General features: G+C 36.4%; 3 protein-coding genes across 3 annotated transcripts; all 3 read left to right on the forward strand.

The window, feature by feature from the left end:
* Nucleotides 1–6,748: 6,748 nt before the first annotated feature.
* LOC145007163 (putative carboxylesterase 18) lies at nt 6,749–8,084 on the forward strand. Its single transcript, XM_078966143.1, has 2 exons — nt 6,749–7,437; nt 7,522–8,084. Exons 1-2 carry the CDS (start codon nt 6,835–6,837, stop codon nt 7,960–7,962), a joined length of 1,044 nt encoding a protein of 347 aa, XP_078822269.1. The 5' UTR covers nt 6,749–6,834; the 3' UTR covers nt 7,963–8,084.
* A 23,395-nt stretch (nt 8,085–31,479) lies between these two features.
* On the forward strand, nt 31,480–32,804 carry LOC145005285 (putative carboxylesterase 18). Its single transcript, XM_078964364.1, has 2 exons — nt 31,480–32,152; nt 32,269–32,804. Exons 1-2 carry the CDS (start codon nt 31,553–31,555, stop codon nt 32,698–32,700), a joined length of 1,032 nt encoding a protein of 343 aa, XP_078820490.1. The 5' UTR covers nt 31,480–31,552; the 3' UTR covers nt 32,701–32,804.
* Nucleotides 32,805–67,623: 34,819 nt separating this feature from the next.
* On the forward strand, nt 67,624–69,052 carry LOC145003883 (putative carboxylesterase 18). The gene is made up of 2 exons (XM_078962788.1): nt 67,624–68,394; nt 68,491–69,052. Exons 1-2 carry the CDS (start codon nt 67,798–67,800, stop codon nt 68,929–68,931), a joined length of 1,038 nt encoding a protein of 345 aa, XP_078818914.1. The 5' UTR covers nt 67,624–67,797; the 3' UTR covers nt 68,932–69,052.
* The last annotated feature ends 3,037 nt before the right edge of the window (nt 69,053–72,089 follow it).

The raw sequence follows: 72,089 nt of genomic DNA on the forward strand, positions 1-72,089 counted from the left end.
ACCGCGGGAAGGCGCCGGCTTGATCCGTACACACACGTTTGAAGTTTTACATGTTGATCTTGGGATTTTGTACTGTTTTATTGAACAAGTAAAATGGGTGTTTTTATGAATATTAGTGGAATTATGTTTTATATAAAAATCGAAAATTTTGTTTGAAAAATCAGTGTTACAAGTATAATCGATAAAGGTAGTGATTTGGAGGAGTGTAGGGAGTGTGGAAGGAACTAAAAAATGTAGAAAGAGAACAGACCAGAAATGTAACATCCGGATTTTTACCAGGTATAATGTAAGTTTAATTATGTTATTTTGTAAGAGGGACTCGGCGAGTCGGGGCTCAGACTCGCCGAGTAGAGACGCGGGATTGAGCGAAGGTGCGCGCTTGGACTCGGCGAGTCTGCGCTGTGTTATGGAACCCTAAATCCCCGGGTTTGTGGCCTATTTAAGGGGCCTTATGGCCGTCATTTGCGCTCATCCAACCCCCAGAGTGTGTCCTTAGAGTTCTTGAGCGTTTGGTGAAGGATTGAGAGCAAATCTTGACCTTGTGAGTGTTGTTTAGCAAGAAGAAGGAGGCTCTAGGCAAGAGGAAGCAAAGGAGGTTGCTATTTCGTGGAATTGGAGCTTGGATCATCACTCTAGAGGTATTATTTTCGGACCATTTCCTGTTTGGTGAAACTTGATACAAGTTAGGGCTTAATATGATCATTTATGGGGTGATTTGGTGCCCTTTTGTTCCCTCTTTGAGTTGAGACCATGGATCTGGATCCATAGAGGTCCAGAGGGCCTCACTCATCAAGCTTTATGGGTGAAAATGGAGTCCTTGGCCTTGTGTTGAAGTAATAGAGTCAAAAACATCATTTGCGATCATGTAGAGGTTATTTATGCCTCAAGATTGTGACTTTACGTGCTAAATAAGCATGGGGGGACTGGATCTATGGATTAGTGGACTGGATCTGGCCTTTAGAGCAAGATTGGGTCAGTGCATGGCTCCGACTCGCCGAGTCCGAAGAATAGACTCGGCGAGTAGCTTGAATGCTGCACGACCACTCAGCGAGTGGCCTCGCCGAGTTGGGATGAGTGAACTCAGTGGGTCAAGGGGGGAGTTAGGATGGACAGGTGGACCGAGTCAAACCGGACTCGCCGAGTCGTTCTTGAGACTCGGCGAGTTGAGTCGTGGTGGCCCCACAACTCGCGCCAGGTGGAGCTCGTCGAGTTGGGAGGGGATGCTTGACGTGTCAAGAGAGGGTTTCAGGGAAATTGGTGATTGCGCTCAGACTCGCCGAGTCGCTATAGTGCACTCGCCGAGTCCGGTCAAGTTGACCGTTGACCAGCGTTGACCTAGATTGTCCTGTTATGGTATGGTCAACCCTAGTTGAGAAAGTGTTAATTAGAGATATATTGTGCTATAGGGGGACTTCAGCTCGGCGGATCGAGTGTTTAGTGATTTCAGGGTTACGGTTTACCGAGACACACGAGGTGAGTCTTCTCACTATACTTTACCTTGAGTAGGTAACCAGAGTTATGTGTTAGAGTATTTGTATGCTATGTATGCTATGTGTTGTACTGCATTACTTTATGTGTTTGATGCTGTGCATGTTTACAGAGCTAGAACCGGAAGGTTCACAGAGTTAGAACCTGAGGGTTCACAGAGTTTGGGTGCACGGACCCACAGAGTTATAGCCTCGAGTGGCTAATATGTGTTATATGTAGTATTTTGGGAACTCACTAAGCCTTGTGCTTACAGTGTTGATGTTATTTGTTTCAGGTACCAGTGACGACCGTGGGAAGGCGCCGGCTTGATCCGTACACACACGTTTGGAGCTTGACATTTTGATCTTGGGATTTTGTAATATATTGTTGAACAATTAAAAAGGGGTTGTTTCTATGAATATTGATGGAATTATGCTTTTATAAAAATCGAAAATTTTGTTTGAAAAATTCAGTGTTACAAGAAACATAACCCAAAAAGAAAGAGGAAGAATGAACATATTAGTAGGAAAGAAAGGTTCAAGAAGTAGCATCAGATTAGAAGAAGAATAACACTAATGCTAATGTGATTGGGCCACAAAGCGGTGAAGCAAACATGTGTTGAAAGAAATTGGAGAAAATGGCAGAAACTGCCCAGAAGAGGAAAAGGTAAGAAGAAAGCCAAAAGAAAACACATCACCATAAATGAAGGACTATTTCTGCCAAAAGACCACCCAATTCACTATTCCTAAGGATGGTCATTCTTATATATATATATATATATATATATATATATATATATATATATATATATATATATATATATATATATATATATATATATATATATATATAAGAATTTATGTTCATGGATTTTTGGCAACCTAGTTTTATCTAGCTTTTGTTATATTGGCCTACTTGTTAAGGAAAATTCATGAACTTATTATCATTATTTATATGAACCTTGTATTCAAACCTTCAAGGAATGTTACTGATGTGTTGTTATTGTTGTAACTTGTTATGTTTATTCAATTTTCTTGTGATGCATGAACTAAGTTGCACAACTCGACATATTCTTCTTCCTCGGTCGTTGGTGTGACACTTATTCATGAAGTTGCTCATTTTTGGAGATTAAAGTCGGGTCATCCATTCCAAACTTTGAAGGGGGGGGGGGTGTTAGGTTGAAAAACTCTTCATTGGATAATGACTTGGCTTACCCTTTGTGATATGAGTTTTTTAGGGTAGAGCTTGCTTATATATACTTGTATAGTTTTCATATATAAGTTTGAGAGAGTTTCCATTGTATACATTTGTAGAGTAATTCTAGAGAGAGAGAGAGAGAGAAAGAGAGAGTAATATAGTAAGCAAACACATGTTTCTATAAATTTTTTACTTTCTCAAATATATATACAAATTTATTCTTAAACTTTAGATCGGGTCTTATCGATTACGCATTGATTCTTCAATTCAGTATTTGTCATCTTCATTGGGATCCTACAATAAAGTTTTAGCCAAAGATGTAACGCCTATGTTTCTGGGCTTGTCATTAATGTTGATATAATAGTCTAGGTTAACCTTTGTAACTCGTTTTGAAATAATAGAAGTGTATTATTTGAGTATTATGTGTTTTGTGCTTAACTATGTGACTTAAATAAATTAAGGATAAAAATAAGCGCCAAAATGAAATGTTAGATAAAGCCGATATCTATGGATAACGTTGTATTAGTTGAAACGAGGTTTTCGAATATATAAAAAATGCCGAAATCCGAGTTATAACGAAGAAGTTACGACATGTCGAAGTTTCGTGACAGAACCGGCACGACACGGAATGACGTAAAATACGAATTTAAGATGGAGAGATATCTAGCCTTAGTAATCTAAACGAAATTCGTAGAATATGTTAAACCGAGAGCGCTCATAAAAAGAACACCGAAATCTAACTTTGTATGAGGAAGTTATGATTTTTCTGAAGTTTCGACTTAGCAGTATGCAGTCTGAATCCTCGATTTGAGATCGAGTGATTTTTAGCCGAAACAATCTAAACGAGAATCGAAGATCTCGTTAATAGTAGTGAAACGATAAAAAGATAGGCAAAAACGGACGTCAGATGAAGAAGTTATGAATTTATAATGAAGTTTTTCTTTCCCGGCCTATTAAAAATAATATAAAATTAATATATTTATAATATATTAAAAATAAAGTCAAAATCAGCCAATGGAGTCTAAACGAGAGTTGTAGAGCGTATTCTCACCTTCGCGTCAATATAAAGAACGTCGAAAACGGAGTTCGTATGCGAAAGTTATGAATTTCTAAGGTTCGGGGTGCGAAACCCCAAAACTGTCAGCCACCACAACGTGGTAAAAGTACCACGACATGGCAGGAGCTCTGGAGTCTGTCAGACCCACTTGCAATGACGCATGCAGTGACGACCCAAACACCACGACGTGGTAAACCGTACCACGACGTGGCAAAGGTAAAATTTTCCCTATAAATAGATTTGATGGGTCAGCCGAGTTTGGTTGCTCAAATTCTCTCCTCTCACTCATATTACCTCGATTTACGTGCAAAGAAGTACCCTCGAAGCCCCGGTATCATCCCGAGACCCGAAACAAGTCCCGAAGCTCGAAGATCCCACGAAGAAAAGAGTTTACGAGTCGAAGCTCTATCTGTAAGAAGCTCGATGAGAGAAGTGAACCCAGTTTCACTGAAGAATACTACTATTAGAGCCGTAGTGCTGTCCTATCATCTTCTGATCATGTAAGTGTGTAGTTACCTTCTTCTAATGCATAATTATGAAGTATTTTATACAAAATACATGTTATGTGTATATTTTGTTGTTATATGTGTGAATGTATATTCACTTTCTTCTATCTCATAGATATGATTTATTCTCTATGAAATACGTGTTATGTGTATGTGTCTCATCTGTTGATTGGAATATGTATTGAATGAGAATGCTATACAGGTTTTAAACTATGTATAAAAATATATATTTTTATCTACTAATATGTTGGTTAGAACATGGGTAGATAGTTGATGTGTGATAAACAAATGAGAGGCCTCGATGTTGTTGTTGTTGTTGATCTAGTTATTCAGCGGAGTATGGATAACGACCACAGACTCTTTCTAGACAATCATGTGGAACGCTAGCCGGTTCATAACCTATAGGTGTTGTGAACGATGTGTTCACCGGTGTACTCTATCCCCCTTATGGTTGCCTTTAGGACATCTACTGTTGAGTAAACCCCTTTGCAGTAATGTTCGTCCAGATGAAAATCCTAGATTAGGTCCCTTGCAATTGATGTTGTGTTAGGGACGTAAAGTGAGGATAACGAGAATGGGTAATCGGGTTATTGTTGGTTGGTGAAATTAAATATAATTATTTATTGCGGGTTGAAAACCCTATATGCTCCCCAGGCTCCCAAGCCTGACCCACTCAATTTATTTGTATTACAGGTAGTGGTGCGAGGGCATAAGATGGATGATTTGTCAAGTTATTTTTGGATTATAGACCTGTTGTTTTATATAACTGTTGTAAGGTCTGTAATGTAATGTTTATGCATTTGGTCTGTTTATCGGAACATGACATCCCGAGTTTTGTTATACAATGAAAATACATTTCTTTAAGAAATGCTTTGGTAAATCTTATTTTTATTATATTTCATTTTGGGAACAAATTCCGCAACTCTTTTAATCAAATGATTGCTGTGAAATATTTTTAAAAGCATAAATTAAACCGGTATTTTCTGGTCGTGATTTTGGGGATGTTACAAAATACACATAATTGATTATGAAAAAACGTACGCTCGTATGGTTAATGCAATTACATTATATAATTTAAGAAGTATGACAACACATGCAAAATTAGAGATACATCTAATAGATGTAGTTACCATCTATTTATATAGTTCACATAAGAATGATATTTATATGAAACTTTCAAAATTATTTAAGGTTCCAGAAACACAAACTTCTAATTCTTGAGAAGTATATTCTATAAAGATAAATAAATTTTTGTATGGATTAATCTAGCCTAATGTGGTTCAATTTCTTAAGTATATTCTTGTTGAAAGAAAGTTATAAAAGTGATCTTACAAGATCACGTGTATTCATAAAAAGATTCTAATCAAAATTTGTCATAATTACTATGTAGATGATTTGAATATTATTGGAAGTCCTAAAGAGTTGAAAATGCTACTTCTTGTTTCAAAGGAAAATTCGAATGATCTTAATAAAACAAAATTATATTTGGGTTTTCAAATTGAATACATAAAAAATTGATTTTTGATTCATCAATCAAATTATCTAGAAAACTTGTTTAAAAAGTTTTATATAAATAATTCACGTCCATCGAGTAACCTCATGGTGGTAAGTCACCTGCATGCCAAAAAAATGTTTTTGCCATTGTGAATATTCTCAACAAACGAACAAACCAAAGGTAGTTAAAACAATTTACTAATAAAAAAGTTTTATTTTATCAATAATATTTTAAGCAAAACAAATTGTAAAGGTTCTCACTTTAGCAAATGTAGAAAAAAAAATCTAAAATACAAAAAATTAAAGTATGCTTATAATACATAGAAACCACGTTGTTTGAAATTTATAATTATTTAAAATAATAATTTTTTTATACCCAATATATGTTTTTATGTTTGCAAGTTGCAATATATATATATATATATATATATATATATATATATATATATATATATATATATATATATATATATATATATATATATATATATATATATATGGAAAAGTGAATATAACCTTAAGGGTATATAAGCTTAGGTACCCAAACTCTCTATACTACGTCGTTTTGTATTATATAATACATTATAATGTCCAATGTTCTTATAATTTAACTTCTAAATTGATTTACTTCCATAATTTTTATAAATTACACATTTATCTCCTTCTTACTTAATTTTCATTTTCAACTACAATAAATATAATCTAATAGTTGTTCTACAAAAAGATGTAACAATAATAGTGAAATTTCGAAAATTTTGAAATTAAATCAAGTTAGGGTTGAAGTTTAAGAACATTATAATGAATATATCAAACAAAATGACGTATTATGGTGTGTTTGGGTACCTAAGCTTATATACTCTTAAGGGTATATTCACTTTTCCCATATATATATATATATATATATATATATATATATATATATATATATATATATATATATATATATATATATATATATATATATATATATATATATAATAAACCGTTTATTATAAACGGCATATACTTTATTATCATTATATGTCAATTGAGTCATACATCTATAAACCTCTCACCTATTCTCCAAAGCTTGTGCTTATTTATCACACTAAATCCTCTTTGATATCTTGTCAAATGTCAATGGAGGCAACCACCAAACCACCACAATCGTCACTCTCCTTACCATGGAAAACACGCATTCATCTTTCCTTTTTCTCCATCGTCACGGACGCATGTTGCCGGAAAAATTGCACTGTCAACCGTCGTCTTCTTAACCTACTCGACTTCCGGATTCCACCAACCTCAGAACCAGTCAAAGGCATAGCATCACACGACGTGGTTGTAGATGAGACTCGTAACCTCTGGTTCCGTGTTTACGCACCTACACAACACGCCGGTGAAGATCTCCCGGTGATCGTGTTCTTTCACGGAGGAGGATTCGCCTTTCTGTCCCCTGATGTCATGCCATACGATGCTGTGTGTCATCGATTCGCGAGAACAGTTCCGGCCATTGTTGTGTCTGTAAACTACCGGCTTACGCCTGAGCATCGGTATCCGGCGCAACATGATGACTGCTTCGACGTGCTTAAGTTTCTTGATGATGAAGAGAACAAGTCTAAATCGTTGCCGGAAAATGCGAATCTGTTACGTTGCTTTCTTGTTGGAGATAGCGCCGGTGGAAACTTAGCTCATCATGTTGCTCAAAGAGCTTGTGAATTCAACTTCCGACGACTCAAGGTATATTAATCATTAATGACTAGAGCCATAATGTTTCTGTAATCATAATTATTGATGTAAGAAAAACTTGCACAATGTTTGAAGGTGATCGGAGTTGTAGCAATTCAACCATTCTTTGGCGGCGAGGAGGGGACGGATTCCGAGACCCGACTCGATGGAACACCGATAATTTCCAAAAAGCGAACAGATTGGTTTTGGAAGGCGTTTTTGCCAGTAGGAGAAGGGTTCAATCGAGACCACCCAATCAGCAACGTTAGCGGCCCAAACGCGGTGGACATATCAAAACTAGACTTTCCGGCGACTATGGTGGTGGTGGCGGGATTCGACGCCTTATATGACTGGCAAAAAAGGTACTATGAGTGGCTAAAAAAGTCAGGGAAAGAAGTGTATTTGTTCGAATATCCAAACATGTGTCATGCTTTCTATCTGTATCCTGAATTGCCTGAATCTGGACAAGTTCTTGCTCAAGTGAAAGATTTCGTTCACACGGTGTCGAGTAATGTTGCTACTTTTGTAACAAATTAAAACCTTGGTTAATAATTTCTTTTATTACGTATGCATTATGCAATATTTGTTGTACCAAACTCGTATTATATGAAATGATTTTGGGCCGGTGGTTCGTTGGTTGGTCTACCGATTTTAAATGAGTTTTTCCAAATTAAAATGTTTAATTTATTTGTTTTTTCATAATTTTTTTGTGAGTTTTGAGAATATGATAGTTTATAAAATGATTGAAAGTATTTAACTGTGACTTATGACCGATTATTGATTATTTTTTGTGGAACATATAAGACTAGAGGGAGTGGTAACACTTCTAACACTTTGTCACATCACATTTTTGGGTTCCATATCATTTTTCTTTCTTAGCATCTCATTCTTAGTATGTGGTAGGGAGTGGTAACATTCATAATATTTTTTTTTTCAAATTTAGTTAAATATTATAACCATCAAACCATTTATAAGATTTCAAATGCAATGGGATGGAGAGGACCTTCAATCTATATCATTTAAAAGTGTTGAGAATGATTTTGTCAATTAGACATTTTACCAAACACTTGGTGGGCATATTGACATATATAGCATCTCTTGTCCATCTTCATTTTTATTCACTCCAAGATGATCAAAACCAGAAAAGAGTTTGTCTAGTGCCCTTTGCCACTTTCGTTTTAGTTTTCCATCTCCAAATTGAAGAGTATAATACTGTTCAGTCATTGGGTGAAAGAAGAAACTGAAATCACCAATTCCATTTCCCAATTTCAGTGATCCCATCTATGTTTCTGTTTTTCATCTTAAAAATGAAGAACATTGAAAGATTTAACAATTGGATCCTTGGAGTAAAAAACAAAAACTTAATTAGCAATTGGAGTCATCGGAGGAGGTAGAAACGCTGTGTTGATGAAGAAGGCAACAACAATTCATACCTGAAAAAATGGCGAATCTAGGGCTCCAGGCTTTCTCCAATCACAGCCAAGCTCCCGTTTCTCTCTCCCCTTGCTACCTCTGTAGTGTCTTCTCCATGGCGAGTCCCCTAGCGAGTGCTAGGGGGCGGTGTTCAGTGTCCATAACGAGCCTTAGCGAGGGTGTATGGCGAGTCCACTCCTCTTAGCCTAAGGTCTTATAGAGTACTTTCCATCCTTGGGGGAAGTAGAAACATCCTATAGACGTTGTGTAATAAGATTAAGGGATCATACCCAACCTATTCAAAATATCATGATGTTGAATAGCGCCATGTTAGTTTCGTTATAAATTCACTACCAAACCAATAACATTTGTAAATGATTACCATTTCACATCATTTTTCATTTTCCTTTTAGTTTTTTTTGACCTTATTAGATTAAATTAAAAAATAATTATTAAACAAAAATAAAAACATAAATATTAAATAAAAATATTTTACATTAATTAATAAAACAAAAATTTAAAATCTAAATTACTTAAAAAACATAAACATTTAAAACCTAAATTACTAAAAAAAACATAGAAACTATTACTCATCATCGTTGTCGTCCGCATTGCCATCGACACCGTTTTTGTCATCCATGTTCTAATCCTCGTCGTCGTCATTGCCATCGTGTTGTTGGAATTGTCTTTGACATATACGCTCAGTCAAATCACAACGAAGATTGTGATGTGTTTCACTGTTTTGTATTTCCGAAAGTCTTGTGAAGTATGTCGGGCTTCCAACTTGGATTACTGGAGGTAGATTAAGTATATCGTCCGGAGTATACATACAAATAGCCCTACACTCTTCTTCTATTATCATTTTATGTAAAATAACAAAAGCAGTCAATACCTTCGTCAATTTTGCCTTATCCTATGACCGTGTCGGATGTTTGATAATGTGTCACTTTTGTTTGAGGACCCCAAACGCCCTTTCCACATCCTTCATTGCCGATTCTTGTGCAAACTTCAACAATTTTCGTTTTCATCGCCCGGAAATGAGTATGACTTGACAAATGTAGTGTAGTTTGGATATATATCCCATCACCAAGGTAATACCCATAGTTATATTGATGTTCATTTACAACGAACGACATGTTTGGTGCTTTACCCTGCAAAATATCGTCAAATATCGGAGATGCTCCAAACATATTCAGGTTATTGTTTGACCCCGCCATACTAAAAAATGCATGCCAAAATCATAGGTCATGTGAAACAACGGCCTCTAGTATAATAGTAAGCACACCATGATCACCTCGTGTGAATTGACCTCGCCATGCATTGGGACAATTTTGTCACTCTCAATGTGTACAATCAATGCTGCTAAGCATTCCTGGAAAGCCATGTTTAGCTTCATGTGCGGCATACAACTTTTCAACATCATTTCTAGTTGGATGTCGCAAGTATATGTTACTATAAAGCTCTAAAACATACTCATAAAAAGATAAGCACATTCTCGACCAGTCCTCTCAGGCATTTTCAAATACTCATTTGACGTGTCTACAGCTATGCTGTATGCCAATTGTCTAAGAGCTATTGTGAATTTTTGTATTGTACTAAAACCACGTTTACCTCTAGTATGCGATCTCAATTGGAAAACTCATAATTGTTTTCCAAATCTCTAGCTATACATAAAAATAAATTTCTACTAATACGCAATCGTTCTTTAAATTTTAATAGGTCGTACAAACTATCAGGGACAAAGTAATCACGTACCAAAAGTTCATGTGCTGCGATACGATCCTGATTTATCGAAATTCTATGTTTCTTCTCAACATTTGAACTTTCGCCTCTTTGTCGCACCCTTTCGTGTGCCGCAGACAACAACGTGTGCAACACCAAGTCATCATCAGAGTCATCATCATCATCGGGTGAAGAAGAAATCGAACCAGTAAAATTATTCATATTTATGTTTAAAAGTGTGTTTGTTTAAATTTAGAGTGTATGTATATATATATATATATATATATATATATATATATATATATATATATATATATTTTTTTTACTACTTTATAATGCATACATAATTGTGGAGTCCATCACTTTTAAGATCAAAGTCTTAAAAAAAAGGAAAAGAAATATGAGCCATTCAATTAATTTTGAATGATATAGATTAAAAAATTAGTGATCCATGTGAATGAGTATTAATCAATCAAAGTTAACAAATAAAAACCTTTATATGCGTAACATTCATAAAAATCATGTCAATTTAAAACTTTTTAAATCATTCAAAAACCAACAATTATTATAAATTTGTTTTCAAAATAGTTCTATCCCAGAATATCCCAGAAACAAAGTCATAAAATGCGAGGAGGTGAATGATCACGCCTTCGCCTTGTCGCGAACATCCGAAGTACCTGAAACAAAATCCAAAACTATAAGTCCGAAGCTTTGTGAGTTCCCCCAAAATACCGATACATACCAAATAGCACATATACAAATAACAACATGTAATGGCTCCACAACTCTATAGATTGGATTACCCTTGATCCCACAGTGTGAGTCTGGCTTGCCTTTCGGACCCCCAACTCACATCTGGCTTGCCCCCGAGCCCACAACATAATTCTGGATTGCTCTCGAGTCCATAGCTTATGACTGGCTTTCTCCATCAGTCCTTAGACTGGAATACAAAAGATTAGCCCATAGTACGAGTCTTATTGCCTTGCCTGGCCCTCAAATCGTATCTGGAATGCTTAGGAGTCCTCATTATGAGTCTGGCATGCCTTGCCCGACCCTCAGCTTATATCTGGCATACTCCAGGGTTTGTTGGCTACCGCACGGAGTAGTACAACCTCAACCCATCCAACACAACATGTCGACATATAACAACTAAAGAAATATGCAGATAACCAAACAATAATGTAAGTAGTCCTACAGATCTACCAAACTGACATAGCAACTAGCATGCATAACTATCTCATACTCAACATATCATCAACTACTAGGATATCAGATCCAATGGGTCGGCCTTGGTGCCTTCGATCCCTAAGTATAGTGAGGACAACTAACCTCGCAAGTAGCTCTTGGATGATAAATGTCAAACTCCCCAAATACAGCTCCAAACTCAATCAGCTACATTCACCAATGATCCAGTTTCATAAATCCCCAAATTACTAAAATACCCCCAAAAGTCAAACCGATCATCCCTTGGTTAAGGTCAAAGTCAACGGTCAAGGTCAATAGTCCATGTTGACCCAACTCGTTGAGTGTAGCTCACTGACTCATTGAGTCCTTCCAGAACTCGAGAAATCATGAAAACCCTAGTTGACTCACCGAGTTTCCATACAACTCGTCGTGTCCATGCAGTGTCCAAAATTCGAGAAAACCCTAACTAACTAATCGAGTCCTCTTACTGACCCACCGAGTGCATGCAGAACCCAACAACGACCAATCTACATTTGACTCGTTGAGTTGACCATGCAACTCGTCGAGTCCCTTCAGTCCATTTTTCATTCAGACATTTTTAAGCTACCATAAAGCTCCAAATTTCAGATCTAGCCTCCTAGGGCATGGTTTCCACGTAAAGTTGCAAACTTTACGTGCATGCAAGGTCTTGAATGCCAAAGCCAAGCTAAGGGAGAGGTTTAAACCAAAGAGAAGGGCCCAAAGCTTGATAAATTCAACAATTTTATAACTGTAAGGACTTAGAGGATTCGACATCTAAAGTTACAACTTCAGATCATGCCCAATACCCGAAATGGTCCACTAATATGCTAAAAATGTCCTTAAACTGAAGAATAAGGAGATCTAACACTAGAGTGATCAAGGTAACAATTTGTTACCTTCAAATAGAAGCCAAAGCGATGTAGATGATGGATTTACAAGCTCTTTCCAATTCCAAGCTTCTCAACCTTCAAACTTCTTCAATAAATGCACCAAAAACACTCTTTTAGCCTCATAAGCACAAGGAAGTAGTAAAGAGCGGAAATGGTTTCCTACTCTGGGTACTGAGGTGATAAGGGAGGCCAAGGGAGGCGGGTTAAGTCCTTTAAATAAGGTGCAAACTTTAAAAATTAGGGTTTTCCCATTCAACTCCTACTCATCGAGTTAGGGTCCTCCAACTCGTCGATTAGACCTCATAAAATCACGCGGCCTGGTCCGCTTCTACACGACGAGTTGGGGCATCCAACTCGTCGAGTAGGTCCAATAATGTGACTAATGAGCTTTAAATTTTATTCCTGGGAGTTGGGGTGTTACAATTCTCCCCCACTTGAACTGGACTTCATCCTCGAAGTCTGTTGCAGTAAATAACTCAGGGTAATCCTCCCGCATCTTTGCCTCCGGCTCCCAAGTCCACTCGGATCCCCTCCGATGCTGCCACTGTACCTTTAATAAAGGTACTTCCTTGTTCCGTAGAACCATCACTTTCCTCTCAAGAATGGCCATTGGCCTCTTCACGTAATTTAGGTGCTCGTCGACCTATATATCGTCTAATGAATCACTTCCTCCTCATCTATATGCACTTTTGCAACTGTGAGACATGGAAAGTGTTGTGGACCTGACTAAACTCCTCCGGGAGATCCAGTCTATACGCCACCTTGCCAACCCTAGCAATGATCCTGAATGGCCCAATATATCGGGGACCCAATTTCCCCCTCTTCCAAAAGCAAATCACACCCTTCCAAGGTAAGACCTTCAATCATACCATGTCTCCCACCTGGAACTCCATCTCAGATCGACGTCTATCGGCATAACTCTTCTGCTGACTCTGAGCGGTCTGCTGCCGCTATCTGATCTGCTGAATCCTCTCGGTAGTCTACAGAACTACCTCTATCCGTCCCATCACCCTGTGACCAATCTCAACCCAACAGACTGGGGTGCGACATCTCTGTCCATACAACAGCTCATATGGTGGAGCACCAATACTGCAATGAATGTTGTTGTTGTACGAGAACTCTATAAGGGGTAGGTAGGAGTCCCAGCTCCTACCAAAGTCAATAAAGTAGGTTCTCAGCATATCCTCAAGAGTCTGTATGGTCCGCTCACTCTGTCCATCTGTCTGTGGATGGTAAGTCGTACTGAAGTGTAGCCGCGAGCCTAGTTCCTCGTGGAACTTCTACCAGAAATGGGAGGTGAACCGAACATTGCGGTCTGAGACAATAGAGACCGACACCCCATGGTGAGCAACGATCTCGTGGATATACAATTCGGTCAGCTTCTCGGCCGATGAACTTTTTCGTATCTCTAAGAAGTGGGCACTCTTAGTCAATCGATCCACGATGACCCATATAACATCATATCCCTTCTCCGTCCTCAATAGCTTGGTGATAAAATCCATCATGATTTGCTCCCATTTCCACATGGGAATCTCTAGAGCCTGCAGTTGACTGTGCGGCCTCTGATGCTCGGCCTTGATCATCCGGCAGGTTAAGCACCTCTCCACAAACCATGCAATCTCCCTCTTCATGCATGGCCACTGTTAGACGTGTCAAACCCAACAAATAAAGGGGTACGATATACTCCAAAATAATCCCACTATATTGCACTAGAAGGTAGTACAAGGCAAGCAGGGTCGATCCACAGAGACACAGGACAATTGGTCTATACCTCTTTGCACAAGGTACTATAGTCACCAATAGTAAAAAGAGAGGGGGGGTTTAGAATGTAATGATTAAACAAATAATTAAAAACATAAGCAATCAATTAAGTGCGTGAATTAAGTTCAGAATTTGTGAGGACTCCAATCCCATGTATGACAATTTAGCAATGTGACTCCAAGATGACACAATATTCGTTCAATTCTATCTAAGTTGGTACTTGAAAGTGCTAATAAGCTCTAACACTTCCCATTCACCATATTAATTAACCAAAACAAGCTCTTTGATTAATCCTAACCTTATTAACCTAATCTAAACAAGCTCTTAGGATTAGATTATAAGATTGCATGAAGCTTTAAGTGAATGTTCCCAACAACACCCAATACTCCTCATAAGCTCGGGAGTGTAAAAGTGTATGAATAAGATTTACACTAAATTCATTCAATAGAGATCAATTTAATGCTTGTTACTTGTTCAATTTCACAAAACAATTACGGATTTTGTAAAAGAGATAACTTGAATGACCTAACCCTAATTCAAATGGCCAATAAGAATCATAATTAGAATCAAACATTCGATTGAAGCAAAATCAAATTCATTAAATAGAAATTAAGAACAAATATCATGTCATATGAATGAAGTCACTACCAAGAAATCAAAACATGAAATTGGAGAAATTAGGGTTCTAGCCACACATGGCTGGAACAAGATCACAAGTCTAAAAGATGAAATTAAGTGTAATTACAACTTACAAAAACAAGAATTAATGTTTCCAAATGGTTAACGGACAATCCTTTGCAAAAAGCTTCGAATTTCCTCCTCCAATGGTGCTCTGGTATGTTCTTGTTATGTCCAAATAACCCTCAACCCGTAATATGAAAGATAGGAAAAACTGCCAAAAGTTGGTTTTTTTGGGTCGAACACGGCCCGTGTTAAAATAGGCTAAACTGACACGGGTCGTGTTCCGTAACACGCCCCGTGTTGATTTACACTAAACTGACATGGGTCGTGTTCAGCATGGTCAACAGCTCCCATTTTGGTCAAACACGCCCCGTGCCCACTTTTCAGTGTAAATTCAACACGCCCCGTGTACCTCTCTGACTCCAATTCCAAACTTGATTTTTCCAACTTTTTAGTTCTTCGCCGGATCGTCCCGAAATCTTCACCAATGCTTCCCGACAATTCCCAAAGCGCGTTCCAACCTCCGGTTTACCTGAAAAAGATATAAAAGTGTGCAAATAAGGTTGTTCTAGAGACTAAAATGAATATGATAAAATGCAAGGAAAAGGAAGAACAATTGTGCTAAATATATGCATAAAATAGGACTAAAAGGTGTGCAAAAAGGTGCACAAATAGCACCTAACAAATTTCCCCAAGCTTAGACCTTTCTTGTCCTCAAGAAAGAACAAGAACTGGACAACATGACGATTTCTAGATGGCAAAAAGAAAAAGTTAGAACGAAAAGGGGATGAAGGATCCTAAAGGTTAAGAATGAATGCATGCAATGCAATGCCATGAAAATATGTTCAAAATGCACCTGAGAAACAAAATGAAGCAAAAGAAAAGAAAATTAAGAACAAACACAAAATATGTACTTTTGTAACTAAATAAAGGTACGATCAGACTTTACATCAATAGGGCTTCGATCATTGATACCTTGGCAACCATCCTGTTTCCTTCCACATATCACAGACTCTCAATGTGAGGAAGACCCGAAACGGTGTAACCCAATAATCCAACCAAAGTTTTATTTAATCTTTATACCTTACTAAGCTTTATGGGCGAAAATAACATAGTCCGGATTTCATGTCCTTAAGACTAAATGGCCAAGAATCAGAATCGACGCCTCCTTAAGAACCTGTCACGGCGAATCAGCTTTCGCTGAAACAGTGAGCCCACCCGAAGGGGCTCAGCTCCTATGCTTTAACTTTTTCGAGAGCCACAAGTATCATATCACACAGTTCTTCATTCGCCATGTTTGACTTGAGTTGGCTTTTGATTTGATTGAGCTTTGATTTGTACTTCGTTTTGAATTTGGATTCTTCAATCTTCATCTTTGGAATTTCTTTGGAATTTCTTTAGATTTCTTCGTTTTGGTATTTGAAATTCTGATTAGGGTACTGGATATGACCGTTGTACCCTTCCTTCATTCTTGACTGTGTGGGTCTGATACATAAGCTCTCTGTTACTGCGGGGGTAACGCGTGTCAACAAATAGGTCCGTGTTCTGTGGGTTCAGAGTTGCCGATAAAGATTCTTTTTAAACATTCAAAAGCAAATCATCCTAAAGCTGTTATTACCGCCCAAAAAACGTTTCAATATAATTTTTTTTATTATTTGAGGGTAGGGTCTCGAATTACGATATTTGGGTCCCCTAGTTATGACAGCTGATTCTATGCTTCCGGTAACAATCCGGTTGCTTCGGTATTTTTCATTTCATGGAGCAATTGTATGTAAAGAGTGTCATCATCTCGTACACTTTCTTTTTTAATCAAATTTGAAAATAAGAAAATTTGAAAATAAGAAAATGCATGTATGAGAATGAGTGAACCTAAAATACAAGTCTACCCCTCCCCAAGCTTAAAGATAAGCATCGTCCCCGATGCTTGGAGAGGGTGGAACAACCTAAAACGGAGGTGGAGGAGGAGGATAGTAGCTGGGGTTTCGGGTCCAAGCCTAGAAGTCCTCCTCATGTTTGCGTTGACGCTCTTGATCCCGAGCGTACTGGGTGGTGAAGGTGGAAAAATTATGGGTTAGGCTGGTAATATCCTGCTGATAGGTGTCGAGGCGGGTATGGATTGATTGGAATTCGTCCATATATTGTTGATGATAAGGCGGGGGTGCAGCAAAATGGGATGAGCTGCCACCACCGGTGGGAGAAGCATGGTGAGGCTCCTCCTCTTCTTCATCATCATCACCTTCTTCCTCGTTTTCTTCGCTTTGCTCATCGACCTCGGTGGAATAAGAGTGGGGGAAGATGTATGGAATGATTTGCCAATCAGTCATATGAATGGGATTTCGGAAATCAAGAATGCCTTTATTTTCTGGTGTGATGAGGAGCTTGGGATCATGATTTTGACCCACGGTCCAGTGGTGTGTACCATCGCCTGCCGAGCGGAAGAGTCGCATGGACTCAAGGACAGTGGTGGTGAGATAAGGCTCACCCGGCAGTGGCTGGTGGGGACCGGGGTATGGGGCTCGGATGTGGGCGCTCTTGGCGAGCATGCTGACAATACCCCCGCAAACAATCTTTCCTGATCGGGATGCGCTAAGGCGGATGAGCTTGTGGCACAGAAACCGACCATAATGAGGAATGAGGTTATTCTCGGGATGGGTCATTGCATAACGGATTTTAAGTTCCAGCGCGCTAATGGTGCTTCGCTCCTCTCTAGGGGCGACGAGCGAAGTAATGATTCTGTGAGCTACCTTAATCACAGGATGGATAAGTGATGAGGCTTTAGCAGCGCTAGAGACATATGGATGTAATTGGGTGAGCTAGGTCCACCAAGTCATGTCATAGTATCCTTGGATTGGATCAGTGGGGCCAAATGTGTTTTCCGTTGGGGCCCCCACAATGGCATTGATTTGATCCAAGGAGATCTCATAGTCCTGATTCATTAGACGGAAGTAGAGGATCCCATGATCTAAATAAACTGAGGATAGAAACTCAGCAGTTGGGACTTTATAGCTCAATTCATGGACCCTCAACAAGCCGTGCCACCCTATGTTGCGAAACAGGGTTTTGACTTGATTGTAAACATGAAACTCTTTCAAAGTTGGAACATGCGCGAATTTTTGGATGGCATGACCTCGTTTAAGGAATGACTCAAGTTTGCCCTGTTGAACTGGGCCAAGACATACGACACCAAAATGAGATGGGTCGGCTGGGGGTGTTAGGGACCTAGATGGAGGTGAGGGAGATCTGGATGGAGGTGATGGAGATCTAGGCTTCCGACGGCGGGCGGATGATTTGGTTTGTCTTGGTCTTTTGGAAGATGTAGCTTCCATAGTCAAGTTTGGGACAGATTAAAAGTCAACGGGTCAAAATGTCAAAAAGTCAACTGTTGACGGGTCCAGTCAACTTTGAACTTGGCCACCAAAATTTCGCGCGAAATTTGGTTTTCAACGATTTCCAACTAAGAATCAAGTCAAAATAGACCACACTTTCAAGTATTTGACTCAAGAACACAAAATTCAAAGGTTAGGAGTTGGAAAGAATTTACCGAATCGTGTGTTGGATCGTGTTGTTCTTGATGGAAAAGATTTTCTTTAACCTCCCCAAGCTTGCCCCTTTCAAGATTGAGACACTAAAACACCAAAATCAAGTGAGAATTTTCGGATCTAGGGTTTGTCAAAACCCCCAAATCCACCATTAAAATGCAAGAAAATGGTGTTTAAGATGGAGAAGATGAAGTGTAGATGATGAAAATCAAACCTTTTTATAGATGAAAGTCAAAATCTTGAAGAAATTGAAAGGTATTTGATGAAAATCGGACCTAAGGTTTTTGTTGGGAGAGAGGGGCTGTTAGGAAGTGAAAGTGGGGATAAATGAGGTCAAGTCCCGATTTTTTTCTTTAAAAAGGGCCTGAACTGCTACGCGAACACGACCCGTGTCTCCCCAGGCAAAATTGACACACCCCGTGTTGGGGGGTTTATGCTGAGATGTAGTCGAACACGACCCGTGTTGCTCTCTGGAAGATTTTGGGACTTTTTTTTCATTAACACGATCCGTGTTCCATTAAGGCTAAAATGGGACACGACCCGTGTTGCTCTCTGGAAGATTTTGGGACTTTTTTTCATTAACACGACCCGTGTTCCATTAAGGCTAAAATGGGACACGACCCGTGTTGGTCCCTAGATGCTAATCCCCACTTTTTGAATTTGAAAATTTCCCTCTCTCGGAAATGAAGTACTTTTCCACCCCAAGGTCCGTTCTTTTGGTTTGAAAACAATGACAAAACACATTTGGAACACTAAAAAAAATAAGAATGCAAAGAATGAAATGTTTTAGCGAAAAATGACGAAAATACCCCCGGGTTGCCTCCCGGTTAGCTGCCCTTGTTTTAGGTCGTTGGCTCGACTTTGTCCCCCAGGCGTGATTCATTCTTGGTATGTGGGGTTCTCCAACTCTTCTACCTCTTCATTCTTCACCTCAAATCCATCATAAAACGGCTTCAACCTGTGACCATTGACTTTGAATGTTTTACCCGTTTGCTTGCTCGTGACTTCCACTGCACCATGGTCAAACACCCTTGTGACTACGAAAGGACCGACCCATCTTGATCTTAACTTTCCTGAAATTAGCTTGAATCTCGAGTGATAAAGCAACACCTTTTGTCCTTGTATAAAGGTCTTTCGGGAGATTCCTCTGTCATGATATGCTTTTGTTTTCTCCTTATAGATCATGCTACTTTCGTATGCATCATTCCGAATCTCTTCTAGCTCTTGGATATCCAGTTTCCTTTTATTTCCCACCTCATCTTCAGTCAGGTTGAATTTCTTTACCGCCCAAAAAGCTTTATGCTCAAGCTCAACTGGGAGATGACATGCTTTACCAAACACAAGCCGATATGGGGACATACCAATGGGAGTTTTAAAAGTAGTACGGTATGCCCATAAGGCATCATCTAGCCTTAAGCTACAGTCTTTGCGGTTTGGGTTGACTGTTTTCTCCAAGATACTTTTGATTTGTCTGTTGGAGACTTCTGCTTGTCCATTGGTTTGGGGATGGTAAGCCGTTGAGACTTTGTGTGTCACTCCATATCTCTTCAAAACAACTTCTAGCATCCGATTGCAAAAATGGGTCCCGCGGTCACTTATGAGCGCCTTTGGTGTGCCAAACCGTGAGAAAATCTGTACCTTAAGGAAATCAACCACAACTTTTGAATCATTAGTACGGGTGGCCTTAGCCTCCACCCATTTGGACACATAGTCCACTGCTAAAAAAATATAAGAGCAACCAAAAGATGATGGAAATGGTCCCATAAAGTCAATGCCCCATACATCAAAAATTTCACATACTAGAATAGGGGTAAGGGGCATTTGATTTCTAGAGCTTAAGGACCCGGATTTTTGGCATCTTTCATAATGTGCACAAAGTACATAGGAATCATGGAAAATAGAAGGCCAAAAGAATCCGCTATCTAAAACTTTCCTAGCTGTCCTTTGGGGTCCAAAGTGACCACCATAAGCATAGGAATGACAAAAATTAAGGATAGATTGTACCTCTTTTTGCTCAACACACCTGCGAATTACTTGGTCCGCACAGTACTTCCAAAGGTAAGGTTCATCCCATATGTATCGTTTGGCTTCTTTTTTGATTTTATCTCTTTGCCAACGGGATGAATCTGGGGGAAATTGACTTGTGACCAAGTAGTTGACGATATCTACATACCATGGTGCCTCTTTGGCTGCAAATAGATTCTCATCCGGAAATGTGTCACAGATGGGTTTACCATCTTCGGGTGATACGATGCGACTTAGATGATCCGCAACCAGATTTTCCTTTCCACTCTTGTCTTTGATCTCAATATCGAACTCTTGCAAAATCAGCATCCACCGTATTAACCTCGACTTTGAGTCTTTCTTTGTAAGCAAGTGCTTTATGGCTGCATGGTCCGAATATATGATCACTTTAGTTCCAAGGAGGTATTGTCGAAACTTCTCCAAAGCAAAGACAATAGCAAGCAACTCTTTCTCTGTTGTGGTGTAGTTGCCTTGTGCCCTATCAAGGGTCTTTGATGCATAGTAGATGACATGATGTGCTCGGTCAACCTTTTGTCCCAAAACTGCCCCAACCGCGGTATTGCTAGCATCGCACATGATTTCGAATGGAAGATCCCAATTTGGCGGTTGAATAATGGGGGCGGATGTCAACAAATCTTTCAAAAGGTCAAATGCCTTTTTGCATTCATCACCAAACTCAAAATCAGCCTCCTTTTGTAGAAGTTGACACATCGGTACCGTAATCTTGGAAAAATCCTTTATAAACCGCCGATAAAAACCTGCATGGCCAAGAAAAGAACGTACTTCCCGAACATTTGTCGGGTATGGTAAGCTCTTAATAATATCTGTTTTGGCCTTGTCAACTTCTAAACCTTTCTGGGACACCACATGTCCAAGTATCAAGCCCTTGTCGACCATAAAATGGCATTTTTCATAATTAAGGACTAAGTTTGTATCAATGCACCTTTGTAAGATTTTGGTGAGATTTTGCAAACATTCATTAAAAGAGTTTCCATAAACAGTAAAATCGTCCATGAAAACCTCTATGATATTTTCGACATATTCTGAAAATATGCTCACCATACATCTTTGGAAGGTTGCGGGTGCATTGCACAAACCAAAGGGCATGCGTCTATACGCAAAGGTGCCGAAGGGACATGTGAATGTGGTTTTCTCTTGGTCTTCTGGGGCAACCGGAATTTGATGAAAACCAGAGAAACCATCAAGGCAGCAGTAATGGGATTTCCCGGCCAAATCGTTCTAACATCTGATCAACGAATGGCAAAGCGAAGTGGTCTTTGCGGGTGGAAGCATTCAGCTTTCTATAATCGATACAAACTCTCCACCCGTTTTGCACACGGGTGGGTACCAATTCCCCTTCGGAGTTTTTGACAACGGTAACTCCAGCTTTTTTCGGGACTACTTGCACAGGACTCACCCACTTACTATCAGAAATAGGATAGATTACACCTGCATCCAAGAGCTTCATGATCTCCTTTTTGACCACCTCCATCATAGGTGGATTCAACCTCCTCTGTGCTTCACGGGTTGGCTTGAAGTCCTCTTCCATCAGTATTTTGTGCATGCATAATGATGGGCTCAACCCTTTTATATCCGCAATAGTCCAACCAATAACCTCCTTGTATTTCTTCAAAATTCCAACTAACTCTTTTTCTTCTTCTCGTGCCAGCTTAGTCGAAATTATCACCGGTAGTGTCTCTTCCTCTCCAAGATAGACATACTTGAGATGGTCGGGAAGAGCCTTCAACTCAAGAGTCGGCGGCTGTACTATGGATGGGAGAAGTTTCGGATTAGAACTTTTTAGCTTCATGCGGGGTGGTTCAACTCTCATGGGTTGTGCTTTCTCCAAGGAATCAATTACTTCGATCAATTCGTCTTCCAATGTGTACTTGTCAGCCAACTCTTTAATCCCTGTCTCATCAAAGTGTTTGCTCAAGATGGTGGTTAGCACATCTTGGCTTGACATCTCAAAGCAATCATTAGTACATGAATCAATAACATCTATGAAGTTTAAAGAATGAATATCGCTAGGATAACGCATAGCTTCAAAAATATTAAAGTTAATTACCTCACCATCGAATTCCATTGACAAAGTACCATTGGCTACATCTATTTTTTTTTTTGCGGTACTCATAAAGGGTCTCCCCAAAAGGATGGAGCTCGATTGTGGGGTGTTTTCATCACCCATGTCTAAAACATAAAAATCAGCGGGAAAAACGAGCTCATTAACTTGCACTAACACGTCCTCCAATACACCTTTCGGATGTACCAAAGACCGATCAGCAAGTTGAATGATAACTCCGGTTTTTTATAAAGGTCCAATTCCCATTGTCTTATAACTTGAATAATGTAAAACATTAATTGATGCTCCAAGATCAAGCATGGCACGTGGTACAAAAAGGTTACCCATTTTGCAAGGAACCGTGAAAACACCCGGATCCTTGCATTTTTTTGGTAGCCGCTTTTGTAACACGGCTGAGACATTTTCACCAACCTTCACGGTTTGATTTCCTTTAAGCTTTTTCTTAGATGTGCAAAGTTCCTTAAGGAACTTAGCATATCTAGGAATCTGTGTAATGGCATCTAGAAGAGGGATATTGATTTCAACCTTTCGAAACATGGCCATGATTTCGTCATCTTCCCTTTCTCTTTTGGTGCTTGCCAGCCTTGAAGGAAATGGAGCTGGTGTGACTTTCACTTCAGATTCTATTAGCTTCTTGGACTTTGGATTACTCTTCTTTTCCTCTTCTTTGATAGCTTCTTCCACCTCAATCTCCTTCTCTTCTTCTTCTTCTTCCGGCATCTTTGGATTTTCATAGCTTTTCCCACCTCTTAATGTAATTGCACACGCATTGTGTTTTGGGTTCTTCTCCGTTTGAGAGGGTAGCTTGCCTTGCGAATCCATCTTACTCACGGACTGAGCAAGTTGTGATACTTGTTGCTCCAAGCTTCTTATGCTCGCCTTGGTTTCTTGTTGAAAGCTTTGAGTACTTGTGGCAGGGCTTTTTACTATGTCTTCTAGGGACATATTTGAAGAACTCGCTTGGGGAGGGGGTTGTTGTGGATGCCTTGGTTGGAAATTTTGAGGTTGGAATGGTGGTCGTGGTTGATTTTGAGGAAATGGTGGTCTTGGTTGATATTGATGCGATTGATTGTGCTGATAGTTCCCTTGTTGATTGCCTCCCCACCCTTGATTATTGTTCCATCACTGATCACCTCTTGGTTGCTCATAACCTCTTTGATTTGCCCCCGAATAGCCTCCCATGACTTTTGCTTCTTCATAATCTTCCTCTTGGAGTTGTGGGCACATATCAGTCTTTGGCCAACATCATGACTACTTTCGTGAGCTTGGACAATTGAGCTTCAATCTGAGGAGTTTGTACTTCTTTTACACCTCGGGGTGCATCCGTGTACCATTCTTCATCATGGCTTGAATGTTTGGAATCTTCAGCCATGTTCTTGATTAGATTTTGGATCTCAGTTCGGGTTTTATCGGGCAAAGATCCACCACTAGAGGCGTTAAGAAGCCTTCTTTCCATTGGAGTCATTCCTTCAATGAAATATTGAAGGAGCTGGTACTCAGTGATCCCGTGCTTTGGACAACGAGCACAAAGTTTCTTGAATCTTTCCCGCCGTAGGGCTGAAGCTTTCATTTCGGGAAAATATTTGTCCAAAAACAATCTCGCAAGATCTACCCAAGTAGTTATCGTCCCCGGTGGAAGGTCATAAAGCCAATCTTTGGCCGTGTCTTGCACCGCAAAGGGGAATGCCCTAAGCTTGATTTGGTCCTCCGTGACATTGTGTGGTTTCATACCCACACATACTACATGGAACTCGGTGAGGAACTTGTGAGGATCTTCGTTCTCCAATCCTCTAAAAGTTGGGAGTAAATGGATAAGCCCGGATTTTAGTTCCAAGTTAGCGGCGGCTGGGTATGTGATGCAAAGAGGTTGTTGAGTCACCTCTTGTCTTGACCATTGACGAAGAGTTTGTTCGGGTGGTAGGTTTGGAGGACCTTGATTCCCTCCGGGGTTATGTGCCATGGCTTGAGAATTGGTTGTTGTTTTTGAAGGTGAACTGTTTAGGATATTATTAATAGGTGAAGAGGGTGGAGTGGTTTTTATGGGTGAGGTTGTTTGTGGTGAGAGTGATGGGATTTCTGTTTCTGATGTGGATACACTTGAGAGGGGTATGTCTTCCCAAATGTTGATGACCGGGGGATTGGTTGATGAAGAAGTACCGGAAACTGGTTGCCTCTTACGAAGCTTGGCTTGCTTCCTTAACTTCTTTGCAGTCTTCTCTATCTCTGAATCAATTGGCAATGGCGTACCTGTACGAAAAGATCTAGGCATAAACAATTAGTAACACCGTGTCCCCGGCAACGGCGCCAATTTTTTAGGCGTGTCAAACCCAACAAATAAAGGGGTACGATATACTCCAAAATAATCCCACTATATTGCACTAGAAGGTAGTACAAGGCAAGCAGGGTCGATCCACAGAGACACAGGACAATTGGTCTATACCTCTTTGCACAAGGTACTATAGTCACCAATAGTAAAAAGAGATGGGGGGTTTAGAATGTAATGATTAAACAAATAATTAAAAACATAAGCAATCAATTAAGTGCGTGAATTAAGTTCAGAATTTGTGAGGACTCCAATCCCATGTATGACAATTTAGCAATGTGACTCCAAGATGACACAATATTCGTTCAATTCTATCTAAGTTGGTACTTGAAAGTGCTAATAAGCTCTAACACTTCCCATTCACCATATTAATTAACCAAAACAAGCTCTTTGATTAATCCTAACCTTATTAACCTAATCTAAACAAGCTCTTAGGATTAGATTATAAGATTGCATGAAGCTTTAAGTGAATGTTCCCAACAACACCCAATACTCCTCATAAGCTCGGGAGTGTAAAAGTGTATGAATAAGATTTACACTAAATTCATTCAATAGAGATCAATTTAATGCTTGTTACTTGTTCAATTTCACAAAACAATTACGGATTTTGTAAAAGAGATAACTTGAATGACCTAACCCTAATTCAAATGGCCAATAAGAATCATAATTAGAATCAAACATTCGATTGAAGCAAAATCAAATTCATTAAATAGAAATTAAGAACAAATATCATGTCATATGAATGAAGTCACTACCAAGAAATCAAAACATGAAATTGGAGAAATTAGGGTTCTAGCCACACATGGCTGGAACAAGATCACAAGTCTAAAAGATGAAATTAAGTGTAATTACAACTTACAAAAACAAGAATTAATGTTTCCAAATGGTTAACGGACAATCCTTTGCAAAAAGCTTCGAATTTCCTCCTCCAATGGTGCTCTGGTATGTTCTTGTTATGTCCAAATAACCCTCAACCCGTAATATGAAAGATAGGAAAAACTGCCAAAAGTTGGTTTTTTTGGGTCGAACACGGCCCGTGTTAAAATAGAGAATCAAGACTTTTGAGCCTCCTCCAAAACAATCTATCTGACCACACCAGACATCGGAACCCATACCCGACCGCAACGGGTAAAAAATCCCCAGTTATCCTGTACAAACCGGGTGTTCTCACCCATAATCCTCTTAAGCTTCCAATTCTCCTGTCACATACCCTCAGCCTGAGCTTCCCTAATCAAGCTCACAAGTGGAGAATCCATTGATATCCTCATACATGTCAACGGAGTTAGGGGTGTTGAACGGGTAATTTTTTCGGGTTTCGGGTAATTCGGGTTTTTCATGTTAGAAAAATTACCCGTTACCCTACCCAAACTAAATTCGGGTAATTCGGGTTTGGGTAATTCGGGTATCGGGTCGGGTTTGGGTAATTCGGGTATTACCCGAAATATATAATTTTTTTTTGAATTTCATCTGAAAATAAATTTAATAAAATAAATATGTCGTGCTTTATTAGTATTGTTTATATAAACAAACGAGATATAAACGAAGTTACTCAAGCTTTGAACATTGAGATTTTTTAGTCAATAAATCATGAGATATCAAGTAATTTTTTAACAACTTAATCTAATCTAATAAGATGTTAAAAAAACAAATACCTAAAGATCTTAATTTAAAAGTTTAAAATGTTTAAGATAAATGTAGCCATAAGTTTTGCCATGTTCTGAAGTTTAGTCAAGATAATGAGTTTGTTAGTTGCAATAAAAACTATAATCAAGAAAACAGTTAAGTTTTAAAGAACGTGATGATATTTAAAAATTACTTTTAATATTGTTAGTGTCGTATTGTCATAATAAATATATTTATGTTTTACAATAATGATATAGTTTAAGCGTGATCAAATATCTACTATATCGTACAAGCTCTACAAAAAAAAAAGGATTTTTTAAAATAATTTGGGTAATTCGGGTAATTCGGGTATACCCGAAACCCAAAAAATGTACTCTTTACCCTACCCGAAAAAAAATCGGGTAACCCGATTACCCGGAAAAATTTACCCGTTACCCGATTTACCCGATACTGGAAAAAATCGGGTGGTTAATTCGGGTAACGGGTATTTTCGACAGGGCTAAACGGAGTAGAAGATCCAGCTGACTTGTGGCTCAGAGAGTCCACAACCACGTTCGCTTTACCAGGGTGGTAATCAAATCATCCACATAGACTAAAACATAAAGTGTGGATGAAGGAGTACTATGAATAAATAGTGATGTCTCAGATTGACAAGCTCGAAAACCATGTTAGACTAGGTAATTTTTGAGCTTTGTAAACCAAGCTCTTGGTGCATGTTTAAGGCCATAAAGAGCCATATTCAACCGACATACATGATGAGGGTGATTTCGGTCTTCAAAGCCCCCGGGTTACTTCATATACACCACTTCAGATAGATCACCATTAAGAAAAGCGTTATTGATGTTAAGTTGTCGAATTTGCCAGCCTTGGGATAGAGCAATCGAAAGTACCAGTCTGATTGTTGTTGGTTTAATAACTGGACTAAAAGTATCAGTGTAGTCAACTCCTTCTTCTTAAGTGAAACCTTGAGCAATGAGTCACACTTTGTATCAGTCAATTGTACCATCTGATCGTTTCTTGACCCTGTATATCCACTTAGAACCAACAACATTGGCATTAGTAGGACAAGTAACAAGTGACCACGTGTTATTTTTCATGAGAGCATCATATTCTGCTAGCATCACATCTTGCCTACATTTGTGCTTAATTGTCTGTGTAAAAAGGCAAGGTTCGATAGTAGAGCTAACAGAAAGATCGACATTGAATAACTTAGATTTGAGAGAGTTTGTGTGTGCTAGTGTTACCATCGGGTGTTGATTGTTTTCATCTGGTCGAAAAATAGATGTATTGACGGAGATTATGTTGGATTAGGTGTCTAAGCCCATAACTATAATTGGTATGTACTTGAATTGATAGCAACACAGTCCTTTTAGGTTGCCCTCAAACCAAGCAACTAGACAAGGAAATTATGAAAGGAAAGATATTGATTTATTATAAGATTAATAAATTAATATAGATAATTTATTAATATGTTAAAAGATTAATATATTAATTAGAAATCATCATGTTTAATTAACAGTTAGCCATAAATTAATTAGAATTAATTTTGGGGTTAATCAAGTGCGGGGATTAGTTTGTAATTATCTAATCGTTGAGTGGAAGGTTCCAGAACCTCTTTGGAAGGGGACGGACAAAATCTATAGGGGAAACCCTAATGATTTCGTCCAAGGGGCTTGGATAAGGCCTTTAGATAATCTTAGGCCCTCAAGCAAAGGAACATGAGGGTTTTCCCAAAACCCTAGATCCCTCAACTATATAAGGAGCCACTTGGCTCCCAAAATTGGCACTCCTTCTATTGAAGAAACCCTAGGCTGATTTTTGCATACCCTAGCCTCTCTACTCACAAGTTTCCTTCTTGCTAGCTCTTGGGTATAATTCCATTAGAGGCATTACAATTGTGGTGCTAGGCTTCCAAGAAGATCAAGATCAAAGGATTACCAATTGTTGCTATAACAATTAAAAGGTATATAACTCTAAAACCCTAGTTGGTTAATTTCAAAAATGGCCTCTCTCCTTAGGGTTCTTGCTTTGCAATTCAAAGTTATATGTTCAATAGTTAAAACATAGATCCAAAGTAGGCTGCATGTGAACTTAGGAATTGTTATTCTAGTTTATTTGTTTTACTAAAACCTATCAGTGGTATCAGAGCCATGTTTTTTGTTTTAAATCGAATAACTATAATACTTGAATTGGAAATTAGGGTTTATAGCTATTAAATCGTAAAAGGCCATGTTTTCTTTTTTAGGGTTTTTGGTTCAAAGGGTTTTTCGAAAAAACCCTAGCCTCCATGAACCCTAATCGAAATTAGGGTTAGGGTTTTGGAAAACCCTAGACTCCTCCCTTGAATTTCTAAATTTACTTCTTATTTTAGGGTTTTATCTTATTTTGGATAATTATTGCTTTACTATATAATTATTGCCTAATTGGATAATTGAGAAAACTAAAGAAATAATCCTTTACCCTAATTTTCGAAATCTAGAGGGATAAGGATTAGGATTAAATTAATTGTTTAATTTGATTAGATAATCCATACAAGATTTAATAAATTAATTAAAAGTTAATTAATAGATAATGATTAAATCTAGTTCTATGGTTTATTTAAAATTTAAAATGAATAGTTTAATTTTTTGAAATTTATATAAACCTTAAAGTTTTGAAAAGTTTAAAACACACCTTATATATGTATTATAATTAAAAGTTAAATATTATATATGTATAAGAATATGGTCAGTCGAATCGCTAGTATGCCTTATTCACGGAGCTATTCTCTAAAGGGGGTATAAGGAAACTACTTATAAAATGGTAGTTGAATGGGTGTCCACTCTCACCCACCGCTTCCTTGATTAGTGGGGGGTCGTTAGTAGAACGGATTTGATAGGACAATTACATTTCATTAAAAGTATAATGTTATTAATAAATTACTAAAACATTATTTTACAAAAATCCCAACTCTAGTTGCTTTAGGAAAAATATCAAAAGTATGCTAATCCATGAAATTGCACATTATGCTTTATTGGTCATTAGTGGAGCGTGTGTGGTTTACCAACACACTAATAGACACTAATAAAGTAGTAATGGGTATCTCATAATTATCATTTTGATGGAGTGTGTGTGGTTTACCAGCACATCAACAGTTAATGATAAGGACAATGAGGTTACCAAACACATTTGCATTGTTATTCACATCTTGTTTGTGATCCTCGGTATCCCGGTCACAAATAGAAGAGCATAATCCGAGATCAAAACATGTCTTTGAATAGTTTCAATGTATCTCAAAAGAATTAGGAATTTCACTTCATTTGTTTCGTCTTTTCGTGGAATTAGTGAATCGTCATTCACTTACCTTTATGAAATTTACACTTGGATCTCGACTTCCCATTTCTAAGTTGTGAATGATCATAGTTGGATCCTAACCTTGATAGTGTATTTGTGGGTTACTACATTAAGGTGTCTTGAAATCTAACTAAAACTATCTTTCTTTTCAGATGTCTACTCCTGGAAACACTTCTGATTCATCCTCCTCCAAACACAACTTCTCTTTACTCAACATTTGTTGCAAATTCGTTATGGATGGCTCTTACTATAGCGAACGATTGGATGCGTAAAATCAAGATGACACTTCGATTTGAGGACAAAGAATATGTACTTGAGAAGGAGCTCAAAGAGCTTGGTAAATCCAAAGCCACTCCAAAAGAATATGTTACCTACAAGAAGCACTATGATGATGATACCATATAGATCAAATGTATTGAATTGAACGGTATGTATCCAATCGTGTTTTAGATACAAGAGATATATAAGTTTAAATACAGAGGAAAATACAATTAAAGTGGAGATATATCTTTTATATATCTGCTATGACTATTTGACTAAAAGACTAAAGCAAAAACAATGTACACGTTTAATTTAATGCTATTACGATCAATATCCTGATAGGAACATGTGTACGATGAGCTCTCCAACCAAGGAGATAAGTAAATGATAGAAAAGATAATAAAAAAAATGGAAGATAAAATATTTAAAAAGATAGCAGATTGTGACTGCCATTATGAAAAAAAAATTAAAAAAAAAAAAAAAAGTTAAGCAATAGAAACATGTTAAGTCCTCTTTTAATATATAAAGAGAATAAAATTTAAAAAATTGATCAATAGAAACATGTTAAGTCCTCTTTTAATATATATAAAGAATGGTGGTAGTAGGGATGATAATTACAAAGACATGTAATTAACTAAAAGGAAGGTAATAGGAAGCAGGACATGAAATAACAAAAATACCTTGAAGGACACATGTTTAGGTTAACGGGTCCAAATAACTGGAAGTTAAATACATAGACCAAATAGACCAATTTTTTAGTTTATTCTTTCTTTTGTAAACAACTAACCTGTCTTTGTTTTTTTCAATAGGCAGAATTATATAGAATAGATAAAAACAAAATACGTTGTTGTCGAGCATGGAGAATATTTTCAATAAACGACGGTATATAATGCTACAAACAATTCACGAACCAAAAGAGTTGTATTTTATAATAATATTATAAGCAAAAGTAGAGTTCTAAAGGTTCTCATCTTAGCAAAGGTAGACAAAAACGAAAGATTCTACAGTGATCCAAAACTGAAATATGTAAAATAGTACGTAGAAACCACCTTGTTTGAACTTATTTAAATTAATAATCTCTCTAAATTATGTACGTACCCAACATATGTTTTTATGTTTGCAAATTGCAATATATAATAGAAGGCATATACTTTATTATCATTTATTTTCATCTCATTTGCATCATACATCTATTATAAAACCTTTCACCTATTCCTCAAAAGGTTGTACACATTTATCACACTAAATTCTCTTTGATTTCTTGTCAATGGTGGCAACAACCAAACCTCCACAACCGTCACTCTCCTTACCATGGAAAACACGCATTCATATTTCCCTTTTCTCCGCCGTCACCGAAGCATGTTCCCGGAAAAACGGCACTGTCAACCGTGGTCTTCTTAAGTACTTACTCGACTTCCGAACTCCGCCAACCTCAAAATCAGTCAACGGCGTAGCATCACACGACGTGGTTGTAGACGAGACTCGTAACCTCTGGTTCCGTGTCTACGTACCTACACAACACGCCGGTGAAGATCTCCCGGTGATCGTGTTCTTTCACGGAGGTGGATTCGCTTTCCTCTCCCCTGATGTCGAAATGTACGATGTGGTGTGCCGCCGCTTCGCGAGGAAAGTACCGGCCATTGTTGTGTCTGTGAACTACCGCCTTTCGCCGGAGCATCGGTATCCGGCCCAACATGATGATTGCTTCGATGTGCTGACGTTCCTTGATGATGAAGAGAATAGGTCTAAATGTTTGCCGGAAAATGCGAATATGTTGCGCTGCTTTATTGCCGGAGATAGCGCCGGTGGAAACTTAGCTCATCATGTTGCTCAACGAGCCTGTGAATTCAACTTCCGACGACTCAAGGTATATAGTACTGACATTGTATATTGACATTAATGACTAGAGCTAAAACAAGTGTCTTTAACAGTTTCTGTAATCATAATTATTGATAAGAACAACTTGCATTGCATGTTTTGAAGGTGATCGGAGTTGTAGCAATTCAACCATTCTTTGGTGGCGAGGAGCGGACGGATTCCGAGACCCGACTCGACGGAACACCGATTGTTTCCAAAAGGCGAACAGATTGGTTTTGGAAGGTGTTTTTGCCGAAAGGAGAAGGGTTCAATCGGGACCACCCAATCAGCAACGTTAGCGGCCCAAACGCGGTGGACATATCAAAAGTAGATTTTCCGGCGACCATGGTGGTGGTGGCGGGATTTGACCCTTTGTATGACTGGCAAAAAAGGTACTATAAGTGGCTGAAAGAGTCGGGGAAAGAAGTGTGCTTGTTTGAATATCCAAACATGTGTCATGCTTTCTATCTCTTTCCGGAATTGGCTGAATCTGAACACCTTTTTGGCCAAGTGAAAGATTTCATTGAAAAGGTATCGAGCAATGTTGCTACTTTGTAGACAAATTAGTTGTGCCAAACTCGTATCATGTTGTATAATATTTGGCTCGGTGGTTTATAAGTGATTCTACAAATAAATAAATAAAAGTCTGGGATTTTTGAGAATGTGGTAGTTTATAAAATGGTTGAAACGATTTAATTCGGACGTATCACCAATTGCCAACGTATCTAAATGGCCGACTATTTTTTAAGGTTTAGCGACTACATGCATATCAATAAAGTTACTCGCCCCCTCAAGTCGGAATCGGAAAAAAAAACGTAGCCAATATGCTGTTTTCGTAAAATTGATTTGATTAGCCTGACCATTATTTAAGTAAATAGAAACAAATCGGTCTACCTCGTTTAATAAAACTTACCTAGTTTACAAAACTGATTTATTTAAATCGGTTTAAAAAAACAAACTAATTTAGGTTGTTTTCATTAATTTTGTTTAAAAATATTACCCAATCATGTATAATTCGAGCCCGATGCAATCAGAAAACCTTAAATTAAGATCATCCGTTATACCTACCATTAACCATTATAGTGGTGAGTGTCACATCAACACTACATTTCATATCACTAACCATGAGATACTTATCATTAAACATACCACTCCATCTCATTTTTTTAATTAAATTTAAATAAAAAATATATAAAAAATCATATAATTTTTTTAAATACTAATTTTCATTAATTTAAAATATCAAATTACATTAATTATAAACTACATTAATTAAAATAAAAAATAAAAATAACGTTAAAAATAAAAATCACATTAATTAAAAAAATAACATTAAGAATTAGAAAGCTAAAAATACCAAACTTCTAATTTGTGTGTTTAAGCAAGGTTATTCCATTTTGGAGAATTCTTCAACTTTTATCAAGTTTTGACATGTCTAAAACGTTGATGGTTTGTGTTTTCATATTGCACCATTGTCACATTAAACGAATCGATATCGGTTTCATGTACGTTGTTTATAACAAAGTTATAAATTCCATTAAACTCGGAACATTTGGCCCTCATATCGCACCACTTCGAGCATATTTTATCAACATTTCGAATTGCATAACCCATTAAACCATGGAAAACACTTTCAACATTTCTCTAAAAAGAACTGAAAGTTTGACCAACGTCTTATTCCGAAACTGTCACACATGTGTGTGTGATTTCTCTTCTTCCTCTTCTGATAATTTCTTATTTTTGGGAGACATGGTTTTTAAAGGATCAAACAACAAAAATGTATGATGACTAAAGGAAGAATAAATGTATGAAAAATAAGAAGATGAGTGGTAGTATTTATAGGTAATTATTGAAGGAATTGAATAATATCCTTTAGGAAGGAGGAAAAAAAGGTCAAACGAGATTTAATGCAAGAAATGGATTCATTGGTCGTTTGTAATCGTTTCCAGAGCACGAAGGGCCACTACCACGACCCACCACGAACCACTGCGGTGGTGTGCACGACCGTGGTTCGTGGCCACCTATACCACGACCTACTTTGTGACATCCCCAAAATCTCGGCCAGAAAAGACCGATTTCATTTATGCTTTTTAAAATAATTTTCAGAGTAAATCCTTTTAATTTTAAAAGAGATGCGGAATTTGTTCCCAAAAACAAAACATGATCAAATAGATATTTATCAAAACATTTCATAAAGAAATATAATTTCATTTCATAATCAAAAGTCGGGATGTCATGTTTCGATACAGATCATAAAGCATAAACGATAGCATTACAAGTCATTCAACAAATATATACATATACAGACTTGTAAACAAAACAACTTGATGTTCGCCCATCTTAAGCTCTTGCGCCACTTCCTGTAAAATAAATCAACTGAGTGGGTCAGGCTTGGGAGCCTGGTGAGCATATAGGGTTTTCAACCCACAATAATTATATTTAATTTCAACAATCAACAATAAACCCGATTACCCATTCCCGTTATCCTCACCTTACGTTCCTAAAAATAACGTCTATTATAAGGAACCTATTTCAGGATTTTTCATCGGGACGGACATCACTGCAGAGGGGCTTCCTCAACAATAAGTGTCCTAAAGGCAACCATGTGGGGGATAGAGTACACCGGTGAACACGTCGTTCACAACACCTACAGGTAATGAGCCTGCTAGTGTTCCACAGGACAGTCTAGAATAGTCCGTGGTCGTCATCCATACTCTGCTGAATGACTAGAATAACACCAATAACACCGAGGCCTCTCATCTGTTTATCACACACCAATTATCTACCCATGTTCTACCCAACATATAGTAGATAAAAATATACGTTTTTATACATAGTTTAAAAACCTGTATAACATCCTTTAAGCAATTCATATTCCACATAACAGATGAGGCATACACACATAACACGTATTTCATAGAGAATACATCATATCTATAAGATAGAAGAGAGTGAATATACACTCACACATATAACAACCAAATATATACACATAACACGTATTTTATAGAAAATACTTCATAATATTGCGTTGGAATGAAAATAACTACACACTCACTTGATCAAAAGATGATCGGGCAGCACTACGGCTTGCAGAAGAGGTGTTTCTCCGTAGATCTGGAAGATCTTCACAAAACCGAGCTCCTCGCGGGCAGCGTTTCGGCTCGGGAATATTACCGGGGCTTTAGGGTATAAACGGCACGCAAAACGAGGCAAAACTTAGAGAGAGGGAAGAGTTTGAACAAGAGAAAATGGCTGAATTCGAGTTCTATTTATAGGCTGCTGGGTCTGGGATTACGTGGGGCGTACTCAAATTACGCGGGGCGTACTCAGTACGCGGGGCGTACTCGGGTTACGCGGGGCGTACTTTGACGTCACTGCGTGCGTCGACTGGTGGCACTCGAGTATTGGTCAGACAAGTTGCATCCGACTGAGTACGCGGGGCGTAATTGACTTGTCAAACTTCTAAATTGCGTAACTTTCGCATACGAGCTCCGTTTTCGACGTTCTTTATATCCACGCGAAGGTCAGACCATACTCTACAACTTTCATTTAGACTCCGTTGGCTAATTTTGACTTTTATTTTTATTATTTATTTTTAGAAGGCCGGGACAGAAAAACTTCGTTATAAATTCATAACTTCTTCGTCTGACGTCCGTTCTCGCCTAACTTTTCATCGTTTCGCTACTAACAACAAGATCTTCGATTCTCATTTAGATTGTTTCGGCTAAAAACCGCTCGATCTCAAATCGAGTATTCGGGCTGTATACTGCTAAGTCGAAACTTCATAAAATCATAACTTCCTCATACGAAGTCAGATTTGGGCGTTCCTTTTATGCACGCTCTCGGTTTAAAGAAATCTACGACTTTTGTTTAGATTGCTAAGGCTAAATATCGCTCTATCTTAAATTCATATTTTACGTCACTCGGCGTCGTGTCGGTTCTGTCGCGAAACTTCGACAGGTCATAACTTCTTCGTTATAACTCGGATTTTGGCATTCCTTATATCCCCGGAATCCTTGTTTCGACCACTACAACTTTATGCAAAGATGTTGGGCTTATCTCACACTTAAATTTTGACGCTTATTTTATTCTTAATTTATTAAATTATAAAATTAAGAAAATACACACATAAATCACATAATTCAAATAATTCACAAATAATACATTCTTATTATTTCAAGTTGAGTTACAAGGTTAACCTAGACTATTACATTGCTAAAAATGGAAATCCTAGAAACACGGGCGTTACATACTTATATGCATATGTCTACAAATTGTGGATGTGTTGAGGCAATACAGCTGTGTGTTGACGGCCAAGATACCCGAGTGGTCCAGCTTTAAGCTATAGGCCCAAGGAGGGAACTCCAACTTTATGTTTTAGGCCAATGGGATGGTGTTTTAACATTATATTGAATGCCCATGTGGCGGTCCAGCCTTGTGTTGTAGGCCTTGTGTGTGGATTCATAGTATGTGTATTACGGTGTGGGTGTGGGGTATTTTGGGGAACTCACTAAGCTTTGGCTTACAGTTGTTGATCTAAATATTTCAGGTACTTTTGGAATCGAGGCAAAGTAAAGGAATGATTGTACACAATATCCTGGAAATTTTATGATTTGAGAGATGTTATGAGATCATACTCTGATTGATCAAGTATTGTGAGACAATTGTTTTGTGGTGTTGACTTTTATAAAAATGACTACTAATTCTCTTTTAAAAATTGAAAACTGTTTCCATGGTTTTTGGGACATTACATGAATGAGCATATTCCAAACATAACTAATGGGGAGGATATAAGAAGGATTGTATTGCAAACAAACATATGCCTAGTCGACATCATAGGTTAGGTATTCAAGAAACATCACATGAACACCAAACAAGGGGTATGTGACATCCCCAATTTCACGGTCATTTTAAAATTTTTATTTATGCTTATTTAAAAATCAGAGTATCCATTTTAAAGAGTAATATTGCGGAATTTGTTCCCAGAAAAACATGATAAGCATTTCCGAAGAAATGTATTTTATTTATATTAAAATGTTGGGATGTCATCATGAATACAAAAATATAAGCATAAACAAACTTTCCATTCATTTACACTAATTATTTACATCTCCTTTAATCTCTCAGTGTAATGTGTCTTTGTATCGATACCTGTGATACAAATAAATAGAGTAGGTCAGGTTAGGAAACCTGGTGAGTATATAAGGTTTTCAACCCACAATAATATTGTTATTATGTTTAATCATCAAACAATTAACCCAACTTTCATCCCCGTTATCTTCTTTATTCTTAATGATCTCCCCTAAGAATCATGTATTCTTCATTCATTTATTCCTAAGGATTGTCCTAAGAAATATGCACGAAGTCCATCGCTATTAGGATCTATTCAACAGGCACTAAGTCCATAGTTGTTGATGTCATCTGTTAGGCACTAAGTGCATAGCTGCCAATATCCATCTATAGGGCACTAAATCCATAGCTACTAACATTCACTTATAGGGCACTAAGTTAATAGTTGTTAGGGTTTTTAGAGTACATATGGTGACCACGTAGTTCAAAAAAAAACTACAGGTTGCAAGTCTGCTAGCGTTCCACTGGATTATCTAGAATAGTCTGTGGTCGTCATCTATACTCTGCTAGATGATTGGATTATCGCTTGGGTCAAGGCTTCTCATCATCTTTCACCTCTCATCGTCTATATCATCTTTTATCTCTCATCTTTCATCTACCCATCTTTACCCAATATATTTATAGGTATAAAAATACATATACAGTTTAAATCAAGTAAAACGTGTATAATTTGTTCATCTAGTAGGGATATCAAGAACACAGATAATATGAATACATAACATGTAATTTATATTAAATACTTCATATCTATGTGTAAGATGAAACTGACTATGTATAACGCCTGCAGATTTGGGCTAGTCAATTTAGAGACAATAAGTGTCAAAAATGACTTTTTGATAAAGATTATTCAGAATAAGTAATCTTAATTAAGTTATAATATACGCCACAAGGGTTCCATACATATAAAGAACACTTAAATTTGAGTTATAATGAAAAAGTTATAACCTGTCGAAGTCTTGTAACAAAATCGGCATGACTCTGCGTAACGTAAAAAGTAAATTTTTGATAAATTACTTTTTAGGCTTAGAAATCTAAACAAAATTCATAGTATATGTTAAACCGAGAACATACATAAAAAGAACGCCAAAATCTGACTTCGTATGAGGAAGTTATGATTTTTCTAAGATTTGTCATAGCAATGCACAACCTGAAATTCGAATTTTAGATCGAACGATTTTTAGCTAACACAACCTAAAAAGGAGTCGAATATCTCGTTAATAGGAACTCAACGATAAAAAGACAGAAAAAAACAGATGTCAGATGTCAAAGTTATGAATTTTTAACGGACTTTACCTGTCCAGGCATGTTAAAATAAAACTTTAAAAATAAAATCAAAATTAGCCGACGGGGTCTACATGAAAGTCGTAGAGTATGTTGCCACCTACGTGTGGATATAAATAACATTGAAATAGGAGCTCGTATGCCAAAGTTACAGAATTTAGAAGTCGAAAGTGAGCTGTTGGGAGGAGGGTGATGTGGCACAATCTTGACCTTTCCTTGCTCCCCACGGGCTTGCTTCGGATTGCAACATGCGCCCCCTCGTATTCACAATGTAGCCCTTATGCACACAACATACTGGGAATGCACAACGTACCTCCGAGCAACATGTGCCCCCTCGTATTCACAATGTAGCCCTTGCTTCGGATCTTCACTCATTTTCCTCACACCTTAACCCTTCTCTTTCTCTCTCTCTCTAACTTCTCTCTAAACCTCTCCCAACCCTTACTACTTACCAAGTGCTAAGAGGCGAGTCCCGGAGCACTAGAAGACTCTGAGAAAAAGAGCTTCCGGCTCGGAAGTTCTGCCCCCGTAGAGCCCCATTCCTAGCCAAACCTCATAGTAAGTGAATTATGCTTACCCTACTCTAAGTATAGCTTACGTTTAAGTTCAATATTGGTATTATGAACTTATAAAAAAACAAATATATTAGAAAATATAAAATACAAAGTGTTATTATTATATATTTTAACTACTCGTAGTACGGAGAATTTTGTTTGAAGGGTCGCATAAGGTTGTTGGATTTCAGAAGTGCTATAATGCCAAAAGGGTCCTGCCCTCTGGTGTTTCATGTCTGACCCCTATTTGTACACAGTGGTTGAAAAGTATTGTTTAACACTTATAAAGCAATATCGCTCATAAATAGTTGCGATAAATATTAGACTAAAATCTAGTGGTAATGATACTAGATTTCGTAATAGAATTGTTAGAAGCGAAGCGCTGCCCGAGTTTGGAATCATCACTGTAACTTGTTAGTGCATAGTTACTTTCATCTTACACATAGATATGGAGTACTCTTATATATATATATATATATATATATATATATATATATATATATATATATATATTAAAGATGACCATATTTATGAATAGTGAAGTTCTGTGTTTTTTTTTTTCAAGAATAGCTCATGGATGTGTTGTTTCTGTTTTGCTTTTGTACCTCGGCATTTTATGCAAATATTTACATTCTTTTATACACGTGTTGGTCGTCGTTTAGGTTTATCCGCTTCCGGATCCTTCCCACCGCGTCCTTATCCAATATCTTCCGATTCCAGCTCCATCCCCTATCCTTTTTGATTTCTTCAAAATTTCATATGAGCATCAGACACCTTACCTCCATGGTAACCGCCCCATCACCGTTACCTCTCCCAATCACATACGCTTGCTTCCACCGCTTTCTATTTGTTTCAGTCTTTTGGAGACGACCAGTCTCCAGTTCCAACGCATCTCACCGATTATGTTCCCCTCGTCTTCTCCCATCTCTCTCTCTCTCTCTCTCTCTCTCTCTCACCCTAAATCCGCATAGTGATCCATTTTCTCTTGTATTCACCATCACCTACTTTCGCTAATATCCACCTCCGACCTCTCATGAATGCAAATGGCAAATATCTTCTTCGATTTCCCGATTCCGTCCCTTTAAGTCACCGTCTTAGAAGCCGAACCTGACGGTTGATCTATTGGAAGCCGAACCCGATGGTTGATGTTGGTGAAATGCAAGAGGTTTCTAATTAGAGGTGAGTTGGTGGGTGTGAACGGAAGTCACCGGTCCGCAGCGGAGGCTGTGGTGGTGGTCGTCTACCGTCTGCAAATATGATTCAGATATGAGCGACGTTCCCAAAACCCTAGATGATTGTAATCACTGGATACTACCATCACCAAACACCTATTTCCCCCATCTATCAAAGTCATTCCCTTTAAATTCATTCTCTCTTTACTTCCTGCACTCTTTTGAAGATTCTTCGATATGAGGTGGATACGTTGCCTCTGTAGGTCCAAATTATGATTGGTCCCTGTTCCCATTGGTGCACAAGTTTGTTTCATGCTAACCCAAACACTTGTGTGTATGTGATCTGTTGTTTGCTTGTTTTATTACACCATTTTCTTGAAGATTTCTGGAAGTGTATGCACATTACTGTATGTTTAATATGCAGATTGTACAAATGACAACATTTGGTGATTCATCAGGCAATCACCATCGGACCCCATCATCAACTAGATCCTTCCCCAACTTCCATTAACAATCTAACCACCGATAGTATCTGATAAGTTCTATTTTAGTTGATCTGTATAAGATTCTTTTTACGCTTTCAGCTCTTACTGGATAAATCTATGTCATGAGTGTTTGAATTCAAATTTGTGAGTCCGATGTCAAATATATATTGAATTAATGCATCTTTTATATCTTTCGACTCATGATGTGTGTTTATAGGGTTTCAATTTACCGATTGTGCATTGTTATTTCTCATACTTATCTGTAATCTGTGTCATGAATTTGATCAAGCAGGTACTGTTCTTTCTAATTTAAAAGAATTTGAACTTATACTGCGAAATTATAGTGCCTCTGAGTGTATTGTCTGCTAATCAACAACATATCATGGTATAAACAATTTAAAATCTGAGTAATTTAAAAAGTTTGTGTATGATTCAGTGGCTTTGATGATAGTCAATTGAGTTAGGATGAACAACTTGCAAGAGCATCCCGAGAGAGTCTGAAGTTGAGTTACCTCATAGAAAGCATCGGTTTGATTTCTTTAGAATGATTTGATCTATCAAGTTCACTTGTTTCTATTTTATGTTCACGAGAAGGTATTTGCAGGTTGTTCTACCATGATAATAGAGACGACGCCAGTCCGTTGCTTGCTTTACAATCAATGGTACAATCTTTTTTTATCCCCATTTTTCCCTTACATTGTTTTATACATTATATTGCATTAAATTGGACTCTTTAACTGTATTTTGAGTTTCGGGTGTCAAGATTCTTTCTTTTAGGATGTGTCCCAAACAAAAAGGTGAATTCCTGCTAAGCAAACCCAAATTAAAACACCTCAACAAATATTGAAATCGGTTTGCTGATGCCGAAGCAGGTATTTGTGTGGATAATTAGGTCCTTTAAATTTGAATTTGTAATTTATAGAGCTTCATATAGTGATTTTGATACTTTTCATTATGTATTGATTTTGGATTATGTTTGTGTCTTTCACTTCTCAAGAATTTATGCTTATGGCACCATATTTGTTCTTATGTCGACTTTTTTTGGGTTGTTTGTATCTCAGATTGTAATTGACTTGATTTCATGGTCACTGAGCTTAGGATTGCAGTTTGTTGATAGGGCAATACAAGTATTGGAACAATTTGGAATGGTATTATAACTTTAATTACATGTTGAAACATTTCCCACCAACCGTTTGTTAAAAGTTTTTACTGAATTCTCATATTTTTTATGTGGTCACTAACTAATACCGATCATCCATTTGTTTATGAGATTTGCTCAAATAAACAAATCAAAGAATGAAACATTGGTTTTTGTTTTTGAATGAAATGTACACTTCAACACTCTATGGGAAATACTCTTCAACATTAAGGGCGAATCTGTCCAACAAATACTCTTCAAACATTGGTTTTACATTGCAAGGTATGGAACTATAGATAGCTGATATTTGTATTTATTTAAATATTCACCGTCAATTTAATTTCTTTTAGTTGGGTTAATCAGACTGTAGGAAATGAAGCCTTTTAGAATGGTAAACATACAAAAGCATTAGATCATTATAGTTTAGATCATTATAGTGCTGCAATATCAAAGAGTATAGAATAACACTCATTTGCAGTTGTTTGTTTCTGTAATCATGTTACTGCAAACCAATATTTGGGTGAAGTGATTGATGCAATTGGAGATTGCAGTATACTATAGGTTTTGACACAAGTTACCCAAAAGTACAAATTTCTCATTAATTTAATTTTTATATATATAATAATGTAAAAAGTTCATAAAGTTTATTGTTATTTTGGTTTTTGATATGGCCAGGCTCTTTCGAGAAGGGTTACTTTACTTTAAATGATTTGAACGGCCACATAATTGACGAAACTCACATAAGTTTGGTAGTAATGGGAGTGTGAAAGATCTAAGAAGAGATCGATGCCGCGTTTTGAGTTTATAATAAAAAGGGGAAGATGAAAATTCATTAGACCTTTACCCCATTCTGTAAGTTTGTATTCTTTATTAAATTAAATTAAAGCTTTCGTTATTTTTATGTCTTATTATTATTCTATTTGCACGTAGAGGATTGGACCTTAAGATGAAGAATCAGATGTTAAAAAGGCGTATCAAATTGCATCTTTAACACATCATCTAGATACAAGTCAACCAATAATAGAAAGCTCATTTCCTTAAGGTACATTTTTTTTAAAAAAACAAATATATAAAAAAAAGATTTTTTACATCCTATTGTGAAAATGAATATGTAAAAAATAGGAAATTATTTTTTTTTCAAAAAGTCATTCTTAAATACAGGAAAATATTAGAATACAAGTAAGTTGAGTCCCGGAGAAAAAGGAAAAGCCAATTTCCTGCTAAGCAAACTCAATTTAAAAAACCTCAACAAATGTTGAAATCAGCCGGCTGATGCCGCAGCAGGTATGTGTGTGGATAATTAGGTCCTATAAAATTGAATTTATAATTTTTAGACCTTCATATAGTGATTTTGATAAATTTCATTACGTGTTTTGGATTTTGTTTCGGTGTTTCTTTACTAACCAGCTTCTCAAGATAGGTAACTACTCATATTCCAGGGTGTTTTTGATACCATTAAATTAACAATGTTAAATTTAACTTGGGTCTTTTTTTTATCAGCTATGTTTATCCACCGTATGCAAGTTTCGTATGAGAAAATTGAAGGGGAAGGAGAAAACCAAGAGAATAAAGAAGGGTATTATGGTCATATGTCATCAATCTTCAACAATGGTGAAAGTTTCTTTGGCCGTGATCCGATCTTGACATGTTTCGTGAACAATAAATAATTGGGCTATTAATCTCTTTTTTCTTCTTGAATTCTGAAAATAAAAAATCCAAGTTTCAAAAAATAGATATGGGGATTCCATTAAAAGATGTTCATGTTATCTTGATTTCTGGTAAATTCCATTAAAAGCTCCTATTTATACCTTACACCTCCATTTTCATGTCTTAATAAGCATTTTTTCTGCAGACACATGAGCTAAGAGTTGGGCAAGAAACTGCAAAGAAAATAATTGGATTCATAGAGGTATTTATATCCATTTTATCTAGAGCTAAATACAAGAAATATCATTGAATTCCATTTACTTTTTATCAACTTATCTTACTTTCATTTAATGTTAATTTTTTAATTTTGTTTGCAAGCAGTTGTTTCAATAGGAAAGCAAGAAGGTATAAAAGGGTATTGGAAGGGTAACCTTGGTAACCTTGCTCAGGTGCTTTACATTATTTGAGGAAATGAAAGGAAAAACATAAATGAGGGAAAATTTGTAAAATTTAATACTTAATGGGAAAACACTCATATATAAGTTAATTGATTTAGTTATGTCTTATAATTTTTCAGGTGCTACGCATCGTCCCCTATAGTGCAGTTCAATTATTTGCTTATGAGTCTTACAAGGTATGCAAAAAATAATTCTTGGAAAAAGGTGATTTGACCACTTTGCCCTTTAAATTGATGTTGGTTTTGCATAAATTTTATAGGGGGAAAGATGGTGGGCTTTCTGTTATTGGGAGATTAACTGCAGGTGCTTCTGCTAGAATGACTTCCACTTTACGGTAATTTGGGTGTATGAGTAAATTACACGAATTCTAGTTGTGATTTGATTATTTATTGCCATTGCATCAGATTTGTTTCACTTTAAACTCTTATTTCAATTTGGATTCAAAACTCCTATCGTATCCTAATCTCTAACCATTCGTTTCACAGCTTGGTGACATAGGTTTTTGTTTTTTTGTCATGATTGATGTTGGGTGTGTTAATGATTTTCATTTACAAGTGTTGTTTGCAAATGCAGCTGTTTCCAGAAAAGGAAAGGTGACTTCACTATGCAGAATTAGTAGAATCAGGACATTACACGCTTCAGGTTGAAGAAAATGGGAAACACATGGTTTCTTTTTTGTCTGACACTCCTGAGCCGATTTTAAACACAGGTTTGGACTTAAATAAGAGGTCTGGGAATGCTGCTAAAGGTTGGTCTAATGTTGTCAACAAGGAGACTGTATCATTTTCTTCATATATATATATATATATATATATATATATATATATATATATATATATATATATATATATATATATGCATGTGTGTGTTCATGTGTGTGCGCGCGTGCGTGTGCTATGAGACCGACTCATTTATATAGAATTTGGAACATGTATAAATAAATTCGACCTATATGTGTTATTTTCAAAATGTTGTTTTATTGTTTTTTTTAAAAAAAAATCATATCTATTGTTGAGATTACAATTGAATTTATTAGTTTTCTGCAATTTTAGACTGAAAATTTTGTGTAGACCATTGCGAAGCTGGTTAGCCACAGTCCAAAGGCAGGGTGCTGCTATGTGGGGGTGGTGTCACCACATTCAACCACCTATTATGCAATGGTCATCCACATGTTGGTTATGGTTTAGATTTTCTCTAGAGATAAGTGAAAGAAATAGCAATGTACTTACATATATATCTTTGTAATAGGATCTTACTTTCATTTTATCCTATTTTAACATTATACTTTCATAGGATGTTTGGGATTTCATTTTCCTTTTGTTTTTTTTTTCCTATGAATTGATAGTGATGTTTGTGACAAGAATTTCTGTGTTTTACCGCTCTTTGTTGACTAAATTCCATTTTTGGTTTGTATTACAGTTGCTTCTGGAATTTTGACGCAAACTTGAATGAATTGTGGAAATTGTTGTTGCTGAAATTGTTGCTGATTTTTTTTATCATCCTCTAGGTATTAGGATGGAACTCATTTGGTGATTTTTTTTATTAGCCTAACAGGTTAAGTATGAATGAAGGTGAAAAAAATGTGACAGTAGTTGGAAATAGGAATGAGTTGTCTTATTCAAAAAGTTAGAGAAGGATAAAGTGGAGCAAGGATAAAGTTAGAGAGGGTTAAAAAGAATGAGTTGTCTTATTCATTCTGTTGATTTTTATGATGTTGTCATCGCTACACCTATCACACAAAATTCCCAACAAACTATACATTAATAGCATAAATAATTGATTATGTTAGAATCAAAAGAGCTACAACACAAAAACATTCATATTTATCTATTTATTTATGTATTTATTTACATTATTTATTTTCAAAGTAGTTCAACAAATACAATCCAGATACAAAAACAAAACCGAAACAACAACTAAACGATAATGAGGGACCATTTCCGCCAAAAAGGACACGGGTGCACTATTGCAAAAGGTGGTAGGCTCTCCAGTTCCATCCCATCAACCAAAGGATAAACCCATGAAGTATATATTTCGATAAATAGCTTATCCGACAACAAAAAATAAATTATCCATGACGATACAATATTACTGTCCCATTACAATACTCAAACTATAAACAAATAGTTGATCAAATAACATATACAAAGAACAAACAACGGAAAAAAAAATTCGCATCCGGCCCCCGCAACGCGGGGGTTCCCCACCTAGTTTAATATAAATTACGTGTTATGTGTGCATATTATTTGTGTTCTTGATATCTATGTTGGAGGAACAAAATATACATGTTTTATTTTATTTAAACTATACATGTATTTTATACCTATAAAAATATTGGGTAAAGATGGGTTGATGAATGATGAGAAATGAAAGATGAAATAGATGAACATTGGCAGCTATGAACTTAGTGCCTGATAGATAAACCTTGGCAGCTATCGACTTAGTGCCAAATAAATAAACCCTGACAGCTATGGACTTAGTGCCAAATAGATAAACCTCGACCATTATGGACTTAGTGCCTTACAAATGAACATTGGCAGCTATGGACTTAGTGTATTACAAATGAACGTTGGTAGCTATGGATTTAGTGTTGTATAAATGGATATTGGTTGCTATGGACTTAGTACATGTTGGATGAACTCTGACAGCGATGGACTTCGTGCATATTCCTTAGGACAATCATTAGGAATGAATAAATGATGGATAGATGATTCTTAGGGTAGATCCTTAAGAATAAAGAAGATAATAGGGATGGGAAGTTGGGTTAATTGTTTGATGATGAAACATAATAGCTTTATTATTGTGGGTTGAAAACCCTATGTACTCACTAGGTTTCCCAACCTGACCCACTCAGTTTATTTGTATCACAGGTGTCGATACGAAGCCACATTACAATGAGATATTAAAGGAGATGTAAATCACTAGTGTAAATGAATTTAAGGTCTGTTTATGCTTATGTTTTTGTATTGATGATGACATCACAATGTTTTAATACAAACAAAATACATTTCTTCGAAAATGATTTGATAATATATCTATCATGTTTTTTGGGAACAAATTCCACAATATTATTTTTTTTAAAATGAATACTCTGATTTTCAAATAAGCATAAATAAAAATTTTAAAATGACCGTGAATTTGGGGATGTCACAATTGGTATTAGATCATTAGTTTAAGGGAACTAGGAGTAAGAATTTATTTCTAGACTTAAACTTAGAATGCTAAGCGATGATTGTGAGGAGTGTGGCTATTACATTTTAAGTAGTGCACCTAAATTGATACAAGCACTAGCTTACTTTAGGATTAGATACCTAAATTGCTTTTATGTGCTAAATGATTTATGTTATAGCCTTATATGCTTTGTGATGCTATTATTTGATCGGATCCATGATCTATTGTCGACCGGATCTGAAAATTTTATGTGTTCAAATTTCTAAACGTTTAATGACGATGTTAGAACTGGCATGTAACTTTTTGGAGCAATAAGGAAGATTACACATCTAAACCTTCTTTATCTTAAATTTCTTGTCTTGAAGAAATATTACAGTGTATGCAACGTCATGATAAGGACTCATACCTGACTGAGCAAATAGAGGAAATAAGAAAGTTGTCGATAGTGAATGATACCTATCGGAAGATACTGTAAGAGAGGTATCTTGCCTTTAGAATGTGTCTAATAAATAATATGTCTAGTATGGGATAAGTACACTTTCAATTGGCAAAAAGAATGAAATTTTGGTATAATCCATGAAGTTATCCCATCGTCTGGCATTTCCACCACCAACCGAGTTGAAGCAGAGTTGATGATTGAAGATACGCATGGAAGAAGTCCTAGTAGAGTCTAGGAAATTTTTTATGATTATTTGGACACATTCGTAATTGTTAAATCGTTTTGTGATTTTAGGAAATAAGAAGTTGGAGAACTTCGAGACAATACTTGGGATGAGTATGTATAGGTGTGAATGGTAGTAGAGGCATATACTGCTAGAAGCACATAACTCACAATTGGATCAGAGAAAGTTGCAAGGTTAACAAGGCACTAGTAATTGATCCCGTTTTGTTCCTGTTTGTCGTTACCGTCATTTCGGTAATGACTAAGAAGATAATTATTATTCTGACCCTAGTGGTTATATCAAATCGAGTCCGACTAAGATGAGTATGTTAAATGTATCACAGAACCAAGTTCGATGTAGCATCTGACTTAAGCCAGAAGATTCAAATGAAATATAATCAATCAAACCATAAATATATCATGTAATTGAACCTTGACATGCATAAAATAAATGCATAGCTTGTAGTCTCACATTTAAAAAATAGATATGTTGATAGATTCGTATGATACTTTTAGCGAAAGTTCAATTTTTGACGATAAAAAAATTGGTTAATATTGTTTATATAAAATAATCAACAAACATACTTTATTACATTAAAAGATAATAAACATTTTTTTCATGCTATATATATATATATATATATATATATATATATATATATATATATATATATATATATATATTCTATGGAAAACAAAAACCCTAAAAAAAGCGCTAATTTTTTGGGAGAATTTCATATATGCCCTTCTTAAATATCAAAATATCATATTTACCCAACATAATTTCTAAATTTCATATTTACCCTTCATAAACTTTCTAAATATCATATATGTCCTTTTTAAACATCAAAATACCATATATGCCCTTCTTAAATATCAAAATATCGTACATGCATTTTTTAAACATCAAAATATCAATAATAATATCTACAATATCCTCCATCTACAAAATGATAATAATCAACAACAACAAAAACTAAACAATCAAAATATACATTCCATAGAAAGGATTAAAGATAAATCTTTTTGTCTGTCAAGTGGTCGACATTCCAACAATTTACAAGTTCACATTCCATTATCATAGATAAGATTGTTAAATTTATTAATTATTATAATAATTCTAAGGTATAAAAATGATTATAAAATATTAAAAACATTATAAAAATGATTTGGGCAAATATGATATTTTGAAGGTTTATGAAGGGTAAATATGATATTGAGAAATTAAATTTGGTAAATATGATATTTTGAAGTTTAAAAGGGACATATATGAAATTCTCCCCTTTTTTTGAATGGGGTAATAGATAAAACAAAAAAAAAAAAAAAGATCCTAGCAAGCAGTTAGGGCTAAAACGAGACAATTATATCGAAATGTTCAAAATAGGATTTTGGAGCCATAAAATTCTAAGAAATACGAAATTTATGTTTCTGGTGAGCAACCCAATTAAAAGAAAAGGCAACAATATCATCAAATAATTAATCTTGTTTAGCTTTCGTATAATCAAACACACATATGTTTCTGAAATTCCAAATAGTCCAGCAGGTTGTGCTAAAATTAGCCTCCAACACCAATTTTTTTACTAGACGACAAGTGCATCACATCCAAGAAAGACTTGAAACCTCCAACTGATATCAACAAAGTGCTATCAATATCATACCATTGGCTCAGTTTCCGAATCAAAGTTTTTGCTACCCTACACTCCACAAATAAATGATCAACTGTCTCAACTTGATCTCTACATATAGGACAAAGAGAGTTCAGAATATTAACCCCTCTAAGCATCAAGTTATCTCTAGTAGGAAGCTGATTCAAAGAAAGTCTCTAACTAAAAATATTTACTTTAATAGGGAGTACTTTATTCCACCTTGTTTCCTCCACACCATGAGATAAAGACAAATTATCAATTACAACCCTTGTATCTTTAACAGTAAAGTCAACATTATTAGCAATATCCTATACCCAAACATCCTTATTGCTAGTAAGGTAACATTATCCAAATCTTTAACAAAGCTGAGTGGTGGACGGACTGAGCTCGACCACTCAGATCAGATCTCTATCTCCATTTCCAATCCCCGGCTTCACGTCTATCTGCAATAAGACAGTTAACACTAAAATCAAGAGATGCCAATAATTTACTTCTAAAGCATCATTAGCAACCAAACATCCTTCCAAAAAAATGTATTTCTACCATCACCAATAGATTTCTTCAGAGAAGATAACGGGATAATTTGTCTATAATGAAGATTCATTGAATCTACAATAGAAGAGCAAACACCTTTAACTGGTAAACATTTACGAAGATCGAACCCTACAATGTGACCATTTATAGATCTAATAACTTGAACCCATAATGCATATGGGTTTTTGACCATCTTCCATATCCATTTTAACAACGACGCTTCATTAAAAGCCCTCAAGCTTCCCACTCCTAACCCTCCATTAATTTTAGAAGCTAAATTCATCTTCCATTTAACCCATGAAATACATGTTTCATCTTGATCTGCCCCCTAAAAGAATTTAGCTCTAGAAGATTTGAGAACCTCAGCAACTTTAATCGGCATCTTTATCTGCCCCATAAAAGAATTTAGCTCTAGAAGATTCGAGAACCTCAACAACTTTAATCGATATCTTAAAGATCAAAAAATAATAAATACCCAAAGAGCCCAACACCAAGCGAATAAAAGTATAGCTCCCTCCAACTGAAAGCATTTTAGATTTCCACCCATTAAATTTTGATCTAAATCTTTTGAAAATAGGCTCCTAACTTTCCATACACGACATATTTAGATCAACTAGAACACCAAGATACTTACATGGGAAAAAAAACCAGCCTCACACATTGCCATTATTGCAAAACCGTAAACCTCCAAATCAATGACACTGACCCTAAAAATCTTTGATTTATGAACATTGATTTGAAGACTTGAAATTTTTTAAGATAAGAACAAGATTTTTAACATTTTGTCTTGTCGAATCACCTATAAAGATGACGTCATCTACATATAGTAGATAAGAAATTGGAATCTAACTGGCACCAAATTTTATAGGTTTAAACAACTCCGAGTTAAATCACATTAGACATAGCGACATTTAGGGCCTCCATGATAAGAAGAAAAAGAAAATGAGATAATAGATCTCCTTGTCTAAGACCTCTCTCCAAGTGAAATTTCACCATAGTGTTTCCATTAACCAAAACCGAAGACTTTGAGGAAACAAGACAAGCTTTGATCCAAGAAATCCAGTTAACACTGAATAAAATACATCACCTTGATAAGAAAATCTCATGACACAGAATCATAAGCTTTTTCAAAATCTATCTTACAAATCATGGTTTTCTTTTTCACCTTCTTGAACCAAGAAACCACTTTGTTTAATAACAAAGGCCCATCCATGATTTGTCTACCTTTTATAAAGGCGGATTGTTGAACACTAACCACTGAGGCCACAACCAAAGCTAGATGATTAGCAAGAGTTATAGGTATAATCTTATAAATAACACCAATAAGACTAATAGGTCTACAATCTTTCACCAACAGCGAATCCTTCACCTTAGGAATCAAAGTGAAAGCAGAAGAATTACATCCCGGAGAAATGTATTTTTCAAAAAATCCCTCATGAAGATGAAGATATCATCCTTTAATAGATCACAAAAAAGTTTAACAAAAAAAAATAACCTATCAAGACCTGGGGCTTTATCATCTATGCAATCCCATACAACATGCTTTATTTCATCTTCAGAAAACGGTCTGTCAAGGCCATCTTTTTTATTTTCATATTATACATACATATATATACATATATATATATATATATATATATATATATATATATACATACATATATATACATACATACATATATATATATATATATATATATATATATAGTATAACACCTGTAGTTTGAGGAGTAACTTTGGGTGTAAATCACCTTTTGGGGATTACACAGAACGTGTTGGACGCACCAACATGGCGTGTCAAGATAAGAAAAGACGTGGGTCTCATTGAGAGCAAAACGACGTGCTACCTCCTGGAACACGACGTGCTGGTCGCTGGAAACGAAACCCGAAACCCTAATCTTCCGGGTTTGCTCCCTATTTAAAGGAATGAGATGGCTAGGGTTTCTTCACCCTCATCCCCCATCAGCCCTCAAGCCCTGAAGGAAACCCTAATCATCGTCCCCTCGCATTTGTGAGGTAGTGTGGTGTTTTTGGATCCAAAGAAGGAAGAGATTGGTAGAAGGAAGGCAAGATCCAGTAAGCAAGTCCCTCATCTTTTAGCTTGGCTCTCTTCTGGACCTTTGTAAGTGTTCAAGATCTGATTTTTATCATTTCATGTTGCTAGATCTTGGTTTTTCTCCCTTTAGATTCTTATTCGTGAGAGTAGGAACAGTTAGTGTTGGGTTATGAGCATTCTAACACTCCTAAGTGTACATGCAACCCTAAATATCTTGGATCTATGTTTTCTCTATTATACATGCAAATATGAACATCCAAGGTATTATCCTAATCTAGCATACAAAATAATGGATATAACAAGATAGAATACATACCTCTTTGATAGTGCTTGTCTTCATGAAGCTTGAGTGCTTAGTGCCCCAAGTGTGACACCTCAAATGGTTCACACAACACCATAAGCACTTGGAATAACTTAGAGAGAAATTAGAACACTTCATGAAATCGTGTAGCCCTCATACATACACATAGTGTAACGATTTCTTGAGCCATGGGTTTCTTTTATATGGTGGCTATTAGGGTTACACCATGTAACTCATGACTTTACCCATTCCTTATGCTCCATGGATTTTAACCTCCATGGAATATCCATGGGTCACCCCATGGACTTAGTCCAACATAAGGAATCTTGGATCACAAGCCCACATATATAAGAATGAATGATTTACACAATCAACCCATATATTTAATTAGTCTTCTTTTGATCACTTAATTAATTATAGATTAATTCTTGATCAATACTAATTAAATAATCTCATTATTCTTATTATTAATATACTAGAACTTATAATATATTAATAACCGTAAGTGTCTTATTTCTCTCATTATAGTCTATCCAAGTGCATGATGCCATGCAACCCAAATGGACCATGCCGGGTCGGGTCAAGTCTTACCAATTATAGTTATGGACTTAGACATTAATCCAACAGTCTCCCACTTGGATAAGTCTAAAACTATTATTGCGTATGACTTCAGAAACCAACTAGCAATCGTAGCTCTCAAAAGCTTCTGTCGAACTCTAACCTTGTAGATGAACTCTGATCTTTATCAACGACTTGTCCATTAGATAAGGGATCATATATTCCTCCATTCTAGATATCATATGGACTGAGACATGGATTATAATCATTCTCTCTGTCCATTAGTTGTTTCCCGATTTCCGATTTATGACGACTGACTAATTGAACAAATCAAATCAGTCCTGGCCCGGCCGAGCACTTCCATTTGTCATCATCAAATCATCGAGGGGCCCACAGATATCGCTTTTATCCCGAAGGTAAAAGAAATGGATAAACTTCGACTCATATGGCTTGTTCTACTACTTATTGAATCATACACAAAGACACATTTTATAACATCGAGTTACCAATGCGTTTCGTGTAATCAATGTACTATCAACTCATAGTAACAACTCATATCTCTAGGTTTGAAGAATATAAGATATTATCGTCTCATGATCACTCGTGATAAAACCCATGAAGTGATTCCAATGAGCGCGGGTTGAATCCAATACTCAGAACTTATGAGCACTCATGAGTGTTGTAGCCCTTTGTCCAACAACTTAGACCTCTACAAGCCAACCCATGACAGTCTTAATTCATATCTACTTCCAACATATGACCGACTGTGGATGGTTTGAATAACTTAGTCATTCCGGAAGAATAACCTAGCTTATTCGGGAAGTCAAAACATGCAAAGTGAAACACAATAATAATTGAATCCAATATGGTCTCAGAACTTATGAATATAAATAAAACACCTTTTATTTATCACCATATGATTACACATTATTTATTGTATACTGTTTCAGCTATCAACATTATTCTTGAATTTAAAACAATAGTTGTCCCATGCTCTAAGCATGTACACTATGTTTTCTAAACACTAGTCATGCCATACACCAAGTATGCATACTATGTTTGTCTATGATCTCTACTTTGTGAACTAGATCAATTGAACATAATCTTCAATGATTCTCTTTTCACACTCCCAAATCCTTACTGCAAATGCAAGAATTCCAAATTCATGTCATTTACTGAAATCTGTTAGATTCTAAACTTATATGCATTGATCCTCTTGTAATGATTATGCACAAAGTCAGAAAGACTTAACAACAATCATTACAGAGCATTCCAAAGGAGATCAAGTCCTTGGAACCATCCTTCTTGCATTAAGTTTCCTTAATCTTACACAGATTGAAAATTCTAACTTTGAAACATTTCCAGATTCCATTTCGACTATCACTTCTGAACAAGAGTTGCCTCCTTACAGATTATGTCAATATGGTCCTTCCAGAATTATTACTATACTTCTAACTGTCCTTGAGCAACCAATCTTTGGTAAACCTTAGATTGTCCTCGACAATTGTTTAATCCTTTTAGTCATATCCAGTTCTAAACCTTTTCCCTTCTTAATGCCCTAGGCATTTGGAAAATTTTAGAACGGATGAATATATAGCACATGTAATCGATTGTAACGTCCGAAAAACACAACCAAGTTAAAATTTTCAAAACAACCCAATTTTCATTAAAATGTTTACAAAAAGGTTTTCCATACAATTCATTTAAGTATTCCCAGAATCATGTTGTTACGAAATCATGAGGAGCGGTATGATCGCGCCTTCGCCTTGCCACAGTCTCCTGAAGAACCTGAAAAAACATTAAACCACAACTGTAAGCCTGAAAGCTTAGTGAGATACCCCCAAGATACCAACCACGTATACGCCCTTCCAGGCTACGACCTTCCAGTCCAAAACATATAAATCATACATAACATAACAGAACATAGTACAATCATGCATATCGGGTCTATCGTGACTGGTCCGCCGTATCGGGCCTTCAGTCCATCGGATCCATCCTCCGGGTCTAATCATGTCCTTCGAGTCTACAGTGGGGTTGGTCCGCCCGCATCGGGCCTTCAACCCACCTGGTCCACTCTCTGAGTCTACAGTGTGACTGGTCCGCCCGCATCGGGCCTACAGTCGGCCTGGTCCACTCTCCGAGCCTCGGCACGTCTGGTCCGCCCACGTGGGGCCTACAGCCTATCCGGACCGCTCACTGGGCCTTCGGAACAACCGGTCCGCCCTGGGTATCTTGGCCTACAGCACAAAGCAGGACCCGCCTCAACCCATCTCTAGTCCAGACAACCGTGTGCACAAAACATACATTCATATAATAGTCATAATCAACAAACCGAGTAAACAGATCACATAGCATATCATTACCCTAACCGGGCTGCCGACCTAGCCGGTCACTAGCATAGCATCACTATGCATATCGAGTTACTGACCCTAACAGGGTCCCCCTAGCATGCACCATCCTAACTACCAGGATGCAGACACAACCAACAACAACATGATAACCGTAACTGAATCTCAATACAATAAAGGGCCGACCTTGGTGCCTTAGACCCTGTTGATATAGTGAGGATAACTCACCTCGAAACTGATGGTTGAAAAGATAAGATCCCGCTGCTCCAAACTCTGACACAACTCCTCCACTGAACATCAAACAACAACCCAATAAATTCCCATAATTACCGAAATACCCCTGGAAGACAACTGATCAACCCTGGACAAGTCAAAGTCAACCCCTGACTGACCCTACTCGCCGAGTCAACCCGATGACTCGCCGAGTCCATAAAATTCTGAGTCCACCCGCACCCAACTCACCGAGTCATCCCTTGACTCACCGATTCATCGACTCAACCAGAAATATTGGGACTCCCTTGACAAGACTCGCCGAGTCCAAATGGACTCGTCGAGTTCAAGGCCATCTTCAACCTACTCGCCGAGTTGTTCTTCCAAATCGTCGAGTCCCAGGCCATCTTCAAGCAACTCGTCGAGTCTACCCATGTGACTCGTCGAGTACCTCCGTTCTGAATCCATCCAGAAGCATCTCAGGCCATGCAATTAATCCAAAACATAGATCCAACCTCCTATAATCCATCCATCACGTAAAGTGGCAAACTTTACGTGAGTCTAACGAGATCTAAGCCATTTTCACCTTAGAACCAAGGTTTGGGACATGGTAGCTTCATTAACAACACAAGGATTGGGGCTTTAATGCTCTTAATGTCTTCTCCACTCCAGATCTGAGGTAGCAACCTCAGATCCATCCTCCAATATCAAAGTATCACACAACCAAGCACCCCACACAACCCAAAATGATGGAATTAGAAATGCACAGCCTAAGGACGAAGATATTACCTCCAAAAGATGCCTCAATAGCAGCCAAACTCGAATCCAAGCAAAGCCCTTTGATCCAAGCCACTTCTCCTTCAAGATCTCTTCAATCAACACCTCTCCAAGCTCTAATTTGCTCCACAAATGATCTCTCCACGAATTTAGGGCTTCTGGAACTCAAGGGGGGAATAAGGGAGGCTGTGGAGTGGTGTAAGGCTCTTTATATAGGGCTCAACCCCGGAAATTAGGGTTTTCTTCATACAGCACCTACTCGCCGAGTCCACCCCATGGACTCGCCGAGTAGGCCACTTGACACGCGACCATGACCGCGACCTGACTCGCCGAGTCATCCACGGACTCACCGAGTCACCCTCTGAAACTTACACTTTCAGCCCTTCCACTCTACTCTTGCGATTCCGGGATGTTACATCGATCCTATATCCGAAGCATATGGGACACGATTCATGATGTCTCACATAAAGACTAAACCAGTCTTTTGCTATAACATTTCCATTTCAATTCGCCAAGTTCTCATAATTCAGATTATGAAAAGGGATGCCGTAATCATAATCGAATTTAAGAACGCAAATAATGGACCCATATATAGAATTTCCTTATGTTGAGCCATTCCAACATGAAATTCATATATATCCTTGACTAAATGATTAAAACCTCACGATCTAAGCTTATAGATTTGAGATGAAGTATAATTTCCTCTCCCTTAATTATAGCAAAACAACTTTTTCCCAATTGAAACCTTTTGTTTTCTATAATTAACATTGCTAACTTGCGATCTTTATCATAATTATCATGCTCCCACTAACATGATGATTATTAGCATAACACTTATGCTCCCACTAGCTTTGACATGTACTCAGAAAGCTCGACTTCTAGAAATCAATACTTTATTGACTTTCTGACCAAAGTTCAGATTTCTGATACTAGATTGTTTTGATAAGACTTTATCAAAAACATACACCTTCCTTAGATAGCTTATGGGTGTGTCAAAACAATTTTAAGAACTATGAAAAGGGATGCCGTAATCATAGTCTTGATCGTTTTGACCTTTGCCATTTCTCACAAGTTCAAGTTAGTGTGCCGGTAAACCACACACGCTCCACTAACGACTTTGAGATCACAATTGCTATCTAGCTAAAATCTACTTAGTGGAAGTGTTTCCTCACCATCATTTTCATGAATCGGAGAGAAACCTTATGACACTTAGATTTAATGGTGTATGTGTTCTTATCCATGTGAATTGTCAAAATCATAGTCACAAGACAAGGATAATGACAAATCCAAACTCATATGGACTGAACTCAATCTTAATTTCTTGCCACCTGGCAGCTTAAGGGCCTGCAATTGCTTCCAAGTTGTTGTGCAACACATTGAGAACTCTAAGAACTCATATGCAAAGCCAACTTTAACTAGAATGGGTACAGAATATGTTAACACGATAGGTTATAAACCTCAAGTCGTGTGCTAGTGAAGAACTTCAGGTTTCATTCTTGATTAGTTCTTGAGAATTTCAAGACCTTTAAGACTCCCACTGTCCTCTTGACCTATAAGACTCCCTTGTCAAACATGCAAGAGATCGTACGGATTCTAATCAAGACAAACACTTCACACAATTGGCCTTAGTTGGTCTTTGTTTTATCCAAAACATCACAACTTACCAATTTCAAATGTACAAGAGTAGAAACTTTTACTCTTACATTTGTCAAGTGTTTTAAACCTTCTTTAAGACATGTCACTCAAATTACAATCTTGGAGTATGACTCTAAGACTTGTATTGGAACGAAGTATGACTCATCTTCTTGATTTAACCATTTCAACAATTCAAGATCCCTTCTTCTTAGTCATAAGAATGCACTAAGACTTCCTTAGAGAACTAATTTTGATATGGTTTCTTAATCATTAAGATGATCACAAAACTGATACTAAAGTACTCTCCCATCTTTTCAGATTTGAGAAACTTTTATCCTTTTTCCTAATTTGATTCTTCTTATTCACTCTGCCTTACATTGGAACCTTTTCCAATGTCTCAGAGTTACACTTAAGCATGTAAGTATAATCATATTTACTGAGCTTTAGTAAACTATGACGAATAGTCTTATTAATCTTTTGTGGTGGACTTAATCAGTGCACATGACTATGTACTCGATCCCTTAGTCCATTACTTGACTCACACATCCATGTGAATAAGTAATTAGTCTTAATTTTTCCAATACTTGAAAGTTCTCATTCATCATGCTATACAACTCGCATGATTCCAAGTCCCGGTCCAATTGGGACTTTGGATGATGAGAATCTTTCCTTATTTGGTAAATTTAGACATTACCACAAATGAAAGAATCAATTTCATATTTCCACTCTTGCTATTAATGGAATCATATAAGCAACAATTTTTCCTCAAATGCCATTGTAAGGATATTTTTAAAATAAATAAAATCAAAATTTTCTTTTTATTTTAAAACTATGCGGAAAAACTTATCCTTACAATCCATATGAAAACTTGTTGTTATCTATTCCTTAGCAATATCTCATAACTCCTAAGAAGTAGCTCAAGAATCCGATCTTCAAACTACGCGATAGAAATCCATCTACGCGATCAGATTCAGCATATCCTTTCTTTAAGTTCCTTTACTTTTCTTTGATTCTTAAAACATTACCATGTGACCCAGTCACATCATGTATCAGGAATCTCAGAATAGAAACTTAACAGAGTTAGATAGTGGACTTTACCTGAAGTAGAGTCAAACTTTTTGACTTTAACATCCTTAGGTAAATTTGGCAGCTTCGCAACCAATGCCCCTTCCTTTTGGCAATATAAGCATATGGACCCTTTGATAATGGTACACGGGACTATCACAGGCTTAGCTTTTCTCTTTACCATTTGTTCAACCGAGTTGACTATGGCCGATCCCTTTCCATTGGGAAGAGAATGCTTTTTCTGTATTTCCAGTGTCACCATTGTCAATGTCCATAAAGTTTCAGGAAGTTGATCTTAACAATAGATAAGATCATTAAGGGTCTTGTCATAGTCTATTTCATAGGTGTCCCAAAGGAACTCACTATGTGACTTAGAAAGTGATTAAACCACCAACTTTCTCAAGACTTTGACACCCAACTCTCCCGGCTTGTCAATATGTGACTACATCTCCAAGATGTGACCACACCAAGACCTTGCCTTGCCAATAGGGCTAGAGTGACTTTAAACTTTTAAAGAACTTGTGGGGTAGGGAGAATAATTTGGAGGAGGTGAAAGAAGTATGAAATCCATGGGACATCATCTTCATTTAGGAAAGCTTGTTTCAAGAGATTTGGGAAGATCATAAATGTCTAAACCAGACATGTTATGGGAGATATTCAAGATAGTTGATCTTAAAGTCCTTAATATGACACCCAATATGAAATATTAAGGCTAGGACCCAACAAACTATTTTATAACTTAGAAGAGGTATGCCGTAATCCAAGCTATAAAACAATTTGAAGGTAGGTGAATGACGATTCACCAATTTCCACCAAGATAAACGAAATGTATTATTAGGTTTTAATTGGATTTGAAACTCCTAGATCTTTTGAGATTCATTGAACTGTTCAATGGCATGTTTCAATCTCGAGTGTGCCCTTCAGGTTTTGTGACTGGGATGCCGAGGATCACAAAACAAGGTGTGAAGTAACCATGCAAATTACTGGGTACCCTTAAGTGTTTATCCCTCAATCGATGTGCCGGTTAACCACACACGCTCCATCGATACTATGATAAACATTAAGTTACCCTTTGCCTACCTTGTTAAATACGAGTTAGTGTGCCGGTTAACCACACACGCTCCACTAACCAACTTAAACAAAGTGCAAAGTGTAATTTCATGGATTAGCACCTTCTTCACATTTTTCTAAGTAACTAAGATTGAGAATTATTAAGAGTTTAGTTACTTAGTATTTATCATTAATACTTTTAATGAAGGGAGAATTATAGTCCTGTCAAACCCGTTCGGCTAACGACCCTCCACCAGTCAAGCAAGCGGTGGGTGAGAGTGGACACCCATTAAGTTGCCATTTTATAGGCAACAACCTTATACCCACCTTATAGACCGGCTTCGTGAATGAGGCGTACTAGCGGTAAGACCGACTTTACTCTTATACATATATATATTATTAACTTATAATATTATAAAGTATAAGGGTTGAATTTTAACTTTTAAAATTCTAAGGGCTAACTTGGAATTAAAGTATTCATAAGAGAAAACTTTACAAATTCCAAAACTTGAGGGCAAGTTTTGAAACTATTCAAAACTAATTAATTCCATAACTCATGTATTTAAAGTAGTTTTAATCCAAAAACTCTTCAAGTTCCATAACTTGTGGATAAATTATGGAAGACTTTAAACTAATAAAGAATTAACTTTTCTTTATTTTATAACTTATGGAATTAATTAAGGTTACATTATATATATATATATATATATATATATATATATATATATATATATATATATATATATATATTATTTAATGAAGAGACTCTTGGTCAGGACAAATTATGGAGTCATAACTCCAATTAATTAGAACTAGACTCTTCATTTTTGTAACCTTTGCCAATTTTATGAGTTTTATGAGACTTAAATGTGACTTTTCATATAACTTGAGGACAAGTTACAAAAACACATTTTAGAATCAACTCTTAGATTAAGATGGATTAAAAACAACTTTTTCACTCAACTTTTTTATTAATCTAAGCAACTCATAAGAACAAGATAATTCAAATCAAACTTTTTTCATGTAATTAGTCTAACCTTTAAACTAATACAAAACATGAATCTATTGACAATTATCTTTGAAAATGGATTAGCATGAACATTATCACATTAAAAACAAGTTTATAAGTTCAAAAACAACTTAGGGTAATGTTCCTAGTCCATTTCTAGCCAAAAACCTCGAAGATATGCTGTCTGGGGTCCAACTCGTCGAGTGCATGAACACAACTCGGCGAGTTGGATGCATTTTGCCTTGGACTCGTCGAGTCCCTTCATGGACTCGGCGAGTCAGCTGGGCTGACAGCATCAAAACTCGATTTTTCAGCTTCTATTGCAGGTATAACAAGAAAACAAGCCTAGGCTCTGATACCACTGTTGGGTTATGAGCATTCTAACACTCCTAAGTGTACATGCAACCCTAAATACCTTGGATCTATGTTTTCTCTATTATACATGCAAATATGAACATCCAAGGTATTATCCTAATCTAGCATACAAAATAATGGATATAACAAGATAGAATACATACCTCTTTGATAGTGCTTGTCTTCATGAAGCTTGAGTGCTTAGTGCCCCAAGTGTGACACCTCAAATGGTTCACACAACACCATAAGCACTTGGAATAACTTAGAGAGAAATTAGAACACTTCATGAAATCGTGTAGCCCTCATACATACACATAGTGTAACGATTTCTTGAGCCATGGGTTTCTTTTATATGGTGGCTATTAGGGTTACACCATGTAACTCATGACTTTACCCATTCCTTATGCTCCATGGATTTTAACCTCCATGGAGTATCCATGGGTCACCCCATGGACTTAGTCCAACATAAGGAATCTTGGATCACAAGCCCACATATATAAGAATGAATGATTTACACAATCAACCCATATATTTAATTAGTCTTCTTTTGATCACTTAATTAATTCTAGATTAATTCTTGATCAATACTAATTAAATAATCTCATTATTCTTATTATTAATATACTAGAACTTATAATATATTAATAACCGTAAGTGTCTTATTTCTCTCATTATAGTCTATCCAAGTGCATGATGCCATGCAACCCAAATGGACCATGTCGGGTCGGGTCAAGTCTTACCAATTATAGTTATGGACTTAGACATTAATCCAACAGTTAGATCTCATAAAGTTTGCAACTTTATGAATCCCCAGGTCAAGGTGATCTTGTAGAGTATTGGATCTAGCTTATAGTTGATTTTTGATGTCATGCATTGAGATTAGTACACAATCCTCATTATTGACCTAATATGGGTTCAAGACATGCATTGGACATGCATGTCTATGAAGCACTGACCTTTGGGATGGTTTTGGTGCTAGAATCTCTTCTAGAAAGTACTGGGCATCAACTTTATGGATTGAGTGCTTATTGGTTAAGTCCTTGCATCTTTTTCCTCCATCATATCATTTTGGTCCAGATCTGAGCTTTGGATCTCTGGGAATCGAAGGAAACAACTTAATAAATTAAGCTATTGGAAATTTGACAAACATGATTCGTTGGCTGGGGTTTTCCCGACTGTTTGGATGTGGAAGGAGCACGACGTGTTTGCAAGGCAACACAGCATGTTGGAGTCAACATGGACTGTTGAGTTTGACCAAGTTTGACCTTGAAGGGTATTTTGGGTATTTTTGTATTTTGGGATTTTGATGGTTATTGGTCATTTGGATGGGTAGGTATTGGTTGGAGCTGAGATTCAGAATCGGGACCTCATCAACTATAGATCAGATCGAGAGGTGAGTTTTCCTCACTGTACTTACGGGTCGAAGGCATCAATGTCGGCCCATTGGATTGGTATCTCGTTATGCATGTTGTTATACTATTATGATATGTTAGATCGATATCCTAGTAGATAGGATGCTATTATGTTGGTATAATCTGTTAGATCGGTATCCTGGTAAATAGGATGTTATTATACTATTATGATCTATTAGATCGGTATCCTGGTAGATAGGATGTTGTTATGCTGTTATGATCTGTTAGATTGGTATCCTGGTAGATATGATGTTGTTATGTTGTTATGATGTGTTAGATCGGTATATTGGTATATAGGATGTTGTTATGCTGTTTTGATATGTTAGATCGGTATCCTTGTAGATAGGATGATGTTATGCTTAGTAATCTGTAAGATCTATCGGTTTGTTATTGGCTAATTAACTGCATGATTATTTGTTATATATATATATATGTGTGTGTGTGTGTGTGTGAGAGAGAGAGAGAGAGAGACGACGACGGTATGAGTGGTTGGGTTGAAGCAGACCTGCTTTGTGCTAAAGGCCAAGAGACCCAGTGTGACCCAGATTGACTGAAGGCCAGTGAGGCGTACCAGTCATGACGAAGGCCCAGAGAATGATCCAGATAGTTTGAGGCCCGACGAGGCGATCTAGTCATGCTGAAGGTTCTGTGAGTGGCCCAGATAATCTGAAGGCCCGGTGAGGCGGTCCAGTCATGTTGAAGGCTTTGTATGCATGTTTTTTGTTGTATATGCTATTTATTGTGTGTTGGTACTTTGGGGGAACTTACTAAGTTTGATGCTTACAATTTTGGTTTATGGTTTCAGGTACTTTAGTGGACCGTGGCAAAAGGTGAAGGTGTGACCGTACACATCCTCGTGTTTTTGTAACTTATGATTTCTGGGAAACTCTAATAATAAAAATGTTTTGAAAACTATGTTGTAAATGATTCCAATTTTGAATAATGTTTAAGAAACAATGGTTTTTGTAAATACCTCTTTAGTGAATGAGTTTTTTTTGAAAAGTTAAAATTTGTTGAAATTTTTTGGATGTTACACAGTGTATTCATTTAAACATCTCAGTCAAGGTTGTCAAAATCGTGATCTTGATTTTAGGATCGTACGATCGTAGCTATATATATATATATATATATATATATATATATATATATGTGTGTGTGTGTGTGTATGTGTGTGTGTATGTGTGTGCGACATGGGGGTATGAGTGGTTGGGTTGAAGCGGACCTGCTTTGTGCTGAAGGCCAACATACCCAAGGTGACCTAGATAGACTGAAGGCTAGTGAGGCGAACTAGTCATAACGAAGGCCTAGAGAATGATCCAGATAGTTTGAGGCGGTCCAATCATGTTGAAGGTTCTGTGAGTGGTCCAGATAATCTGAAGGCCCGGTGAGACGGTCCAGTCATGTTGAAGGTTCTGTATGCATGTTGTTTGTTGTATATGCTATCTATTGTGTGTTGGTACTTTGGGGGAACTTACTAAGTTTGATGCTTATAATTTTGGTTTATGGTTTCAGGTATTTCAGTGGACCGTGCCAACGTGAAGGCGTGACCATACACATCCTCATGTTTTTGTAACTTATGATTTATGGGAAACTCTAATAATAAAAATGTTTTGAAAACTATGTTGTAAATGATTCATATTTTGAATAATGTTTAAGAACCAGTGGTTTTTGTAAATACCTCTTTAGTGAATGGGTTTTTTTTTTTTGAAAAGTTAAAATTTGTTGAAATTTTTGGGATGTTACACATAGTGTATTCATTTAAACATCTCAAGCAAGGTTGTCAAAATCGTGATCTTGATTTTAGGATCGTACGATCGTAGCTATAAAAAATGAACCAGATTGTATACAAATTGTATTTAGGGTATGATCGTTGGTAAAATCGTAGGATCGTAGAATAAGGATCCGATCCTATCCGAACCTACATTAATTTGATTTTTTAAAAAAACATTAATTTATAACTTTATGTATTTTAACCTTTACCAGTTTATCGTTTATCATTTTGTGTCGTGAGTTGTGACTAATGTTTTAAAGTTTTTATGGCTTTTGAACAAAAAACTGAATGTTTAATATATTTTTCATGTTTAAGATTAGAAGTTATAATTATGTTTTACTTTGTGGGATCTTAGGATCCTAGTCCCGATCTTGCAAACCCATAAAAGTTCCTATGTATGATCCCGATCTTGATAACATTGATCTTAGTATACATACACCACGAGTGACGTGGCATGAAGGCCACATCATTCATACCAGCCCCTAGTTGGTATGGAGCAATGTTCATTTCTTGGTGTGGCCATGTCAATATGAGAAGAAGAGTAAGTTTTCCAAGGGAAAAAAAGCATGACAAGAAGGGTTAAAAAAATTAACTTAAACTTTTTAACCACTTTACTTATAAGTACTACCATTTCACTTAATTTTTTTATGCTAGTATTTTCTCTCACTACTACACACCAAGATAAAGATATATATATATATATATATATATATATATATATATATATATATATATATATATATATATATATATATATATATATATATATACCAACTTACCAACTTACTCTCCCATCATAGCACAATACCACAATACTCCACCAATGAAGTGAAACCAAAATCTTGATGGTCCATTTTCCTTAAGACACTACCACCCACTCAATTTCCGAGTTTAGATTCACCACAAATGTGGCTTTTTGAACTTGCTATAAAGCTCCCATATCTCACGAAACAATATTTTTCAACAACCTATCCGATAATAATTTTTTCCAACAACCAACATTGGAATCTCATAATGTAGTATCTAAAACACAATTTGGTGAACCAAGACCATCAAAGAAAAAAAAGGGTAAAACAAAAACTAGTCAAATAGCCCTAACGACTTGGGAGGAAAAAAAAGAAACCATTTTAACTAAGGCTTGGATTTTGGTTTCCCGAGACCTAGTCAAAGTAAATGCTCAAATGGGATATATCTTTTAGGAATCTATTCTAAACATCTTCCATGAAATATAGACAAATGAGTTTATATGAATACTGACAAGATTTTGTCAAAATGGCGCGATATAAACATAAAAATAACTAAATTCGACGAAATTTACAACAATCTCAAGAACCCACATAAAACTAGGAGCACGACTTCTAAGTATCTACAACGGTGCTTGTGCAATACCAAGAATCTCAACGAACTCATAAACCTTTTCCCCACACCAATGCTTGGTATGATTTGAGGAAAGTTCCAAAATGCCACTTCCAGTTCGAAAGAGCGATCAAAACTTCCAAATGACATTGTTATACACAACAATCAGATGGGAGGAAAATTGTTGACTTCGACGATGAGCCGGAGAACCTTAAAGAAGAAAAACCTATGCGTTGTAGGAAGGAATAAAACAAAGACAACGGCTTCAAGGTCGGGATTGGGTCAATGAAATTCAAAAACAAAAAATATGGATTTTTGGAGATAAATATAACCTTTATCTCCAACTTCAAGAGCGCAAAGTCGAGATCATAGAGGAAGTCAAACAAGATATTAAAATACACAGCTTCAACAACAAACATTAAGCGATATGAATTTTTCTATTCGATCACTTTTCACTAGCATTAGTGAGTAATGGGATAGCGTATGATTTGTGTTGTAGAGATGACGAGGGGCTATTTCGAAGGCCATGATTTCGAGATATTTCTATCGGTTAAAAGAAGCATACCCATAAATATAGGATAGTAATTATTTTTTTCTATGTTCGGTTATTTTTGTGTTTCGCAAAAATAGCTGGAAACAGTTAGCAGTTAGTAGGAAGTTGGTAGCTGGTAGTAGCTAGCATTTTGTTAAAAGCTACGTGAGATATCTTTTACATATAGAGCATTTTGTTTAAACTAAATAGTAAACTTGTAGGGACAAACGATGTTTTTTGTTCAAAACAGAGTATTTGATAGAAGCTAGAAGCTCCCAAACGCTCTATGTCAAACATGCCCTTAATCATTATGTAATTTTGTTTTCTTTAACATTGAACTAGGAGGAAAGCGTGGGCTTCGCCCCAGGACGTTTTTTGTTTTTTTTATGCAAAAATATAAAAATTTTGACAGTACAGACTAAAAGTGTCAAAGTAGCTAAAAAATTATGGCAAAAACTAAAGGCAATAAAGGTTACTATTGCTAAGCTCAATAAGCTTTAATATATATATATATATATATATATATATATATATATATATATATATATATATATGTGTCTTTTTATTAAAATATAATATTTTTTATTACCATATTTTTTTAATTGATAATTGAATATGATAATTAAATTGAAAGTGGTTTGGTTTGGATGAGACGATGATACCAACACTATGATGCTACTCTTTTAGACCATCCATAATGATGAGTACCATCCATAATGATGAGTCTATGTGTCATTCAATGAATGAAATTTTATTTTTGTGAGACGTTATCTTGGTATTTGATAAATTTTAAGTTTAACGGTCATTAAACTCTTCAATGAGATTTTTTTTTTAAAATTTTTAAATATTTACTATAAATTACATTTTATAATATTCTATTAAACTTTGTAGAGTTTAGTATATTGTAAGAAGAAAAAAATAATAAAATTATATGTATTATAGAAAAATGATATAAAAATCTACTAAACTTTATATGAAATTAAATGCATTCTTGTTCAAAACAAGTAGCATTCTAATGAACCATTCCCCTGGGGGAAAGCTTGTGGGTTCATGTGGCCATGGCCACTAGCCGCAATGCAATCTACGTCTCTTGTGTCTCTTTCCCATTCTCATATTTAGCATTTACCATTGTTGGGTGGTTTAAGTTCCGACAAAAGTGGACTAAACATAAAGGATACTACCGAAGGCCCTGGGGCCTCATGTAGTTATATACTGCTAAAAATATTCTCATTTTAAACACCACAATAAAATACTATATTTTTTCAAAATTAAACACCGATAGTTGTGATCGATTTCGAAATAAAAACGTATAACTTCTCCAACAGCAACTATCATTTGTCAATGGAAGCCACCACTCAATCTCCACAGCCATCACTCTCCTTACCATGGAAAACACGTATTGCTCTTTCCCTCCACTTCACTGTCACTAACGCATTTCTCCGAAAAAACGGCACCATCAACCGTCGTCTTCTTAACTTAATCGACTTCCGGAATCCACCGACATTACAACCAATCAACGGCGTAGCGTCACACGACGTCGTTGTAGATAAAGCTCGTAATCTCTGGTTCCGAGTCTACGTACCTACAGAACTCGCCGGTGAAGAACTCCCTGTGATTATGTATTTTCATGGAGGCGGATTTGTCTTCCTCTCCCCCGATGCTCTTCCTTACGACACCATGTGCCGTCGGTTAGCGACAAAAGTACCAGCCGTTATTGTTTCTGTAAACTACCGGCTTGCGCCTGAGCATCGGTATCCATCACAACATGATGATTGCTTCGATGTGCTTAAGTTTCTCGATGATGAAGAAAACAAGTCTAAATCGCTGCCGGAAAATGCTAATCTGTTGCGTTGCTTTATTGTTGGAGATAGCGCCGGTGGGAATATAGCTCATCATGTTGCTCAACGAGCCTGTGAATTCAACTTCCAACGATTTAAGGTATATTAATCAATTATCGATGTACTATACTGTCATTATTTGCAATTTCATCAAGCGATCTTCTGTTGATCGTTGTTTTTCCCTTTTTTCTTGAAGGTGATCGGAGTTGTAGCGATTCAACCGTTCTTTGGCGGCGAGGAGCGAACGGATTCCGAGATCCGCCTAGCCGGAACGCCACTAGTTTCCATAGAGAGAAACGATTGGGTTTGGAAGGCATTTTTGCCAGAAGGGGAAGGGTTCAATCGGGACCACCCAATCATCAACGTTAGCGGCCCAAAGGCGGTGAACATATCGGAAATAAAATTGCCGCCGGTCATGCTGGTGGTTGGCGGTTGCGATGCCCTACAGGACTGGCAAAAAAGGTATTATGAGTGGCTGAAAAAGTCAGGGAAAGAAGTGTATTTGTTTGAGTACCCAAACATGTGCCATGCTTTCTATATCTCCCCAGAATTGTCTGAATCTGTACAGCTTATTACCCAAGTGAAAGACTTCATTCAAACCATATCGAGTAATGTTGCCACTAAATTCACAAATTGAAACTTTAGTTAATAATTCGTTTTATTACATATGCATAAATAGTTGTAACAAGATGGGCATTATATTGTACTATTTGAGCATTCAATCTTTATAATGATATGTGGGGTTTTTTTTTCTTCCAACAAAAATGTTAAATTATTGTGTTTATGGTTTTGGTGTTTTAGAAAATAGACAAAGTTACATAAAAAGTCCATATGATATCATAAATTCAGTCATTGCTAATTTTTTTTAGCAAATATTTTCCCTATAATTATAAAAACATGTATGAATAGTTGTTTTTGGCTTTTTGCTAACAACGTTAGTTTTGGTCAATAGGTATGAGAGTAATTTCGTCTTTTCAAATTGTACGGATTGAGTTTGTCATCATGAATAACCCATTTGACAATTTATGTAGTTTTGTCAATATTTTATGTTTATGAGGTTGTGATTTTCCATATTTTTAGGTCAATGTAACTCATTACTTTGAACTTTATAAAATTATATAAACTACACGGGTAAACATGGAAATTTAGAAAATAAAATGATAGAAAATAACATTTTATAAAGTTTAAAATGAAAGAGTCCACGTAACATTTTAAAAAGTAAATTATGGAAAAGCTTTAAACTCAATAACATCAAATATAGTCAAAACTACATAAATGGTCCTTATGGTTTACTGATGATCACAAACTTAGTCCATTCAATCTAAAAAGACAAAATTACCCTCATACTAACTGACCAAAACTAACAATGTTAACAAAAAGAACTATTCATGCATGTTTTGGAAACTACAGGGACCATGTTTGTCAAAAAAAAAATAGTAAGAACCGAGTTTATGATTTTTGGTAAAATACAGGGACCACTATATAATTTTGTCTAGAAAATTTGATAATTCCTAGGGGGTGTTTGGCTTAGCTTTTTAGAGGGTAAAAGTTCTTTTTGGAAAAGTTACAAAAAATTGATTTTGCTTCTATCCAAAATCTAAAAGTTGCTTTTAAAAATATTTTACCAAACATCTTTTAGCTTTACTCTTTTCCTAAAAGGACTTTTGACATATAAAAAAACTAAACCAAACACCCCCTAATCACGCAAATTTATTAAATTGTGAGTATTCCTTGTGGCACATGCAAGATAGCAAGTATTTGGATTACCTAAAGATGACAATAAAATTGATTTGGTATGTCAAATCATTTTATAGATCAAACTACAATTTTGGTCTAGTTGTTTTCGCACAACCGATTGGTATGGAAATCTGCCAAAAAAACCGGTTTACGTTTTTTTCATAAAATTGACATTGTTTTCACATAACTTATTTGGTATACCAATTGGAATGTCTAGATTGATGTCGAAAATATACACTCAAACATGTTTTAATCTTATAATTTTCATTATCACATAACAAATTATTCACTACCACGGGTTAAAATCCGTCTCTAATTCGTGTGTGAATCATTTTGCGATGGATTAGTAATTTGAAAAGAAATCAGTCATGTATTGTATGGTGGTTAAACTTTAGCAACCGACTCTTCTACTGCAACGATGGATATCTCTGTTGCCGGAAAATTTGGGTTTAACCATTTTCTTGTAGTGGAGTTTTTCAAATTTTAAACACAAATTATGGAAATGGATTACCGAGTATCCATATGTGTTCTCATTCGAAATACATTATGTTTTTTATGTTATACAGGCAAAACAAACTTAAAAGAATTAAAAAAAAATCATTTTTAAAGTGAGGTAGTTTGATGAATAGGAAAAAAGGTATGTTGGGTTTATGTTATCTCCTATAAGGGAGAATGAAAAAAGAAGTTGATACATAAGTAAAAACGGCTTCTTAATGTTGTAAGAATTATAACATCAAGACGTACTCTCTAGTGCACATGGAGTGCAAATATAAACTCAAATGGCTTCAATTCATTGAATTGTTAAGTGTGGATTCGTCCTACGGACACGAATGTGCCACTGGTAGACCATAAATGACTTACATTTTCTAAACTTTTCGAAAACTATGTTATGAATCAAACTTCATCAGAATCTCCATATTGTATGGCTAATTATATGACTCTATGAAATATTAATATACTTTTAATTCAATCAAGATGGTGAAGAGGATATTGAGGTCATGCTGCTTGAAAACAAATAAAAATTTCAGTTGTGTGAACTGTTGATGATGATGTATGTTAAACCGTTATCGGACACGATTTAAGCAAATACTATTTTCACTGTTTGGTTGTACTAAAGGATAGCACACGAAGGAAGAGTAGAATCCTAAAAAACACAGTCTAATGGTTAATGCCTCTTTGCGTAAGGCACATACTAGTCATTAAAACAGAAATATATATATATATATATATATATATATATATATATATATATATATATATATATATATATAAGGGATTAAAAATTACAGTGAAATAAACTAAATGAAATCAGTAATAAAAATGAATTTAGTTATGCTGCGACTTTCCTATTTATGCACTCAACCCACATTTGGTTATTTGGAATGCGTTATATCTAAGCTGGTACTGAGAAAAACTAATAGACTCTAATATAATATCATTTACGTAGTTAAATTAACTAAAACAAACTCTTCAGTTAACCCTAACTTTTTACTGTAACGTCTGATTCCTGGTATGTATTTAATTCAAATTTATTCATTTTGTATAAAAACTCAACGAGTTGGAGGCCCCAAACTCGTCGAGTAGGAATGGAGTTGGACGCGGGTTGTGAAGTCTACTCGGCGATTTGAGAGCCTCAACTCTACGAGTAGGACTTATGGAATGAAACCCTAATTTTTGAGGTTTGCACCCTATTTAAACATGTTAACCTCCATAGACTAGCCTCATTTACAGCCTCTAAGTCCTAGACCCTAAATCTCGAAACCCTAATGCCTTGTGTGAGTTTGTGATCCATCCTTGAGATAGTTATGTGTGTTTAAAGCTTATGGAAGAAGAAGAAGCTTGAGGACTCAAGAAGGAGTTTGTAGATCCAGAAACTTCACCCCATCCTCGTCACTTTTTGGTAAGTAAGTCTCAAACATTCCAAATGATTTCTTAGATCTCTTTCTTAACACTTTTATGGGGTTTTTTGGTCCAAATATTTTGATCCTTGGGAAATGGATGTCCTAAGTGAATACGCTTTTAGATCTAGGGTTTTGAAGGGCTTTCATGGCATAAAGG

Source organism: Lactuca saligna, chromosome 7 (genome assembly GCF_052625555.1).
Source record: "Lactuca saligna cultivar CGN05327 chromosome 7, ASM5262555v1, whole genome shotgun sequence".
Taxonomy (NCBI): Eukaryota; Viridiplantae; Streptophyta; class Magnoliopsida; order Asterales; family Asteraceae; genus Lactuca; species Lactuca saligna.

Coding starts and splice junctions, on each gene's coding strand:
- LOC145007163 (XM_078966143.1), top strand. CDS start 6,835: ATGTCAATGGAGGCAACCACCAAACCACCACAATCGTCACTCTCCTTA. Junction 7,438..7,521: donor TCAACTTCCGACGACTCAAG/GTATATTAATCA, acceptor CAATGTTTGAAG/GTGATCGGAGTTGTAGCAAT.
- LOC145003883 (XM_078962788.1), top strand. CDS start 67,798: ATGGAAGCCACCACTCAATCTCCACAGCCATCACTCTCCTTACCATGG. Junction 68,395..68,490: donor TCAACTTCCAACGATTTAAG/GTATATTAATCA, acceptor TTTTTCTTGAAG/GTGATCGGAGTTGTAGCGAT.
- LOC145005285 (XM_078964364.1), top strand. CDS start 31,553: ATGGTGGCAACAACCAAACCTCCACAACCGTCACTCTCCTTACCATGG. Junction 32,153..32,268: donor TCAACTTCCGACGACTCAAG/GTATATAGTACT, acceptor CATGTTTTGAAG/GTGATCGGAGTTGTAGCAAT.